The sequence below is a fragment of the Sander lucioperca genome, chromosome 1 (genome assembly GCF_008315115.2).
Source record: "Sander lucioperca isolate FBNREF2018 chromosome 1, SLUC_FBN_1.2, whole genome shotgun sequence".
Lineage (NCBI taxonomy): Eukaryota > Metazoa > Chordata > Actinopteri > Perciformes > Percidae > Sander > Sander lucioperca.
The window spans coordinates 19962774-20025291 of NC_050173.1; the positions used below are offsets into that span (position 1 = coordinate 19962774).

A 62518-nucleotide genomic window follows, 5' to 3' on the forward strand; every position below is an offset into this window, starting at 1 on the left:
GCCCTCTTGCAGTTGAGCTTTGGTCTCACAAAAGTCCTGAGTACTTTTAGACTACACCTAAAAGACAGAGTGTGTGAGTGTGTGTGTGTGTGTGTGTGTGTGTGTGTGTGTGTAGCAATGGTTGGTGAGAGTTCCCTTTCCGTGGCAGAGAGGCCAAAATGATGATGTATGTTTATTGTTCTTCACATTTGATGATGATGATGATGATGATGATGATGATGATAATAATAATAATACACTCCATTCCATAAGTGTTCACTCAAACCAATTAAAGCACTCGTTCTGCTTAACTCCAAGTCTGTCTTTGATGTTTATTATTTGTTGTCCACTATTCCATGTCCAATATATATTCCTTCATGTTTAAAAGTTTTACACTGATGCTCTGTATTTGAAGTGACATATTGCACACTGTTAATACTGCTGAGGAGGAGCGGGAGAAGTGAATGGCATCCCCATGACTCTTAAATCAATAGTTTTGCAGGGTTTAATCGTTCCAGTTTGATTTTGTTGTCATGTTTGCAAAGAAAACTAGAGGCATTATTTTTTGGGATTGTTAACCTCATGCTTCAGTCTCATCTCTAGTTCAATAGCCTGCCCTTTCCTCGGATATAATCCAATACATTTAAACCAACATTTTAAGTAACAATTAAATTAAATTTAGAGAACAATGGATGCACAAAAAAGCTGAAAGATAAACGATAACGAAAAACGTAAAGGTATTGAGGAACCGCTTCTTTATTCATTTTTTTTTTTTTTATGTTTTTGTTTGTTATTTTGGATCATCATAATGATAAACCAAAAACGCAAAGACTTGAATTTAGAAAAAAAAAAAAAACTAGACTGTTGCGACACGATTTAAATCGTCTCATGCATAATTGAGTGTAGTCTTTCAGAAGTTAACATAATGGGAGCAGTGCGAGGATTACCTGAACACAAATCTGATACAGGCTCAAATATTAGGGACAATATGTTTATGGAAAAACGTTCAACGTCAAAATATTGTCTCTGTTTTTTAATTTTATTTTGTCTGAATACCAAATAGTATGGTTAAAATGTACCTTCTGCACGCAAAATATCAAATGTCACAAATAATAAATGGCTATGATACCAGATGAAAGCACGAACAAATATTACATTTTGACATAATACGCACAGCATTTGTCCCTAGAAATATTTATTTAGAGCGTTGTATTTGCTTTTCTTTTTTACAAAAGGTATTGCAAAAACTGAGCAGAAGACGTGCCTTAATGCTTTTTTAGTTTTTTATTATTTAAATCCAAATTTAGTTAAACTACATGACGACCAACTTTTGAAGTTTTTTCTTTTCTTTTCAAAAACACCCTCGCTTGTAAGTTTATTTGTTTATTAGTAAGCCAACTTTCCCTTCTTGTCGCCATGTTAGCAACGCACCATCACACTCCAAAGTTATATTTTCATTATATGATTTGTGTAGCCATAACTGTAGGCCTATGTAATGATTGCTATCATTGCTTAATATTTAGATTTCGAAGACAGGTTTATACGTTTTCATTCAGCATCAATACATTAGAACAAAGAGTAAGTTCTTACTCTAATAGGAGCAAAAGGCAGTGTAGGCCTATTGTTTTGCAACCGGCTATGTTGCACAATTGGTTGCCAAGGCTGGACTATCCTACAGGGTAGGCCTATAATATACTAAGGAAAAATGCGGATGTCGTGCGTTTGATGCTGCCTGGGTTTGTTTACCTTAAATATGAAATATTTAATTTTTTTTAGTTCCCTATATGCCTGAATAACGCGGCAACTACGGGTTATAGGTTTATTTTTTTTAGGCTAGCCTATATACCATATAGTCTGTATTTATTAATTAATATTCTAAGGGAAATCAAAGCCGCCCTGATTTTCTAAAACTATTCAGTAGGAGGAAAACATATAGGCCTACATCGCAAGACTTGAACAATAGGCTACAACCGGCGATATATTTAAATCAGATTTTTGAAGGGGGGGGGGGGGGGGGTTGACAGCTGTAGCCGGAACATGTTCAGATCTCCGCTGCGATGAAAAGCGGAGGCTCATTTGCACCGTCTCTTCGTCAGTACAATGTGGAGAACAAGCTGAGACAACCAAGCAGACAATAAACAAAGAGCGGCTCGCCATGTGCGCTGCAGCTGCTGCACACACGCACGCACGCCCGCACACACACACACACACACACACACACACACACACACACACACACACACACACACACACACACACACACACACACACACACACACACACGCACCTGAGCTGCAGTGAGGAGTCACGGCCGCCAGGGGGCAGCCTGACCCCTGCAACCACAGCACAAACGGAGAGAGATTAATTGTCCCAGACAGCGTACACACGGTATCTTAGTTTGTAAAGAAAACGGAAGGTGTGTATGTAGTAGACATGTCTAAGCTGCTGTTAAATAATGGGATTCAGGTTAAAATTCAGTGTCAGCAAGCATCCAGTTTGCCGAAGTGTCTTTCACCTTTGACCTCTCAATAGGAGGCATAAGAAAGTTTCCATGGAACTCCATGAAATGCCCTTTATTATAGCTTTAGTGTCTCCTGTATCTTTCTTCACACAAGCTGCAGTTACCACCAATATGCATTTAAAGGTGTAACAAAAAGATGAGAAATTGCTCTTTAAAACAGCTTAAATTTACTGTAAAGGCATAGGCATGGTACATATTCATGTTAACATTTGAACAGGATGTGTAGTGTGAACTGATGTCAGGCTGGCTGGTAGTTCTCTAACCGCTCTAGCAAGACCTCTGAGTAGCCAGGGGAGTAGTACCTGAAACAAGACACACACACACACACACACACACACACACACATTCTGTAAATATCCTACACTGTTTTATACTGAAGGATATCCTTTTTACCATTATCATAGAGCTAAATTCTGCTTTTATATTCACATTTTATAAACCCAGTATCACGCATTTAATTGCATTTGCTGAGTTTATTCTTAATTCTAATTATATATTTCATTATAATACATTTAGGCTCATTGTTACTCTGAATAAATGCTAAAAAAAAAATAAGATCATAGGATAATAGGACGGGAATATGGGATGGAGGTAGAAAATAGTACTAAAAATGTGCTGCTGAGTCAGCACACAGATATGAAATTACTACCATGTATATGATGATGTGGTCTGATCAGTCACTCCTAGATATCTCAGCGGTGTTCCATACAAAGGGTTTTGATGTCAACAAAGCATTTGTTTTAGCATGTGTGTGTCTGTGTGTGTGGGGAGAGAAACACACCTGACTATCTCTTCAGGAAAACAGCTGTTGATAGCATTGATGTGCTCCTGTAGAGAGGAGCCAGGCTCAGCATCGATCTCTTGCACTTTCTTCAGCCCCCCGCTGGTCACAAATAGACGGCGAGCCTTACTGTCATTAGGCAGCACCTTTGAGGAGATTAAAAACAGTGTATAATACAGATATAAAATCTTAATCAACAAAACAAAAACAAACACTGACATTAATTTTAAAAAAAAAATGTTAATGCAGATTAATGATTGAGGTTGTAGACTCAGTCACTCACCTTGCTGTCTGTCACTCACCTTGCTGAACTGGCAGACAACATATTTGAGAATGTTGCTTGGAACATCGTAGAGGAGGGGCTCCAGACCTGGCAGGTAGGTGCACTTCTGCAGAATGCTCTTCAGAGCCTTCTTACTCTGAGAAGAGAAGGAGGAAGGAAATATGCATATGTATGTCATATAAAGCTTTTCTCTTTCTCTCAGCTTTCTAAGTGACATTCGATACCAGATGACTGTATGAAAATAGTCCTCTTTTAGGACTTTCTAGGAATGCACTAAAAGCTAATTTCGATTAAAGATATTAATCATATATGCCTTCATGTAAGTGTAAGCTAATAAATTGTGTCATGAAAAAGTCATAACAAAACTCGTCAAAAAAAGTCACAGTATAGAATGTCGACAAAATCATAAAAAAATACATAGTATAGAATGTCGGAAAAAAATCATAAAACGCAATAAAATAGTATGTCCAAAAAAAATAACATTTAGTAGGTCGAAAAAGTCATAGTATAGTATGTCGAAAAAAGTCATAGTATAGTACGTAAAGAAATAAAATAAATCATAGTATAGTATGTTGTCGAAAAAAGTCGTTAAAAAGTCATAGTATAGTATGTCGACAAAATCATAAAAAATTATAGTATAGTAGTAGTATAGTATCTCGAAAAAAGTCATAGTATTGAAAAAAGTGAAAAAGGTGGCTGGGTTAGCTCAGTTGGTATGCCTTGACACAGAAGGTCCAGTGTTCGAATCCGACCTGTGATCATTTACTGCATGTTATCCCCCTCTCTCTCCCCTTTCATATCTAGCTGTTGTTTCCAATAAAGGCTGAAATGCCCCTAAAAACTCTTTAAAAAAAAAAGTGATAAAGAAGTCATAAGATAGTATGTTGAAAAAAATCATAAAAAGGGCATAGTATACTATGTTGAAAAAAATCATTAAAAAGTCATAGTATAGTAAGACAAAAAAAGTCATATAAAAGTCATAGTATAGTATGTCGAAAAAAGTCATAACAAAGACTGCATGGTATGTCTAAATAAGTCATAGTATAGTATGTCGAAAGAATCATTAGAAAAGTCATAGTAACAAAGTCATAGCATAGTATGTCGAAAAAGTCAGTAAAGTATGTCGAAAAAGTCATGAAAAATTATAGTATAGTATGTAAAAAAAATCATGTCAAATAAAGTCACAGTAAAAAAGTCATAGCATAGTAAGTTGAAAAAGGTCATAGTATAGTATGTCGAAAAAGTCATGAAAAATTATAGAATAGTATGTCAAAAAAATCATGAAAAATCATAGTATAGTATGTCAAAAAAATCATAAAAAAAGTCACAGCATAGTATGTCAAAAAAATCAAAAAAGTCATAGTATAGTATGTCGAAAAAAGTGATATTATAGTATGTCGAAAAAGTCAGTAAAGTATGTCGAAAAAATCATTAAAAATTATAGTACAGTATGTAAAAGAAATCCTAAAAAAGTAATTGTATAGTATGTCGAAAAGTGTAATATTATAGTATGTCAAAAAAGTCAAATAAAAGTCATAGTATAGCATGTCGACAAAAAAGGGATAAAAAAGCCAGACTATAGTTTGTCAAAAAAGCCATTGTATACTATGTCGAAAAAAGTGATAAAAAGATATAGTATAGCATGTCGAAAAAAGCCATAGTATAGTATGTCAAAAAAATGATTAAAAAAAAGCCATAGTATGTTATGTCGAAAAAAGTGGAAAAAAAGCCATACTATAGTATATTGAAAAAAGTGCTAAAAAGCCATAATATAGTATGTCGAAAAAAGCCGTGGTATGGTGTGTCAAAAAAAGTGATTAAAAAAAGCCTTACTATATAGTATGTCAAAAAAGCCATGGTATAGTATGTCGAAAAAAGTGATAAAAAAGCCATAATCTAGTATGTTGAAAGAAATCATTAAAAAAGTCATAGTATAGTAAGTCAAAAAGGCAAAGTATAGTATGTCTAAAAAATTAAAAAAAAAGCCATAGTATATAGTATGTCAAAAAAGCCATAGTATAGTATGTCGAAAGAAATCATAGTATAGTATGTTGAAAAAAAAAAAAAAGGCATAGTATAGTATGTTTTTATAGAATCATAATAAAGGCTTAGTATAGTAAGTCGAAAGGCATAGTATAGTATGACTAAAAAATGGGAAAAAAAGCCATAGTATAGTATGTCAAAAAAGCCATTATATAGTATGTTGAAAAAATCATTAGAAATGTCATAGTAAACTAAACATTATTGCTTTTGCATCCTTATTGGCTCGTAGACGGGTGTTACTACAATGGAAATCTGCAAACCCACCTAAAGCATCGCATTGGCTTCAGGATCTGATGTTATACCTACATTTGGAAAAGATTGAATATTCAATTAGACGGTCCCATAAATTTTCATATGTCTGGCAACCCTTATTATCCTATTTCTCTGCCATAAATGTACTTCCTGGGGAGTAGTGGGATCTACATTGGTACCTTTTACACACACCTCTCGATATGACAAACTCGTGGTCTTTGATGCTTTGGCACAAGTGCTCCAGGTGTCTCTCCAGGTGTTTACATTTGTACATATGTAGGGCTTGTGTTTATTGTTGTATCATTGTTACACTTTTGATTGTGGTGTCCAACTTTCTTTTTTTTTTTTTTTTTTTTTTTGGAATGGAATGGTATGTGGAAAAAAGTGATAAAAAGCTATAGTATAGCATGTCAAAAAAGTCATAGTATAGTATGTCAAAAAAATTATAAAAAAGTCATAGTATAGTAAGTCGAAAAGGCATAGTATAGTATGTCTAAAAAATGAAAAAAGCCATAGTATAGTATATCAAAAAAGCCATTATATAGTATGTTGAAAAAGTAATAAAAAAGCCATAGTATAGTATGTCGAAAAAATGAAAAAAGCCATAGTATAGTATATCAAAAAAGCCATTATATAGTATGTGGAAAAAAGTGATAAAAAAGCCATAGTTTAGTCTGTCGAAAAACAGTGATAAAAAGCTATAGTATAGTATGTCAAAAAAGCCATAGTATAGTATGTCAAAAAAAGATAAAAAAAGCCATAGTATGTTATGTTGAAAAAATCATGAAAAAGTCATAGTATAGTAAGTCGAAAAGGCATTGTATAGTATGTCTAAAAAATGAAGAAAAAAAAAAGCCATAGTACAGTATGTCAAAAAAGCCATTATATACTATGTTGAAAAAGTAATACAAGAGACATAGTATAATATGTCGAAAAAGTCACGGTATAGTATGTCTAAAAAAGTGATGAAAAAGCCATAGTATAGAATGTCGAAAAAAGTGATAAAAAAGTCATAGTATAGTATGTCGAAAAAAGTCATAGTACAGTATGTAAAAAAAAATCATAAAAAAATTATAGTATAGAATGTAAAAGAAATCATGAAAAAATCATAGTATAGTATGTACAAAAAAATCATATAAAAGTCATAGTATAGTATTTCGAAAAAAGTGATAAAAACGCCATAATATAGTATGTCGAAAAAATCATTAGAAATGTCATAGTATAGTAAGTCGAAAAAAGTCATAAAAAATCATAGTATAGTATGTTGAAAAAATTATAAAAAAGTTAAGTAGAAAAGGCATAGTAAAGTATGTCTAAAAAATGAAAAAAAGCCATAGTATAGTATGTCAAAAAAGTCATGGTATGGTATGTGTAAAAAAGTGATAAAAAAGCCATAGTGTAGTATGTCAAAAAAGCCATAGTATAGTATGTCAAAAAAATTATAAAAAGTCATAGTATAGTATGTCGAAAAAGTCATGGAATGGTATGTGGAAAAAAGTGATAAAAAAGCCATAGTTTAGTATGTCGAAAAAAAGTGATAAAATGCTATAGTATAGTAAGTCAAAAAAGCCATAGTATAGTATGTCAAAAAAGTGATTAAAAAAAAGCCATAGTATGTTATGTCGAAAAAATCATAAAAAAGTCATAGTATAGTAAGTCGAAAAGGCATAGTATAGTATGTCTAAAAATGAAGGAAAAAAAAAGCCATAGTATAGTATGTCAAAAAAGCCATTATATACTATGTTGAAAAAGTAATACAAGAGACATAATATAATATGTCGAAAAAGTCACGGTATAATATGTCGAAAAAAGTGATGAAAAAGCCATAGTATAGAATGTTGAAAAAAGTGATGAAAAAAAGTCATAGTATAGTATGTCGAAAAAAGTCATAGTACAGTATGTCGAAAAAATCATAAAAACATTATAGTATAGTATGTAAAAGAAATCATGAAAAAATCATAGTATAGTATGTCCAAAAAAATCATATAAAAGTCATAGTATAGTATTTCGAAAAAAGTGATAAAAACGCCATAATATAGTATGTCGAAAAAAGTCATAAAAAAACATAGTATAGTATGTTGAAAAAATTATAAAAAAGTTAAGTCGAAAAGGCATAGTATAGTATGTCTAATAAATGAAAAAAAGCCATAGTATAGTATGTCAAAAAAGTCATGGTATGGTATGTGTAAAAAAGTGATAAAAAAACCATAGTGTAGTATGTCGAAAAAAAGTGATAAAAAGCTATAGTATAGCATGTCAAAAAAGCCATAGTATAGTATGTCAAAAAAATTATAAAAAAAGCCATAGTATGTTATGTTGAAAAAATCATAAAAAGTCATAGTATAGTAAGTCGAAAAGGCATAGTATAGTATGTCTAAAAAATGAAGAAAAAAAAAAAGCCATAGTATAGTATGTCAAAAAAGCCATTATATACTATGTTGAAAAAGTAATACAAGAGACATAGTATAATATGTCGAAAAAGTCACGGTATAGTATGTCTAAAAAAGTGATGAAAAAGCCATAGTATAGCATGTCGAAAAAAGTGATAAAAAAAGGCATAGTATAGAATGTCGAAAAAAGTGATAAAAAAGTCATAGTATAGTATGTCGAAAAAAGTCATAAAGAAATTATAGTATAGTATGTAAAAGAAATCATGAAAAAATCATAGTATAGTATGTCCAAAAAAATCATATAAAAGTCATAGTATAGTATTTCGAAAAAAGTGATAAAAACGCCATAATATAGTATGTCGAAAAAATCATTAGAAATGTCATAGTATAGTAAGTCGAAAAAAGTCATAAAAAATCATAGTATAGTATGTCGAAAAAATTATAAAAAAGTTAAGTCGAAAAGGCATAGTATAGTATGTCTAATAAATGAAAAAAAGCCATAGTATAGTATGTCAAAAAAGTCATGGTATGGTATGTGTAAAAAAGTGATAAAAAAGCCATAGTATAGCATGTCAAAAAAGCCATAGTATAGTATGTCAAAAAAATTATAAAAAGTCATAGTATAGTAAGACGAAAAGGCATAGTATAGTATGTCTAAAAAATGAAAAAAGCCATAGTATAGTATATCAAAAAAGCCATTATATAGTATGTTGAAAAAGTAATAAAAAAGCCATAGTATAGTATGTCGAAAAAGTCATGGAATGGTATGTGGAAAAAAGTGATAAAAAAGCCATAGTTTAGTATGTCGAAAAAAAGTGATAAATAGCTATAGTATGTTATGTTGAAAAAATCATAAAAAAGTCATAGTATAGTAAGTCGAAAAGCCATAGTATAGTATGTCAAAAAAGCCATTGTATAGTATGTTGAAAAAGTAATACAAAAGACATAGTATAATATGTCGAAAAAGTCATGGTATAGTATGTCTAAAAAAGTGATGAAAAAGCCATACTATAGTATGTCAAAAAAAGTGATAAAAAAAGTCATAGTATAGTATGTCGAAAAAAGTGATAAAAAGTCATAGTATAGAATGTCGAAAAAAGCCATAGTGTAGTATGTCGAAAAAAAGTGATAAAAAGCTATAGTGTAGCATGTCAAAAAAGCCATAGTATAGTATGTCAAAAAAGCCATTATATAGTATGTTGAAAAAGTAATACAAGAGACATAGTATACTATGTCGAAAAAGTCACGGTATAGTATGTTTAAAAAAGTGATGAAAAAGCCATACTATAGTATGTGGAAAAAAGTGATAAAAAAGTCATAGTATAGTATGTCGAAAAAAGTGATAAAAAGTCATAGTATAGTATGTCGAAAAAAATCATAAAAAAATTATAGTATAGTATGTAAAAGAAATCATGAAAAATCATAGTATAGTATGTAAAAAAAATCATATAAAAGTCATAGTATAGTATTTTGAAAAAAGTGATAAAAACGCCATAATATAGTATGTCGAAAAAATCATTAGAAATGTCTAGTATAATAAGTCGAAAAAAGTCATAAAAAATAATAGTATAGCATGTCGAAAAGATTATAAAAAAGTTAAGTCGAAAAGGCATAGTATAGTATGTCTAAAAAATAAAAAAAAAAACCATAGTATAGTATGTCAAAAAAGTCATGGTATAGTATGTCGAAAAAAAGTGATATAAAGCTATAGTATAGCATGTCAAAAAAGCCATAGTATGTATGTCAAAAAAATTATAAAAAAGTCATAGTATAGTAAGTCGAAAAGGCATAGTATAGTATGTCTAAAAAATGAAAAAAAGCCATAGTATAGCATGTCAAAAAGCCATAGTATGTATGTCAAAAAAATTATAAAAAAGTCATAGTATAGTAAGTCGAAAAGGCATAGTATAGTATGTCTAAAAAATGAAAAAAAGCCATAGTATAGTATATCAAAAAAGCCATTATATAGTATGTTGAAAAACTAATAAAAAAGCCATAGTATAGTATTTTGAAAAAAGTGATAAAAACGCCATAATATAGTATGTCGAAAAAATCATTAGAAATGTCTAGTATAGTAAGTCGAAAAAAGTCATAAAAAAATCATAGTATAGTATGTCGAAAAAAAGTGATTAAAAGCTATAGTATAGCAGGTCAAAAAAGCCATAGTATAGTATGTCAAAAAAGCCATTATATAGTATGTTGAAAAAGTAATACAAGAGACATAGTATAATATGTCGAAAAAGTCACGGTATAGTATGTCTAAAAAAGTGATGAAAAAGCCATACTATAGTATGTCGAAAAAATCATTAGAAATGTCTAGTATAGTAAGTCGAAAAAAGTCATAGTACAGTATGTCGAAAAAAATCATAAAAAAATTATAGTATAGTATGTAAAAGAAATCATGAAAAATCATAGTATAGTATGTAAAAGAAAATCATATAAAAGTCATAGTATAGTATTTTGAAAACAGTGATAAAAACGCCATAATATAGTATGTCGAAAAAATCATTAGAAATGTCATAGTATAGTAAGTCGAAAAAAGTCATAAAAAATAATAGTATAGCATGTCGAAAAGATTATAAAAAAGTTAAGTCGAAAAGGCATAGTATAGTATGTCTAAAAAATAAAAAAACCCGCCATAGTATAGTATGTCAAAAAAGTCATGGTATGGTATGTGGAAAAAAGTGATAAAAAAGCCATAGTATAGTATGTCGAAAAAAAGTGATAAAAAGCTATAGTATAGCATGTCAAAAAAGCCATAGTATAGTATGTCAAAAAAATTATAAAAAAGTCATAGTATAGTAAGTCAAAAAGGCATAGTATAGTATGTCTAAAAAATGAAAAAAAGCCATAGTATAGTATATCAAAAAAGCCATTATATAGTATGTTGAAAAACTAATAAAAAAGCCATAGTATAGTACGTCGACAAAGTCTTGGTATGGTATGTGGAAAAAAGTGATAAAAAAGCCATAGTTTAGTATGTCAAAAAAAAGTGATAAAAAGCTATAGTATAGTATGTCAAAAAAGCCATAGTATAGTATGTCAAAAAAGTCATGGTATGGTATGTGTAAAAAAGTGATAAAAAAGCCATAGCATAGTATGTCAAAAAAATGATTAAAAAAGTCATAGTATGTTATGTTGAAAAAATCATAAAAAAGTCACAGTATAGTAAGTCGAAAAGGCATAGTATAGTATGTCTAAAAAATGAAGAAAAAAAAAAGCCATAGTATAGTATGTCAAAAAAGCCATTATATAGTATGTTGAAAAAGTAATACAAAAGACATAGTATAATATGTCGAAAAGGTCATGGTATAGTATGTGGAAAAAAGTGATAAAAAAGCCATAGTATAGCATGTCGAAAAAAGTGATGAAGGTGGCCGGGTTATCTCAGTTGGTAGAGCAGGTGCACATAAATAGAGGTGTATGCCTTGACGCTGAAGGTCCAGGGTTCGAATCCGACCTGTGATGATTTCCTGCATGTTATCCCCCTCTCTTTCTCCTTTCATATCTAGCTGTTGTTTCCAATAAAGGCTGAAATGCCCCAAAAAAACATATAAATATATAAATATATATATAGTATGTCGAAACAAATCATAGTATAGTATGTTGAAAAGAATCATAAAAAAGGCATAGTATAGTATGTTGAAAAAATCATTAAATAGTCAAAAAAGTCATATAAAAGTCATAGTAAAGTATGTTTAAAAAATGAAAAAAGCCATAGTATAGTATGTCGAAAAAAGTCATAGTAAAGTATGTCAAACAAATCATATAAAAGTCATAGTATAGTATGTCGAAAAAAGCATAACAAAATGATAGTATAGTATGTAAAAAAGAATAATGAAAAATCATAGTATAGTATGTCAAAAAAATCATAAAAAAGCCATAGTATAGTATGTCGAAAAAAGTCATATAAAAGTCATAGTAAAGTATGTTTAAAAAATGAAAAAAGTCATAGTATAGTATGTTGAAAGAAGTCATAGTATAGTATGTTGAAAAAATCATAAAAAGGTCATAGTATAGTATGTTGAAAGAAGTCATAGTATAGTATGTCAAAAAAGTCATAAAAAGTCATAGTATAGTATGTTGAAAGAAGTCATAGTATAGTATGTCAAAAAAGTCATAAAAAGTCATAGTATAGTATGTCTAAAATGGTCATAGTATAGTATGTCGAAAAAATCTGAAAAAAGTCATAGGATAGTATGTTGAAAAAAGTCATAGAAAAATCATAGTATAGTATGTCGGAAAAATGAATAGAAAATCATAGTATAGTTTGTCATAAAAAGTCACAGTATAGTATATTGAAAAAAGTCATAAAAAGCAATAGTACAGTATGTTGAAAAATGTCATATTATAGTATGTTGAAAAAAGTCATAGTATAGTATGTCAAAAAAAGTCATAAAAAAGTAAAAGTATATGTCGAAAAAAGTCATAGTATAGTGTGTTGAAAAAATCATAAAAAAGTCATAGTATAGTATGTCGAAAAAATTATAAAAAAGTCATAGTATAGTAAGTCGAAAAGGCATAGTATAGTATGTCTAAAAAATGAAAAAAAGCCAAAGTAATACAAAAGACATAGTATAATATGTCGAAAAAGTCATGGTATAGTATGTCTAAAAAAGTGATGAAAAAGCCATACTATAGTATTTCAAAAAAAGTGATAAAAAAAGTCATAGTATAGTATGTCGAAAAAAGTGATAAAAAGTCATAGTATAGAATGTCGAAAAAAGCCATAGTGTAGTATGTCGAAAAAAAGTGATAAAAAGCTATAGTGTAGCATGTCAAAAAAGCCATAGTATAGTATGTCAAAAAAGCCATTATATAGTATGTTGAAAAAGTAATACAAGAGACATAGTATACTATGTCGAAAAAGTCACGGTATAGTATGTTTAAAAAAGTGATGAAAAAGCCATACTATAGTATGTGGAAAAAAGTGATAAAAAAGTCATAGTATAGTATGTCGAAAAAAGTGATAAAAAGTCATAGTATAGTATGTCGAAAAAAATCATAAAAAAATTATAGTATAGTATGTAAAAGAAATCATGAAAAATCATAGTATAGTATGTAAAAAAAATCATATAAAAGTCATAGTATAGTATTTTGAAAAAAGTGATAAAAACGCCATAATATAGTATGTCGAAAAAATCATTAGAAATGTCTAGTATAATAAGTCGAAAAAAGTCATAAAAAATAATAGTATAGCATGTCGAAAAGATTATAAAAAAGTTAAGTCGAAAAGGCATAGTATAGTATGTCTAAAAAATAAAAAAAAAAACCATAGTATAGTATGTCAAAAAAGTCATGGTATAGTATGTCGAAAAAAAGTGATATAAAGCTATAGTATAGCATGTCAAAAAAGCCATAGTATGTATGTCAAAAAAATTATAAAAAAGTCATAGTATAGTAAGTCGAAAAGGCATAGTATAGTATGTCTAAAAAATGAAAAAAAGCCATAGTATAGCATGTCAAAAAAGCCATAGTATGTATGTCAAAAAAATTATAAAAAAGTCATAGTATAGTAAGTCGAAAAGGCATAGTATAGTATGTCTAAAAAATGAAAAAAAGCCATAGTATAGTATATCAAAAAAGCCATTATATAGTATGTTGAAAAACTAATAAAAAAGCCATAGTATAGTATTTTGAAAAAAGTGATAAAAACGCCATAATATAGTATGTCGAAAAAATCATTAGAAATGTCTAGTATAGTAAGTCGAAAAAAGTCATAAAAAAATCATAGTATAGTATGTCGAAAAAAAGTGATTAAAAGCTATAGTATAGCAGGTCAAAAAAGCCATAGTATAGTATGTCAAAAAAGCCATTATATAGTATGTTGAAAAAGTAATACAAGAGACATAGTATAATATGTCGAAAAAGTCACGGTATAGTATGTCTAAAAAAGTGATGAAAAAGCCATACTATAGTATGTCGAAAAAATCATTAGAAATGTCTAGTATAGTAAGTCGAAAAAAGTCATAGTACAGTATGTCGAAAAAAATCATAAAAAAATTATAGTATAGTATGTAAAAGAATCATGAAAAATCATAGTATAGTATGTAAAAGAAAATCATATAAAAGTCATAGTATAGTATTTTGAAAACAGTGATAAAAACGCCATAATATAGTATGTCGAAAAAATCATTAGAAATGTCATAGTATAGTAAGTCGAAAAAAGTCATAAAAATAATAGTATAGCATGTCGAAAAGATTATAAAAAAGTTAAGTCGAAAAGGCATAGTATAGTATGTCTAAAAAATAAAAAAACCCACCATAGTATAGTATGTCAAAAAAGTCATGGTATGGTATGTGGAAAAAAGTGATAAAAAAGCCATAGTATAGTATGTCGAAAAAAAGTGATAAAAAGCTATAGTATAGCATGTCAAAAAAGCCATAGTATAGTATGTCAAAAAAATTATAAAAAAGTCATAGTATAGTAAGTCAAAAAGGCATAGTATAGTATGTCTAAAAAATGAAAAAAAGCCATAGTATAGTATATCAAAAAAGCCATTATATAGTATGTTGAAAAACTAATAAAAAAGCCATAGTATAGTACGTCGACAAAGTCTTGGTATGGTATGTGGAAAAAAGTGATAAAAAAGCCATAGTTTAGTATGTCAAAAAAAAGTGATAAAAAGCTATAGTATAGTATGTCAAAAAAGCCATAGTATAGTATGTCAAAAAAGTCATGGTATGGTATGTGTAAAAAAGTGATAAAAAAGCCATAGCATAGTATGTCAAAAAAAGTCATAAAAAAGTAAAAGTATATGTCGAAAAAAGTCATAGTATAGTGTGTTGAAAAAATCATAAAAAAGTCATAGTATAGTATGTCGAAAAAATTATAAAAAAGTCATAGTATAGTAAGTCGAAAAGGCATAGTATAGTATGTCTAAAAAATGAAAAAAAGCCAAAGTAATACAAAAGACATAGTATAATATGTCGAAAAAGTCATGGTATAGTATGTCTAAAAAAGTGATGAAAAAGCCATACTATAGTATTTCAAAAAAAGTGATAAAAAAAGTCATAGTATAGTATGTCGAAAAAAGTGATAAAAAGTCATAGTATAGAATGTCGAAAAAAGCCATAGTGTAGTATGTCGAAAAAAAGTGATAAAAAGCTATAGTGTAGCATGTCAAAAAAGCCATAGTATAGTATGTCAAAAAAGCCATTATATAGTATGTTGAAAAAGTAATACAAGAGACATAGTATACTATGTCGAAAAAGTCACGGTATAGTATGTTTAAAAAAGTGATGAAAAAGCCATACTATAGTATGTGGAAAAAAGTGATAAAAAAGTCATAGTATAGTATGTCGAAAAAAGTGATAAAAAGTCATAGTATAGTATGTCGAAAAAAATCATAAAAAATTATAGTATAGTATGTAAAAGAAATCATGAAAATCATAGTATAGTATGTAAAAAAAATCATATAAAAGTCATAGTATAGTATTTTGAAAAAAGTGATAAAAACGCCATAATATAGTATGTCGAAAAAATCATTAGAAATGTCTAGTATAATAAGTCGAAAAAAGTCATAAAAAATAATAGTATAGCATGTCGAAAAGATTATAAAAAAGTTAAGTCGAAAAGGCATAGTATAGTATGTCTAAAAAATAAAAAAAAAAACCATAGTATAGCATGTCAAAATAGTCATGGTATAGCATGTCGAAAAAAGTGATATAAAGCTATAGTATAGCATGTCAAAAAAGCCATAGTATGTATGTCAAAAAAATTATAAAAAAGTCATAGTATAGTAAGTCGAAAAGGCATAGTATAGTATGTCTAAAAAATGAAAAAAAGCCATAGTATAGCATGTCAAAAAAGCCATAGTATGTATGTCAAAAAAATTATAAAAAAGTCATAGTATAGTAAGTCGAAAAGGCATAGTATAGTATGTCTAAAAAATGAAAAAAAGCCATAGTATAGTATATCAAAAAAGCCATTATATAGTATGTTGAAAAACTAATAAAAAAGCCATAGTATAGTATTTTGAAAAAAGTGATAAAAACGCCATAATATAGTATGTCGAAAAATCATTAGAAATGTCTAGTATAGTAAGTCGAAAAAAGTCATAAAAAAATCATAGTATAGTATGTCGAAAAAAAGTGATTAAAAGCTATAGTATAGCAGGTCAAAAAAGCCATAGTATAGTATGTCAAAAAAGCCATTATATAGTATGTTGAAAAAGTAATACAAGAGACATAGTATAATATGTCGAAAAAGTCACGGTATAGTATGTCTAAAAAAGTGATGAAAAAGCCATACTATAGTATGTCGAAAAAATCATTAGAAATGTCTAGTATAGTAAGTCGAAAAAAGTCATAGTACAGTATGTCGAAAAAAATCATAAAAAAATTATAGTATAGTATGTAAAAGAAATCATGAAAAATCATAGTATAGTATGTAAAAGAAAATCATATAAAAGTCATAGTATAGTATTTTGAAAACAGTGATAAAAACGCCATAATATAGTATGTCGAAAAAATCATTAGAAATGTCATAGTATAGTAAGTCGAAAAAAGTCATAAAAAATAATAGTATAGCATGTCGAAAAGATTATAAAAAAGTTAAGTCGAAAAGGCATAGTATAGTATGTCTAAAAAATAAAAAAACCCACCATAGTATAGTATGTCAAAAAAGTCATGGTATGGTATGTGGAAAAAAGTGATAAAAAAGCCATAGTATAGTATGTCGAAAAAAAGTGATAAAAAGCTATAGTATAGCATGTCAAAAAAGCCATAGTATAGTATGTCAAAAAAATTATAAAAAAGTCATAGTATAGTAAGTCAAAAAGGCATAGTATAGTATGTCTAAAAAATGAAAAAAAGCCATAGTATAGTATATCAAAAAAGCCATTATATAGTATGTTGAAAAACTAATAAAAAAGCCATAGTATAGTACGTCGACAAAGTCTTGGTATGGTATGTGGAAAAAAGTGATAAAAAAGCCATAGTTTAGTATGTCAAAAAAAAGTGATAAAAAGCTATAGTATAGTATGTCAAAAAAGCCATAGTATAGTATGTCAAAAAAGTCATGGTATGGTATGTGTAAAAAAGTGATAAAAAAGCCATAGCATAGTATGTCAAAAAAATGATTAAAAAAGTCATAGTATGTTATGTTGAAAAAATCATAAAAAAGTCACAGTATAGTAAGTCGAAAAGGCATAGTATAGTATGTCTAAAAAATGAAGAAAAAAAAAAGCCATAGTATAGTATGTCAAAAAAGCCATTATATAGTATGTTGAAAAAGTAATACAAAAGACATAGTATAATATGTCGAAAAGGTCATGGTATAGTATGTGGAAAAAAGTGATAAAAAAGCCATAGTATAGCATGTCGAAAAAAGTGATGAAGGTGGCCGGGTTATCTCAGTTGGTAGAGCAGGTGCACATAAATAGAGGTGTATGCCTTGACGCTGAAGGTCCAGGGTTCGAATCCGACCTGTGATGATTTCCTGCATGTTATCCCCCTCTCTTTCTCCTTTCATATCTAGCTGTTGTTTCCAATAAAGGCTGAAATGCCCCAAAAAAACATATAAATATATAAATATATATATAGTATGTCGAAACAAATCATAGTATAGTATGTTGAAAAGAATCATAAAAAAGGCATAGTATAGTATGTTGAAAAAATCATTAAATAGTCAAAAAAGTCATATAAAAGTCATAGTAAAGTATGTTTAAAAAATGAAAAAAGCCATAGTATAGTATGTCGAAAAAAGTCATAGTAAAGTATGTCAAACAAATCATATAAAAGTCATAGTATAGTATGTCGAAAAAAGCATAACAAAATGATAGTATAGTATGTAAAAAAGAATAATGAAAAATCATAGTATAGTATGTCAAAAAAATCATAAAAAAAGCCATAGTATAGTATGTCGAAAAAAGTCATATAAAAGTCATAGTAAAGTATGTTTAAAAAATGAAAAAAGTCATAGTATAGTATGTTGAAAGAAGTCATAGTATAGTATGTTGAAAAAATCATAAAAAGGTCATAGTATAGTATGTTGAAAGAAGTCATAGTATAGTATGTCAAAAAAGTCATAAAAAGTCATAGTATAGTATGTTGAAAGAAGTCATAGTATAGTATGTCAAAAAAGTCATAAAAAGTCATAGTATAGTATGTCTAAAATGGTCATAGTATAGTATGTCGAAAAAATCTGAAAAAAGTCATAGGATAGTATGTTGAAAAAAGTCAGAAAAATCATAGTATAGTATGTCGGAAAAATGAATAGAAAATCATAGTATAGTTTGTCATAAAAAGTCACAGTATAGTATATTGAAAAAAGTCATAAAAAGCAATAGTACAGTATGTTGAAAAATGTCATATTATAGTATGTTGAAAAAAGTCATAGTATAGTATGTCAAAAAAAGTCATAAAAAAGTAAAAGTATATGTCGAAAAAAGTCATAGTATAGTGTGTTGAAAAAATCATAAAAAAGTCATAGTATAGTATGTCGAAAAAAGTCATAGTACAATGTAATGGCAAATTTACATTTAAGGATGATTCTTTATATTTTTGTCTTATTATCTTCTCTATTAGCTTTCTCTCACAATGCTGAAAGGGAGTTTATCTCATTCCCACATGTAGAATCTGATTCTAACTAAGTGAGAATCACAAAGTCTGGAACATAATGTGAACACTGTTTGTCTGAACAGATAGGGGATACAAGGTCACCCTAAAACTATCTCTTCTGATACATTTAGTTCTCCCATGCCAGTTGAGATGCAACTGGGGGTTGAAAGTCGTACAGGGGGAAGGAGGCGAAATGGCTCCAAGATGTCTGTTGTGTTTTTTCTTGATTGTCTTCTTGTGTATCAGATTGTCTGTGAGAAATGTAGAGTCATAATAAGCCAACTGCGTGTGTGCTGTCACTCTGAAGATGTATTTAAGTTCAGTGTTTCTGTTCACTCATTTGAAGAGCTTTTCCACACCTGTGCTGCGTGCCTTCTGTGAAATGTGTTCCTCCTATATTTGCAAATATACTTAATAAAATACAAAAAACCTAACTTGGTTTAGTCTTCGACTGTCCTTATTTTGTTTCACCTTCTATTTTTAAAACATCTACACCTGCTGCATCAAAAAACTTCCACCACAACAGTATGTCGAAAACATCATAAAAAAATTATAGTATAGTATGTAAAAGAAATCATGAAAAATCATAGTATAGTATGTCAAAAAAAATCATATAAAAAAAGTCATAAAAAATCATACTATAGTATGTCGAAAAAATTATAAAAAAGTTAAGTCGAAAAGGCATAGTATAGTATGTCTAAAAAATGAAAAAATAGCCATAGTATAGTATGTCAAAAAAGTCATAGTATAGTATGTCAAAAAAATTATAAAAAAGTCATAGTATAGTAAGTCGAAAAGGCACAGTATAGTATGTCTAAAAAATGAAAAAAAAAGCCATAGTATAGTATATCAAAAAAGCCATTATATAGTATGTTGAAAAAGTAATAAAAAAGCCATAGTTTAGTATGTCGAAAAAAAGTGATAAAAAGCCATAGTATGTTATGTCGAAAAAATCATAAAAAAGTCATAGTATAGTAAGTCGAAAAGGCATAGTATAGTATGTCAAAAAAGCCATTATATAGTATGTTGAAAAAGTAATACAAGAGACATAGTATAATATGTCGAAAAAGTCACGGTATAGTATGTCTAAAAAAGTGATGAAAAAGCCATAGTATAGAATGTCAAAAAAAGTGATAAAAAAGTCATAGTATAGAATGTCGAAAAAAGTGATGAAAAAAAGTCATAGTATAGTATGTCGAAAAAAGTCATAGTACAGTATGTCGAAAAAATCATAAAAACATTATAGTATAGTATGTAAAAGAAATCATGAAAAATCATAATATAGTATGTCAAAAAAAATCATATAAAAGTCATAGTATAGTATTTCGAAAAAAGTCATAAAAACGCCATAATATAGTATGTCGAAAAAATCATTAGAAATGTCATAGTATAGTAAGTCGAAAAAAGTCATAAAAAATCATACTATAGTATGTCGAAAAAATTATAAAAAAGTTAAGTCGAAAAGGCATAGTATAGTATGTCTAAAAAATGAAAAAATAGCCATAGTATAGTATGTCAAAAAAGATATTATATAATATGTCGAAAAAGTCACGGTATAGTATGTCTAAAAAAGTGATGAAAAAGCCATACTATAGTATGTCGAAAAAAGTGATAAAAAAATCATAGTATAGTATGTCGAAAAAAGTGATAAAAAGTCATAGTATAGAATGTTGAAAAAAAGTCATAGTACAGTATGTCGAAAAAATCATAAAAAATTTGTAGTATAGTATGTAAAAGAAATCATGAAAAATCATAGTATAGTATGTCAAAAAAATCATATAAAAGTCATAGTATAGTATTTTGAAAAAAGTGATAAAAACGCCATAATATAGTATGTCGAAAAAATCATTAGAAATGTCATAGTATAGTAAGTCGAAAAAAGTCATAAAAAATCATAGTATAGTGTGTCGAAAAAATTATAAAAAAGTTAAGTCGAAAAGGCATAGTAAAGTATGTCAAAAAAGTCATGGTAGGGTATGTGGAAAAAAGTGATAAAAAAGCCATAGTGTAGTATGTCGAAAAAAAGTGATAAAAAGCTATAGAATAGCATGTCAAAAAAGCCATAGTATAGTATGTCAAAAAAATTATAAAAAAAAGTCATAGTATGTTATGTCAAAAAAAGTGAGAAAAAAAGCCATAGTATAGTATGTCAAAAAAGCCATTATATAGTATGTTGAAAAAGTAATAAAAAAGACATAGTATAATATGTCGAAAAGGTCATGGTATAGTATGTGGAAAAAAGTGATAAAAAAGCCATAGTATAGCATGTCGAAAAAAGTGATGAAGGTGGCCGGGTTATCTCAGTTGGTAGAGCAGGTGCACATAAATAGAGGTGTATGCCTTGACACTGAAGGTCCAGGGTTCGAATCCGACCTGTGATGATTTCCTGCATGTTATCCCCCTCTCTCTCCCCTTTCATATCTAGCTGTCTTTTCCAATAAAGGCTGAAATGCCCCAAAAAAAATCTTCATTTATAGTATATATACATACTATATATAAATATAGTATGTCGAAACAAATCATAGTATAGTATGTTGAAAAGAATTATAAAAAAGGCATAGTATAGTATGTTGAAAAAATCATTAAAAAGTCATAGTATAATAGTCAAAAAAACACTGCTTATTACTTAAGGTCTCATTCCACTGTCAACCTGCAGAGCTGCAGCTCTTACTTTGGCTTGCAGGTCCTCTGAGCTGCTGGCATCCATGTAGAGTTCCAGCAGTTTGGTCAGGAGGTCAGAGGTGGCCACTGCCTTGGCGTGTTCAGGGGTGTGATGACCTATCTGGCCGATGGACCAGGCTGTGGCCGCCTTGATGTGATGTTCATGCTCCTCAGACAGACACAGGGCCAGCTGGGGCACCCCCTGTAGGACAGGAGGACACACAGCACAACAGGACTGGTTCAGTCAATATGACCTACATACTGAACCTGAAGGAATATCTCTGCTTTTAGTGGTGGGTTTAGCTGTCAAATGGCTTTTCGAGGAGAATCAGAAGAGAAATTAACACCTTGGAGAGAATGACAGCCATGGCAAGGTTCTCACTGTGAGCTGCCACATATCCCAGCATCATGATCCCCGGCAACCGCAGGTTTCCACGGCACTCGCCCAGATAGTCGATCACAGCCGCCATGCCACCACAATTCACAATCACCTGGGACAACTGTAAACACAGACCCAGATAACTTTGTGTCCAGCCATGTATATTTGTGCCTACAAGTGTAAGTGTGTAGATTACCTCTGGTGTGTGTTTCACCACCTCCCTCATCAGAGTGGTGACGTTCTTCCTGACATAGTCATCTGGATCTTTGAGACAGGCCACTGCTGCAGGGAAGATGTCAGCCTCTATCACCATCTCCGCCAGGCTGACCGAGTGCTTACTGATCTGACTCAGTGCTGAGAACACCTGCCTCTGGATGGAGACAAAAACATGTTGGATTATTTCCAGAGTTCATTCACATTTTTGTAAATTCAAATACAGCTTCATTTTGTACATGTCTAAAGCCAGCATCTATGGTGAAATGTTACTGTTTTTTGTACTGTTGCTAGCTACACTCGGATGGTACATTAGTTAAATGTAATTAAATGTATTATCTATGTAGTTGTTTCTATAGTCAAAAACAATCTACATGCAGTCAATGTTAATATTCTTTAAATTTCAAAGATTTGTTTTCGAGGACAGGTGCCACTTATTCATCTTTTCTAAAACTAATAGAAACATGATTTCTGCATGATTGTTTTGCTTGTAGGATCTGTAAAATGCACACTGAATTTTGAGTTACTACACTGGTATTTTTGTACTCAATGTGTATATATGATGGATAGTGGATAAGTAAAAGCATTAAAGAAAAGCATTTGCATTTCTATTGTTATGATTAAAATCAGCCTTAAGCTTCAATAATAAAACAATAGAGGGCATACATTAGGTTACATGAATATTCAGGTATCGGTACTTTATTTACCTTATTTGGCAACCATTGTTATAAGGAAAGAAAATCAAAATTAAGAAAAAAAGATCAGTTACTGTAACTTCATACACTACAACAGGGGTAGTGTATAAAGATTTGTTTTTTTTATTAATGAAAAAAACAACAGCTGTTTACGGGAGGCTGTTATTTAAGCTGGCTTACTTTGAGTTTGGCGTCTGGGTTGAGTATCATCTGTGCCAAATGTGCGATGGCACCAACGTCCACCACAGTCTGGGACAGCTCTGGTGTGTGCTTGGAGATGTCGCTGAGGGTGGAAGCTGCGATGCGTTTGAGGGCCATCTCAGGCTCCAGAAGACACAGCACCAGCAGCGGGACAGCACCCGCATCCACGACCGACTGAGACAATGCTGCACAGTAATGGAAAGAGGTGGCAAACATGAAAACAACACAAATAAAGGTAAAGGATCTATGTGTGCAAGTGCAAGGAGAGACAAAGAATGATATTTAAAAAATAACTTATAAGCTAAAATGTTTCTTCAAACCAAGAAAGTGAGGAAAAAGGCAGCGGAAAATCATAGAACTCTAAGCATGTCATTGTGTTTTTCTTACATGCGTTGTGTCGTGCAATGTAGCCGAGAGCCCAGGCAGCAGCCTCCTTCACCCCAGGATCAAACTCCTCCAGACAGAGAACCAGGGCATCAACTCCCCCGCAGGCCACCACAGCCTGAGACAGCTCTGGGGAATGTTTAGCAACTGAACGCAGCACAAACGCTGCTGCCTTCTTATAGAACCTCTGCATGCAAACACATACGGACACACATTCATTGTCATGGTCCAAATTGAGCATTAAACTGACATTAGATTTTAATTAGGATGGAGAGATACGAGCCAGTAATATTGTTCCATGATTTGATGACAAATATCCATGTCAAGCCTGGAATGAGATTTGATTTCATTTTTCATGTGTTTAAAAAATAATAGTTTGTTTTAACCATAAAATAATTCAAACATCTCATGTGTCCTATAGAGTTTCCTCTGTACTGTTTAATTCTCATGTTTTGTTGACATTGGCTTTAATTCTTCATTGTTTGGGGTCCCATAGGAATGCTATGCAAAACAAGAATAATTGCAAAACTTTTCTTTTCTTTTCCAGTCAACAGAAAAGTATTGAAGTCGTAACACTGGACTTTTACATTAAAGTAAATTAAAAATAATTCACAGATAAAGAAATGTACATTATAACTTGTGTAGCTTGTGTTTGAGGTCAGTTAGACTGCAGAGAAGTAAAAACTCTCAAAACCATGCAGGTAGGCAGTTCTGATAAAATTAGTAAAGTCATGAAGCATCAAGCCGACAAAACTATAATAAGCGTGTTTTTAAAAGTGCCCAGTTGCTAGGATCCCAAGCTGCCAAACCACATCAAACATTGTGATTTTTTTCCTAAAAGGTTTCAATGGAGCTTTTTCATTAAAGTGCATTATAATTCTTCATTAAACACTTAGTCCTTGACATATTTGTCATAAAAAAAATGTAAAATGTAAAGTTATTCATGTCAGATTTTAAGCTTATTAGCCTATGAGACTGCAATGTCCCTTTAATAACAATAACTAAACCTTGTCTGTCTTCTCTGAGAGGGCTGAGAGAGAGAGAGAGAGAGAGAGAAAGAGAGAGAGAGAGAGAGAGAGAGAGAGAGAGAGAGAGAGAGAGAGAGAAACAAAGGCCTGGTTGCTCTCATGGTAAAGGACTCTTAGGTTTTGAAGTAGACCCAAGGCGAGCTGCCAAGTTAGCCCAAAACACAGTCACATTCAAGGGGCAGACCCTGAGGCCCTGCAGGGTCTTTTTTACTCTCTCTCTCACACACACACACACACACACACACACACACACACACACACACCAGTTTTTAAAGGGTGGAGATGGAGTATTGGACAACCTGTCTGTATGAACTTATATGACCAAAGGGTGAGATACTGACATTCTGTGAGGCCAGAGACTGGACCAGCTGGGGCAGGATATCTTCCTTCACCACGGCCTCGGCCAGGTCATCACTGTGGTCTGCCAGGCGGCCCAGAGCCAAAGCTGCCGTCTGCTGGATGCTGGGGACCACATCCAACATGAGGGGACGCAGCAGGGACATCACACCTGCAGCAGAGGAGAGGAAAGAACACTGGAAATAGCAGCTAACGTTAAAGCTAACATAGTCTAGTGGGGTCACCAACACGGTGCCCGTGGGCACCAGGTAGCCCCCAAGGACCACATGAGTAGCCCTCAGGCCTGTTCTAAAAATTTAAATTGAATATTGACATTATCTGTTTCCCACCTTGTTAAGTCATTGTTGATATTTATTGTGAGAAATCATTAACGTAATCAGTGTCTTCACATAGATAACTATCATTAATCATTAATAATCATATATAACTAAAGGCAAACTCAGCAAATTTGTTATTTCAGAAGAGTGTATCAAACTGGTAGCCCTTCGTATAACTCAGTACCCATGAAGTAGCTCTCAGTTTCAAAAAGGTTGGTGATCTTGATTCTTACCAGCATTTTGAAGGATTTCTATGTTTTGGGGTCTGAGTGCCAGGTCAGCAACAGTTTGCACAAACTGAAATCTTGATTTCTGATATTGCTCAAAAACTGCAAAACACACAGAGACAGAAAGGTAGTTTGACATCTAGCTGCATCTTTCTTTTTATGAATCAAAACAGCTCATGGAACTTGCCTTGAATGATCTGTCGTTGACTCATTGTCACCCTGATGAAAAAAACGCCTCCTCCAAAAGATTTACTTTGCACGTCGATGCCGGTTATCTACACAAAAAATACATTGAATTTAACACAGGATTGAATGCAGCGTTTCCCCTGGCCGTCTCCAGGTTTGGGTTAGGTATTGTTGGTGTTAAGTGTTGCCGTGGCAACAGACAGGAAGTAGAATGTTTCGGCTCTCCTGCCGAAGATCGCCTATTGCAAAGATGAATCACCCTGGCACTAAGGCCTGCTCTCGGAATCTGCTCGCACCTCGCGAAGAAATGTTGAGTGTGAGAGCTCTGTGCTGCTATCTCCTCTCTGTTCCCACTAAAAGACAACCGCGAATGTGTCGCACACTTTCACCACATTGTTATTCACCACGATTCAGAGGAAAACAGGTAACGAAGCGGCCATTGGCTGATAAAGTGTAAACCGTTTTCTTAATATAGCCTAACCATGATGTGTAAACGCTGACTACAGTTAGCCTGCACTGTGTGGCCCTGAACTTTTCTTCATAACTTTTTTTTTCTTTTTCAACTTTTGGTTCCCTTTCCTGCTCGAGCAGTGTGTCCTCAGATGACGCCTGCCTGGATTACCTAAACCCCATTTACAAGAAGATATAAGCCCTATGGCCAAATTAAACCGTATCATTATTATTAGGCTATAATACGTTTATGAAATGTAATTAAAAAGTGATCCGTCCAAACAGTAACCTACATCCTCTCTTTCTCTGTCGGTACCCTATTTGCAGGCTATAGCCTATTTGTGCTGTCACAGCAAAGAAGAAGAAAAGTAAAATTAAAATTAAAATAAAGGCAATGATAAGGCTAGCCTATGTCTAGCCTAAATTTCAATTTAAAAAAAAAAGTTATGAGACCCTACAACTGAATGGATATTTTGGAAAGATATTTTAGATAAGCCGATTTATGTGGCAGAGTGACGATTTATTTGTATTATTAAACACATTGCCTGATGTCATGTAGTATTTTTGATAGGCTGTCATTATGTTTACAAAGTGTCTGTAACAACGAGCCTATTTAAACGTAGGCTATTTAAAAATGTCATTGAAAAAGCCTAAGTATAGGCTAGAATCCACCAACATCTGTATGTAATGTAATAGCTACAAACCGGAGTTTGATCCGATTACAAAGACAAAGTATGCCTTTGTAATCGGATCACACTCAGGTTTTTATTTATTTATTTATTCATGCCTTCATTCATTCACACTCGATAGGCTAAATGCGGAGTGTTGTCGATTCCGTTCGAGGTCAAGCCCCTGTTTTTAGCGGAGGGATAATTATCACATTATCACCCAGTTGAGCCCCAAAGGATTCTGTGCATTAAAGCAATATTTTCGTTTTATGATGCTTTAATAAAATGTAAAAAAAAATTCAATAGGCTATGTGATAGCTTTTGGTTCCTTCTTTCACTGCAGTTTGATTTATTCTTAAACCCTGGTGCCCGCCTTATAGAGGCTACTTATCCAGGTTACATCTTACATAGGCCATTTATATTTAAGTTTTGAAAACTAGATTTCATTAATATAGTCTATATTTTTGAGTGGTTTAAACATCACGATTGTATGCATATTTGGGGATTTCTATAGCCTACATATTGTATAATTAATTCAATTTGGGGGAAAACAATTTTGAAAAATAAAAATATATTTAGCTAATTTAGTCAAGTAGCCTTTTAGTGTCCAAGATAATCATAAAATGCCTAAAATGTGTCAAAAAGCGTTAGACAGCGTTACTTGAGAATGTAAATCACACTGAAATTTAATCCTTGAATATAAAATAATATATTGTTGCCTCGTGGAAAAATTAGACAAAGTCCTTAGTTAATTTCCCATTAAACCCGCTTCGTTTCAGAGCAGTAAATGCAATCACTCATGTGATAAATCATCAATACAAAACACAAATCAAAAGGCTTCTATCTTCATTGAATGTATTCTATCTATTCAGAAAGATGATTGGATCACGGGCCAGACCTCCTCCTCCTGACTGCTCAGAGCTGGCCTCCTTAACACAGTTATCTACATCACAGCTGATTCACACAGACATCTGGCACTGTGCACCGTCTGTCCATTTGAATTATTCCTTTATTTGGTTGTTAATGCAAAACACTGACTGATGATCTTCCATCACAAAAAGAAACTCGAACTGACTTCTTTAAGTGTAAAATGTTTTATTTAGATGTTTTATACTGTGCAACAGTAACAATACAATAAGTTGTCCATACAATCGAGCGATACAAAATACGGAAAACACGGGAGACATCAAAACATCTGTCATTGAGCATGAAATGGAGCTGAACAGGAGCCCAAGTCATCCCCTCAGAACAAAAGGGGAATAAGAGAATAACATCATCGCTGATTAAATATGCATTTTGTTTCTATTTACACGTTGATTCTCTAAAACTGCTTATAACGTGTTAAAGATAGTGGAGGATAAGCAATCCGATTCCACTGCAGCTACAAGAAACAGTTGTTTGTTTGTTTTTTTTTCCAGTAAAAGGCATTTTTTCCCCCCAGAGCCATGTTTTCCATGAAGCCAACAGTGCCAGGCAAACTCGTGTTCCTTATGTTGGAACAAGATCATTGCCTGAAACACTTCCAATAACCCGTCAAAATGAGACTTGGCAAACACGCAGAATCCTCTTTCATTAAAGAAAAAGTGTTATCATGAGCATGCATGTTTAAACTGACAGTTTCAAAAGATCCCAAGTTACACACATGAAATAATCATGATAGGCCTACACACGTTTAGAAAATCGTAAAAGAAAATATAAAAGTATATCTTCATTCACTTCTGTAAAATAAAGATGTAGCTTTAAAATGGGATAGGCTAAATGCATGTCCTTCTCCTTTCCAACTTTCTTTTTTTTTGTCAACATCAAAATCTGCTTTCATAGGCCTATTATAAAAACGTCCCATGCCACCCAACTTCCTCATTCCTTTTATTTTGAAATGTCTCTGATTCCACTACGTTTAAACTTACATGATGCCATAATATTTAGAACAACAAATGGAGAGAGAAAGAGAGATAACATTGTCTACACAATGGAACTACGTTGGCATGAAAACAGTAGGCCTATTAGCTGAGCGGGTGTCTGGCGTTGGCTGGTCCGGTTCGGAGCCCCGCGTCATCCGGAGGAGGTCGAAGAGCCGTTCAGAGAAACCTTCCGGGGCTTGTTGCCGCCGCTGCTACCACTGCCGAACTGAGTGAAGGGCCGGCTGGGGGTCGGAGGGGCGGCGGTCGGTGTCCCGTTGACGTTAATGGGGCCGTGAGGGAGCTGTGGGTGCGGGGACTGCGCAGGCGTGCCGGGGCTCGGCAGCGACGAGGACGTGGACGGAGCCCCGGCGGGACTTCCGGCTTTGTCGCTGGCAGAATCGCTCTCGGGACCGGATCTGCTCGCGCTGTTCTGGCCTTCCTGCTGCGCGTGGCTCACCTTCATCTTCTTACAGTTAGGTCGGACTCTGTACTTAAGCGGCAACGGGCCGTTCTGCGAGGAAGGGTTGAATAAAGTGATATTAAAATATTAGAACAGTTGAATTAAAACCAAATGCATGAAATCAATAAAAAAAAATAAAAAAACTCAGCCGTAATACAACAAAATTAACTCAAAACGAATGTTCACCTATAATTCAAAAATATACGCCGATGGTGATGCATTCGATTCATTGTAGTCTACCAACAGCTGCATCCATGACCAAATATAAAAACTTGGTAATTAGCCTATTCCAAATTAAAATAGAATGTAACCAAGCACTTTTAAACGTCCAAAATATAGTCTAAAGGACAGAGAAGTTCTCCCTTGTCTTAGTAGCGACAATCAACATTTTCGTGTCAGTAGTATTCATTCCTCTGGGAATAGTCTAGCCTCCATGTGAGCCTACAAGCCACAATAAAACAAATTGAATTTTTGAAGTTTATATAAAATTGTCTGAGCCGGACCCTTCCCCATCCAACAGCCCCCTGTCAGTCTGTATTTTATCTTTTAAAAATATTTCTAAATTGACCACATTAGTGTCTGCACCACCACCAAAGGGGTGGAACCCCATTTAACAAATATACTTTTTTTTTTCTGTGCTGTAAACCTTCGCTATATTTGATGCAACTAAAATCAAAATGTGTTATCTTTAATTCAATCTAAGTAAAATAAAATCTAAATACACTCATTTCAAGATCAGCATTATTTAGCTGTAATTAAAGCCTGCACTTATTTAAAACAATAATCTCATGGTGTTTAGTAAAGGTATGCTCCAGCTGATAAGACATGATAATAGCTACATTTATTTGACAATGTGACTTAAAATTATCAATTCAATATCATACATAAAATAAGAACAAAAATAAGCTAAATAAGAACATTTGATTTACAACCCGTTAGTTACTTAGAAATGTGGCGGAACCAACTAAAATAAAGTATATTTTGTAACAAAAAAAGATAATATAATAAGATAATATATAAAGCATATATCTTACCCTTCTCCAAGTGTAGATATATGCTATATCCATTAACGTGTAGTAATCTTTCAGAGGTTCATCTTCATACATGACTTCAACCTTTAGAGAGAGAGAGAGAGAGAGAGAGAGAGAGAGAGTATTTTAATTTAAACAGTAACTATTTTGCTTTTAAATAAGATTTTGAAATACAAATCATAGTATCACAATTCCCTTGGACTGACAGACATATTCAAGTAGTTAAAATGTCCAGTTTATAATAGTCAAACATTGGATTAATAAATAAATAAATAAATAGTAAATCATGTAAGACCTGGTAGGCATTTGGGATGTCCATTTTGCTGCGCAGAAACTTCCTCAGATGCATGACTGTCATGGCTGCTGGACACTGCAGGTACCTCTTGTTAGCCACCTGCAGATTATGTAGTATTCCAAAATTATACATATGACATTATATTTGTATAGAGGTATAATTGATATAAAGTGACTTAGCGTCTAAATCAGACTGGTCCACCTTAAAAGCAGGAAAAGAATTTGCTTTACAAAAACAATGTAGCCCTTTCTCAAAAGGGAAACAATGTTTGATGAAAATGTGTCAGATTTCACAACAGAGGTGAAAAATTAAAGATTAATTAGTTGCTTTCTTAAAAATAAGTCTGCAGTATGATTCATTCTTATTTTGAGAAGAGAATGTGGCCAAAATCAACTTGCCATATTCTGATCTTTAGACTGCTTGTCCTCCACTGCACCTCCCAGTCTGAACGGAATAAAAGAGAGAAAATATTCTGTGAAAATAGCTCTGTGATATTCATTTTTTCATGTGCCAACATCATACCTACATGCAATAACACAATTTGATTATTAGCAATAAATAACATGATATATAACAAAAATATATATTTTGTGTACATCAGATGATCTACCACTTAAATGAAGAGTACACTTTATTGCTTATACTCTTTTTTTCACTCCTTCAGGCATTTTTTTCCTTCTTGAAACTATATTTGACACATGCAGTAGCCTACTTATGCTACCCATGACAACGGCCCTTAAAATGTTAAAAAAAAAGTTTATAAAAATTGCAAAACATAAAATAAAATGAAATGAAAAAGACTAATTTCATTAAGCCTTAAACAGTGAGGGACAATCCGTTACATATCTATCAGTCACTTCCTTAAAAAAATGAGCCTACATAAGTGATATCCAGAAACCATTATTAGAAAAAGGGCAATTTCTTAACCTGAAGGAAATGTGTGTTCAGGACCCAACTTAGCAGGATGTGACTCATTTGGCAGTGTTCTGCCCTGGATATTTTGCTGGACGGTAGGAAAACTAAGCTTGGAGGATAAAAGGACTCTATGCTTTCTGATGCAGGACAGGAGAGTTAATGATGGTCCAGGAACACTTTAACACTCAGGTTGGATCTGATCAATTATAATGCAGAATCTTATCTTAGATAATACGTCTTTAAATCCAAGCAGGATCTGTTCAAACATATGACAATTGGCATGCTTAAATTTTTCTTAAATATATTATGACATTATAATCATGACATTTCTTGCCACTGAATTAAATAGTACGTTACTCTGTCAAGAACTACATAAAAACTGTAGCGTCAATAATTATTGGAACAAACCCAAACAACAAAGCCTACCTGCTGTGATCAAAGAACTCAATAGAGAGGCTGATGATCTCATCATCTGTGATAATTCTTTTGTCCTCGTCTGCCACCTCTCCACGATCCTCATTTGATCCATTAGACGCTGTAGAAAAAACCCCCACAAGGATAAATACCCCGAAAATGAACGGGAAAAATTGGAACATTGAAGTGCAATAAAATGACTATAGAGAGGAAATTAAGTATTTGATTTCATCCAAAACTTCAAGAAATGTGGTTCTCTCTTCACTGTGGTGATAATAAAATGTATATACATGCTTTCTAACTCACCATCTACGGGGTGCTCCGCATAAAAGTCTCTCCTCCTCTTCATTTCATCTGAGGACATTCAGGAAGACAAGCAATGTTTAGTTTTCACAGAAATATAAATATAGTTCTTAAATAACACAACAGGATAAATGACATCAGAATAGTGGATGTAACAATTATCAACATTTGGTAACATTACATTATGGGTTATTTCCATACAGCAAACATATCCTGTGTCTCAAAACCTGTATAATTTTCCACATTTTATAGGAGTGAAACATATGAGACAATGGAGTTTTGCCTGACCTATTTTGAGAGGTGTGATCAACAGCATGTACAGAATAAAAACGAAACAAAAGCAGCACTTTACAAAGTACCAAACCAGATGTGACAACAACAGTACTGTAGATATGATCTCAGCTCAGCAACCACAGCACTGTGTTAAAAACAGATTATGAATGTATCGAAAAACATAGAAAATCTAAACATATCTAAATATAAATATGTTTAATGTTTTTGAGGCGGGGTTAATTAATTAGAACTGTATAGCCTACATTCTTATTTCATTCACTTTTTATTTGCAGGAGTGGTAATCCAGTTGATGTGGTGTCGTAACACTGGTGGCTGACTATAAATGAAAGGACTGATCAATAGAAAGCTATAGTGGATTGATGTAGAGTCAGAATGAAAAGTGAACAAATGTTAGATACAGACATGGTTTGACTGTCGCGCTCTTACTTTTGAAGAGCCCGGGCACCAGTTTGTACACAATGTCCTGTAGAGTTTTGTCAGACCTATAGATAGAGGAAGAGAAACTTCAGTCAAGCCACTGAGACACTTGAATTCTTAACATTTGGAGTTAAAATTAGAAAGAAATGATGCAGATGGTTGAATCACTCCTATTCAATTAAGCTTATGAAGAAGACAAGTAACAGCTCACCACAGCAAAGTACGTTTTTTTGTTTAACATATACATTCATAAATACTCTTTTTTTGCATTACAGCACATACACAACTTGCATGCAACACAGATATTCAATAGACGTTCATAACTGGCTGTGAAAAATCTCACATATGTTATACAAGTGTTCCTTGTGTCTGAATATTTTGAACCAATCACTGGCTGATCCTGCTGTTCAGTAGGGAAACAACAGGGGGAAACCACAAAGGGCAAGAAAAGAGGAAACAATGAATGTTCAAACTATTGTTGTAGCTGCCTAACATTCCCAACACATGAAAACAAAATATTCATATAATAGAAATAATATTTAAAAAAAAGTATATGAAAGTACATCAATTCAATCAATGGTGGGGCACCAAAAGATGGCTTGTTTACCGCACAAAACTAAGGAAAGATTTCTTTGCTTAAAAAATAAATACAGTCTATATCTAAAAATGAGGAAAGGAAGCTAAAAAAAAAACTAAAACAAATATGCGGGAAATTCAACAACCACAGTTCTCACCTAATGTTGAGCAGAGGCTTGGTTTTATGCACTTGTACATCACAGATGGGACAGTATTTGCTGGTTTCCAGGTAGCGCACAATGCACATCTTGCAAACTGCAAACCATAAAAAAGAAGAAAAAATGTGTCAATATCAGACGAAAGGATATCCTGAATCTACACTGGTAAAGCTAAATCTGGACTCATGAGAAATCTTGTTGCAGCATTAACAGTTTAAAGCAAAGTGTGTGCAAGGAAACATGCAAGAAAGATCCCTGTAGCATATAACTTGCTGCAACATATTCTCAGTGATTAACGTGCACCACTCCATGCTACCATTACCCTTCTACAACCAAAGAACAGCAATTGTTTTATCAGTTTGCTCACATGAGTGGAGACATTCGATGATGGTCGTTGCGTCTATGAAATATCCTCCGCACAGGACGCACATGAGGTGAGGGTTGAGCTCAGTAATCTTTATCCTGGTCGTCCGATGCATGTTGAGAGAAAGGAACAGCAATCCTGCGTGGAGGAGGAAAAAGTGTCAAAACAATGCATGCATGGCCGACGAGGTGGCATCAGAGGGCTGCAGGTTTCTTTTACAACGCGAGGCAGACCATTTGGAAAAGGCTGCTGTTTGTTTGACTGTGTTAAAGCAACATCATCGTTTATGCTAATCCAATAATAACCATAGGGTAGGGAGCTCGGTGGCAGATTGATAGGCAGCGACATCGCAGAGTCACCTGACCGAGGCGCAGTGAATAATCATAAATCAATCACTTCCACAGAGAGAGAGAGAGATCGATGGAGCCCCGCGATCCTCTCCTTCGCTTCATCTTAAATCAACATGCTTTAGCACATGGCGACATCAAACAAACAGTGTAGCCTAGTGCAGGACGATAGATTTAATCAAAGGGGTTTCTCCGCTCCAAAAAAAAAAAAAGCGCCAAGATGGGACATAGGCTACTATTCTGGGTTCCATGAGTCCTGATTTGGACGTATTTTTTAGCATATTCTGCAAAATCTGAAGGGTTGGATAATCTGGCTCTTTATTATGCCTAAATTGGCTGACATTGTAGTTTTAAATTAGAGAGCAAGTGTCGAGACAGAAATCTATAGCCTATAGGCTAACAATTAGGCTATAACACAAATCCGAACAAGGAAGAATCGGGCTACCCTTCAAAATAAAGTGGCATCTCATAATGCATCTCTCAATAAAAAAATGATGATTTAGCGATTTAGTTTGTGACCGCTCCACTTTATAGCAAGACGTTTATCCGAAATGTTGATGGAAAATACTATTAGGTAACCTACAGGGTCTGTGGCGCCCCGGGGTGAATGTGGGTGAGAGGGGGTTGATAGGAGACACACATTCACTGCATCAGGTGTGCCACACGGGCTATGGGGAAACCTGAGCGTTTCTATGGCAACTCCTTTTGCTTTTTAGCCCACATGGCGGGTCGCCAGTCTGAGAACAAGGCAGGATGTCTAACCAAAACAACAGCACGGCGAGCTGCCGGTGTGCAGAGCGGGAGTGAGGAGGGACCGGAGGCTCCCCGTCCCTCCGCGCACACAGACAGCGGCTGGACTGCCAGGCTGCCGACAGCACGGCTGCCATTTTGTGGAGGAAAAAAAAAAAGCCCGTATCGGTTCAACGGGCTGCGGGGTTTCCTTCGAAAGGGGGCAAATAAAACCGACGCGTTTACACGAGCTTCCCAAATCTTCGTGGACCACATGGAGGAGTATTTGTGTCCAACTCAGAGACAAATCTCAGCTTTCTTCTGGTTCGCTTTGCGCCGTGTTTCTCATGGCGTGTGCGCGATAACCAGCACCGTGCAGCACCAACATGGCCAGACAGCAGCGACTGCTGAAGTTGAAGCGCACACTGGATCATAGGCTACTTATTAATTCTGCGCCATTATCATTCTTTATTAAACGTCAACATTGCTTATACTTTGTGCCAATTGGCATTTCACTTTACAAACCCGGAACCACAAGCTCAAACGGTGAATTAAGTCATCCAATGCCAAAGTATCATCGCTGTTCCATTTTATCCATCCAAGGCTATTTAGGAGTCATGAGGCAGATGTATCTTAGAAGATTGGAAAACAATAATCTAAGCGTGTATTAATAAAAGCTGTGCTATAGGCTAATGATATCAGGGCGCCCTTTGCGTTCATTTAAAGAAATAAAAACACCAATGATTAAAAGTCTAAATGTAACAGAGTGGACATGTGGAGGAGACGCTGTTTAAACACTGGATGACAGCCAGCCTGTGCAGCTCTGAACCCGTGCCCGAGTCCCAGCCGGGTTCAATGCTCCACCCGACCTCTCTTGGCCGTCTCTGAACACACCACTGCAGGCAAGTTTGGACAGCGACTCCGAGTCCACATGGATAATGATGGACAATGTCTATATATATATATAGCCTATGCCTGTTGCGCCATTAATCGATTGCCTGGTGTTTGGACAACTGCTCTCCTTCTGTCCTGTGGGAGATGCATGCTCACTTCATAAGACTTCAAGTCAATCACTCCACACATCCAAAAGTCAAGACGCTTATTCATAGTGGGAACGAATGCCGCAAACGCTACAGTAAAGATCAAGCCATTGTTCAAGATTCCCATTATGGATAGGCTACAGAAACACGGACTGTACATAGAAGATGCAGCCACTATGTTATATTCCATATGGCCAGACATGCTTAATTATAGAGTCGGTGTTGATAACACATCAATTAATTCAGAACCGCTTCTGAATCTTCATTTCTCGCAATAAAGCAACAACAAATGAGGAGATTTTCCCTCGCTTCTTGCAATGACCCAAACCTCATTTATTCCCAAACGAGAACAGTTCCTCTTGTAAAGGTTCCCCTTACACCTAAATCAACAGCAGCTGGAAATAACCCAATTAAAATCGGCAATGGGGAAAAACCAAGACCTCATATTACCGCTGTCAGTCAATTCAGAAAATCCTGAAATAAATAACCAAAGATTCCTAATTGATGACTGAAACGTATAAAAGACGATAGGCTACAAACAAGAACAACTTTGGTTTAGCGTGTTAAATTGTGCTCATCACACACTGTAAACCATCCAGTCTGTTAGGCTATTACAACATCTATTCACAGACCTATGAGGCTGTAAACCAGCAAACCCGAATAGGGGGAAATACATATAGGCTACATTTTAACCCATTAAGCACACACAGGGTTCCCAACAGCATAATGAGTAAAATGGGTTTTTTTTTTATCCCCCAAGAGGCAAAAGCCCTGCTATGTGTGCCTGTCCTGTAGCCACAGATTATATGTATATAATGCCGTAAGAAGGTGAAAATGTCGATGGAAAACCAGAACCAGAGCTTATAGACTATGTCAACAAACAAACAGTCTATGCTGGCCATAGCATATCGTAGGCTATATGAAATAAATTTCAAACTACCGGTGCTTTGGCTGCTTGCGAGACACAACCAGCTTTTTGTATTCTGGCCGACGTCTCGGCCATATTTTTGTTTTTTTTTTCTCAAAAACCCTTTTTAATTATGATGACCATACACTAAGACCTAAGTGAGCCACAGTGCATGTTAAACGATGATCCAGTGTTTACCAAGCAGCCGTCATGAAATATTTATGCACAGTTGAAATGGTTTGCCTTCTTGTCACGTTATGGGAGCAATCCAAGTTAAGTTAATAAATCCAACATTTAGACAAACACACCCAAAAGCAACATAACATCCTGTTCACAACACCCCAAACATCACGACTCTATAAAATAAACGCGCTGTATGGAAAGATGAACACAGAAGGACCGTTTGGAGCACTTGCTGCTGTTAACATCTGAGCCAAACCAGCCTGGTTCGCCTGAGATCTCCCACTTTACATAAATCCAAACGATGCAATGCAAAGCCCAGCCGTGATCAACTTATACAGACAGATGACTGACTAGTATATAATGCAACACTGGGTGTCCGTGGATCTTAATTCGCGTCCGTGCCCGAGCGGGGAACATGTTTTGCAAAAAAAAGTGGTGCGCAGACACACACAGAGCTCCACGTCGGTGATCGCTGCAGCCACCGTTGAAAGCTCCACATCCACCGCTGGATCGGTCCGTCGAAAAACACAAAATCACCGACCCTAAACCTCTCCTTCTGCCCCCGTTAGTTAGAGACGATATCGGATAAGACATACCTGGAGGCTCGGCTGGGAATCGGTGGGTCTTGAGGCGAATAGACAATGAAAGTTGGGAGGCGATCAGCAGAAAATGAATAGGAGCCGAGCCGCCATCTTGAAGCAGGCTGCAGACGCTGTCAGTGGCAGTGAGCGCACGGCGGACCGGAGCGCATTTCAGATGTGCAAATAAAACTCCTCTTTTCCTCGCCGCTTGCGCGCTGTGAGCGTATCCGATCCGCGGCTTCGAGAGAGACCAGTCCTCCGGCTTCGTCTCGGGAAGGCTCCCACTTAGGCACCGATAACTTTGCCTCCAAAATATCCGCTTCACCCCAGTAAAATGCAGCAGTGTGTGTGTGTGTGTGTGCTCTGTGGAAACTGACACCGTAGCCTACCCAAAATGGCTTGTAGTTCGCCCGCCCCGCATTTGGTCACGTGGTGTCTTCGCTTAAGGATGCCTAGGAATTACTGTCGGTGTAGCCTGTGCTTTTTCTCCCGATCTACAACGTATGATATAAAATAACACACACAATAAACACACACATGTACATTTTAATAGTGTGTTTAACCACTAAATCGTATAAACTACTCAGCAGTGTGTGCTTTGCTTGAGCTGAAAGGACACCAGCCAGCTGCTTGCAGGCGCAGAAAAATTACTGTCGGTGTATTCTAGTCTTTCTAATGTAGCTATGACGCATGATTTAAAATAACCCATAATAGGCTACACATTCACACACTTTGATACACTTTTCGTCTCGAAAAGGCGCAATCCATGCATTTAACAGCCTATGTAGGATATCCTACTTTCGCTCAAATGGCACTATGATTAGTGGCGTTTGAAAAGTAGGCTACTGATGGTGTGCCCTCGTCTCTCTGATGTTAAAAATAACTGCAGCACACACACTCGCATCTTGTCGTTTTGATCGTCTAAATGCCTCAATCCACTCAGTCTGTTAAAGCACCAGGCAGCTAGGCTACCTTATTCATCTCTGCTCATCGTTGCTTTAAAAGACCCACGCACTTGGTTAAAACACGTCCATATGACAAATGACTCTGGTGTCAAACCTTTGTCACAGGCTGTCCTGACATCTAAAAAAAAAATGCGCCGCAACTTCCACTTGATGAATTGGAGCCTTTATCCTTCAGCCAGCGCCGCAGAAAACGAAGGCATCTCGGATGTTTATGGAATCCGAGCCGCTGTGGTTCTTCAGCTGAGGAGCTCTGAACTTTCAGCTGTAAGGTGGATGCAGAAAGCTTTGTAAAATCTAAAAGGGGACCGACATTTAATGTAGGCAAAAAAGGGTAACAGATCTCTGTTAGTCTTTTAGCCTATAAATAACTATCAGTCCGAGTCCTCCAAACAAAAAAAGATGGGCTGATCCTCTTGTTGCAACAAATGCTGCAGGAAACAAAATACTCTGCTGTCATGAAACTATGACAAAAATCCTATTCAGAGTTCACAAAACACAGACAGCTACTTTATTGGCTCCATATTCAAACTAAACTAGCCTACACGTTTCACATATCTGACACAAATTACATCAACTGTTTTTATTATTATTATTATAGAACATATTCCCCCACCAAATGTTCTAAAGACAATGTGGATCAATGTGAGCACATCAAGCCGTGAAATTATTCAAAGGACAAAGTAGATTTGAATTTTTTTTTTAATGTTTTAATTGAAACGCACACGTTGGAATGATAATTGTCTCACATGCATACATGTCTGTCAATCTCAGGTACAAAAGAAGCTCTGAAGAGATGAGCAATGCCGCTGGAGTTTAGTGCTTTGTGGTGCAGAAAAGGCGAGGAGACTGGACACCGACATCACATCTGACTGGCTTTCTCCACACTCTTGGCAGCGTCTTTGAGCTTTCCCACCAAATCCTGAAAACAAGCAGCCATTGATCATTTTCAAAAGGAGGGTCCGGCGGAGATAACCTTAAATATCAATTAAAACACGTATATTTACGCTATGAATTACGCTCATTATAAATAACAATTAAACATAATTAGCCTAGTATGCATTGATAATTTTTGATCCAGTCTGACTTGACACTGATTAGACTATGTCCGAATTAAATTCACCATATAGTTTGCATCGTGAATACGATTGCAGCCCACATGATTTAAATACAGGTCAGCTCTCACATTACATAAACAGAACGCATCAAACAGAGGAGGTCACGCTGGAACTTCTTTTTATACTAGACCAACTTAATGAATCATCGTCAATACATTCTAGGGTTCTGTAGTTTAAAAAAAAAAATAATAAAAAAAAAATAAATAAATAAATAAATAAATAAATAAATATATATATATATATATATATATTATATATTTTATATTTGGCTGCAGCAATGAAAATTCATACCATGTGCAGAAAAAGCCCTTTCGTTTATTATGTCTAACAACTTAACACATATTTTCTTCGGAAGTTTCCCTGTCTGAAGAGGATAACTGCCCTGCAGCAATCAGCTCAGTGAATCGACTTTGCATTGTGTTAGTTTCTTCATTGCGAGGCTGAATGTGGTGCGTAAAAGCGAGTGACTCAACTGCAAGACGGTCTAACTCTAGAATAAAATGGAAAACGAAGAGCACTTCAATTAAAAGGCAACAAGGAACAAAACCCTTCCTCTACCTGTAGCTGCTCCACTGTGCAGGTGAAGTTGATATCTTCTTCGGATCCTTCATTCTAACAAAAGGAACAAACACGGCCGTTGTTTTACGCACAGAAACGTACCAAACACAACCAGGAAAAAAACACGAAAAGTGGAGGCATAAACATGTGTTAGAGAGTCTTACCTCAGTGTTCAATGAAATCAAGTAGAAAGGCTCGTTGACCTTATCAACCTGATCGTTCTGTCGGAGAAACGGCATTTCAGTTTGGCGCAAGAAATTGTGCAACAAAAAGGACAAAATGTGCTTGTTTTTATGTACCTTCACGTGGTATTGTAGACGCCATGACGCGTCGTTAATCCGAGGTGGACACCTTCCTATGCTAGAGGAGATGGGACAGACAAGACTGTTGCATATAAGTAGACTTCATGCAGGAAATGGAGAAATGTATCTCCTGCAGCATTTCCGTATTTAACAAATGCTATTTAACCACATGTACCACAGTTTTGTGTGACACTTTTTTTTTTTTTTTTTAGATTAGAATACTTTCCGTGTTTTATATGAATTGACAATTTGTTTGCAACTGTTTGAAATCAGTTTGCAGACAATGTGATTCTTTCACAAAGTTTGTTTGTTTGTTTGTTTATGGCGCGTCATAAAGCAGCATTTACATTTACAGCAATTAATCACACGTCATGTCGACCCTCTCTGCTCCTCACTGAGCTGAAGCAACAACTTGCTTGCTCTTCCCTCAATTTCGGTAAATCCAATCCAATTCTATAAGAGTGCGTGAAAAATATTTGAACTGTATATTCACTTATGTTGATCCGTGCGTTTTTTTCCCCCACATCTGAAGTCATACTTACCATTAGTGATGTGGAGTCGAATAGAAATTGGAAAAACGTTGACCTTTAGTTCAATGAACCATCAATAAACAAAAGCGTTCAGTTATAATTCTGCAATGTTTAATTTATATCCTTTAAAAAAAATATCATGTTCCAGTTTCATCTTGGAGACATGATCAGTTTGAATAAAACAATTTAAAAATAGCATCAACACCTCCACAAATCGCTTCGCCACTGACAGCTCTAAGCATTTTAAGCTTACCTTGCTAACAGACGCTCCAGTTCTTTTTTATGTTTCTGTAAAACAAAACATGGATCAGTGAGTTAAGGACAAGTCAGCCATGGACGCAAGAATACATCAAGAAGAAATTTTGCAATAATGTTTGCACTGTCACCTGGTGTGTGCTATAGAATATTTCTATTCTCTCTGCACTGAATGCAAGTTCTTCAAGGCAGGAGCTGCAAGAACAAACACTTTATTTACTTTAAAGTGTCATCAAACATTTTTTTTTTTTTTTATATATATATTTTGGGATAACTTTACACATGGCATTTATAGTGACCCATGTATTTTTTTTCCTTTCTATTTTCCAAGAAGAGATTACAAAGGAACAAATACGCTACATATGGGCTACTTTATTCCCATGTAAAATTAATGAATGTTAATGTCTCCATTTTCCAAGTTAACAGTGTTTGTAATCACAGTTAAAATGCAGTTTTTAAATGTGGAGAAATGCAAGAAAACCTAAAAGCTGAGGGTTTCAAGGGAGTAAAAAATAAATATATTCCTAAAGTTCTAAATGACTCTTTAGCTGTATATTGGTGCTTGTTTGTTGGATGATCACAAACAAGCACACCTACAGTACTTGAGTGTTTAGCTTCTATATATCCTGAACACTTAACTCTGATCATCAGAATACCACCCTCCCTTCTCTGACTAAAAAGCTAACTGTTAATCCAATGCAGATGGACATGTGAGAAACTGTATTTTAATAAGCCATTATTATTATTATTATTATTATTACTATTATTATTACTATTATTATTATTATTATTGATTTGCAGCCATTTGCTGTTCCATAAAACTTGCAGACTATTTGCTTAATTATGCTAATTCCACCAAACTAACTTTAACCTTTGTTTATCTGTGGGAACATTGCTGCTGGTATACTAGCAGGACATCCCATAGTTACACATCTGGGACACATATGGCCACACATTCAGAACACAACAACAGCATGGCTAATTAACTCATTTCAATAATAACAACACTATGACCTCCTGTAAATCACATTGATTTGCAATATTTTAAATGTACAATATAGCTGTTTTATAGTTTCATCTAGTTTTATAGGACTAATACAATATTTCAAAGATGTAATTAATAAAATGTATTATAAGCTCATGCTCTCTTGGGACATGTAAGTCACAATAGTGTCGGTACATGCAATGTGGTTAAAAACGTGCAAACAATATGAATATACAAACTAAAGCAAGAGTAACATTTCCTGTCACACTGGTGTAAGAGCCACATTTCCACAGCCACATACGGACAACTAATGAGCCTATATCTTTAGCACGTAGGGGGTTACAGCAGCGTGCACAGGAAGCCTTCTTCTGTCTAATGTCGCCTACCTTATTGCTGACTTGTCTGCGTTGTGTTTGACTGCCTCCAGTATGAAGGTGGTCGCTGCAGTGTGACTCTGTTTCAGCAGTATCTGGTCGATCTGCTTCAGCTCGGGCTGATCTGTAAGCACAAACACACGGCGGCATGAGGATGCACCTCTGCAGGGAGCCAGTAACACGTAGCCTTTATTCTGTATATGGACACAACAGACGCGTTTGATTGGTATAAATGATGTAGGCTAGCTAGATTTGCGATCCATACTCGTGCTTTCTGGATTGACGTGCAGAATGGAAATCAATGATGATTTGCATGTGAATGGGCCCCTCAGCTGCATCAGCCAGGGGTCCTTTGTTTGTTTGTTTGTATGGTGAACATTTCACTTTCTATCAAACTCTGCCGTTATAAAGAGTCGGAATGCTGCAGAAGTTGTACAACACATGGTGTGTGAAAACAACCGATGCAGCCATGGCAGAGGAGATGTAACATTAGGCTAATGCATGAGGCAGCCAAATCTGCGGTCATTTGGCATAATTTCTAGGCTATTTAGCCTACCTCAAATCAAACAATCTAACAACACGAGCCAAAGATCTGCTATGAGCGGCTTAAGCTAACAGTGTCCACTATCAGCTTTGACTAATGGTGATTGAAATAGTCTAACCGTCTTTCTAATATGCTGAGTAGACTTGATGTCAGTTTAAATGACAAAAGGCATCCCGAGTGCCGTGTGATTGTGTGACTGCTGCTGAATGTAAAGCAGGCAGCAGAAAAGGCTAAGACCGCTTTAGCCCTGCTGATGCGCGGCTGTCTGCTGAACCAATCCGCCTCATTAAAGATCTTAATATAAACACGGGGAATTCGGGGGTTGGAGCAACTGGCAGCACGCACGATGTTTGAGCCGTCAAAACCGCAAACATCGAGGCAGCTTCTCCACACATCCACATAGGGTGAAACCGGAAGCAGCGGCGGAGACAAAAGCAGCGGCGAGGAGAGGCAGCAGCTCACCGAGGACTCCGGGCTCGGCTTTAGCGGAGAGCAGGCTCCGGAAGGACACGTCCACCAGCACCCCGTAGCTGCTCTGGTCGAAGGTGGACGGCTCGGCTAGAGATCGCAGCCCTCTCTGCACAGACTCAGACAACTCCATTTTGCAAAAGTGTGACTCACGACACTAGCGCACGTGACTGATCAGCTGATGCAGCAGAGGCTGAGCTGAGGAGCTGAGGAGCTGAGGCATTAGCCTACACCCAGAGCTGGCTGGCAAATCTGGAGAAGAAGCTATGAGGCAAAAAGTCAGTTGACATCTCTCCTGATAATATAAGCTTTATAGTGCACTGTCAATAAGCTACCTGTCACTTCTGTAACCAATGATACACTGTTAGGGCCACTCTTAGGCTGCACTGAGGTGAAAGCAGGAAAATCCCTCAATGGTTTCTCCTGTTGAGTCACAACACACAGGCGATAGGCATGAAATAAAAAACCGATAAATCTAGTGCTAATTGAGACAGAATGTTGTATACACACTGTACAGTCTGCTTGTGTAAAGTGTAGACAGCACTTGCCTTTTACGGTTTGATTTCAAGAACATTATAACACTGAGTGCTAGATAAGACTCATAGACATCACAACTGCACTAAGTGCACCTTGCACAATAGGTTTATCTACAGCTTTATCAATACTAGTTAACAGTAAGTAACAGTTGTACATTTTTATTTCCAACTTGTATATATTTTAAATTATTTGTTCTTATATTCTATCCTATTATTATTTCATGTAGGCCTATATTGTATCCTATTATTTCATGTATATTCTTTATGTGTGCTGTGTGTCTGATGTTTTGCTGCTGCAACACTGGAATTTCCCATTTTTTGGGATAAATAAAAATCTATCTATCTATCTATCTATCTATATATCTATCTATCTATCTATTATGCAGTTTTGCTACTAAAGGTTAAATACCACAATCAATACTCAATCAATCATCATGTTACATTGTTTTCAATTACTCTTTTCATTAAGTACCTTGAAGAGTTAAAACCAACATAATCCTAATGTGCCTTATTGATTTCCCTTGTCAAAGATCGAGATACACTGGTGGAGATAAAGGATTTTTAAGACAGTTGAGATGTGGATTTTGTGAAAGGATGCACAACATGTAGCCTAAACCTTTATTTTATTTTACAACCATCTGACTTGTGTAAAGGCAGCACACACCCGTTTAATCTCCAAAGCTTTGTCTATGCTGTTTTGCTGCACTTTTCATGGGTTATAGGCCACCACAATGCCTAACCCAACCTGTTACATTTTAACTCAGTCGTCATGTTGATATGATTCTCTATTCTAATCATCTGCATATGCTGCTGTTGTTTTTTCGTGTGGGGAACTTCCTGTCAGAGTCTTGAGCCAGTCATCAGGAAGAGTGAATAGTGAACAGAGTAGGTCACGAAAATATGTGTAATCAGTGTGTAGGCTAATGCAGTCTACTTGGAACCCCGTGACAACTAACTCTATACAGAACAAGGAAATGTCTCTTTTGCATAAAAACATAACTGGATTAACTGAAGGCTATATGATTATGTTGCATGTAGATGTGTTCTTCACTGTCAAAAATCCTTTTGGTCATGTAGCCTATCATGTGGCAGACACTGTTCCTAGCAAAATACCTGTGCATCTTTTAGAGAAGCAGTCCCGAGATGTTCGATCATTACTTGCTTCTTTAATTCATTATTTACTTTTATTTTTACATTATAGGCTAACTCTTCAGTGCGGATAATATCCGCATATAAGCTTCTGCGCTGTTCTTAAACATTGTTACCACCAGCAGCACTTAACGGGTTAAACTCTTGGAGGAAAAACAATTTATTGTTTTCAAATGTTGCCTGTAGCAGCTGCACGCACCGATTTTAAAAATCATAATTCTAATTTTTAGGCTACATCATTTCTGCTAAGTGAGATCGTGGTCGGTCTGTCGTTCATTATCTAGAAACGAGCTGGATTAATATATCGCGCGGCCACACACGCTGCAGCTATCGGACTGACCTCTGACTCCGCTCTTTGTCAAAAGTCCATTTTGGCTCCAGGTCGGGTTGTGAAATAGATTAGCCTTCACTCTCTGACTGCTGTTATGTTTTTCCTCCAAGATATGCCTCTGTCTCTTACATCATATTACATAATCAGATGTTTTTTCTGTGTGAACCTGCTTCATAAACCTGATGTCAAAAAATGATTTCCAACAGCGTTTGTCTCCTATTCACACATAAACCCGGTGCCTCAACATCCTTGGTCATATGCTGCCTTCTGTAGTCTATTTACATGTGCAGCTTCTTAATAATTCCTTCAAAATAAAAGTCTCGCTCATAGGCTAACCCTCAAATCGAATAACTGACTGATATAAATGAACACTTTCTATATATTCTCCTAGTTCTGTTTTTGCAGTGTAACTTCTCAACTCCAAGGAAACACGTTTACCACTGCATGTTAGCCACATTCACTTCGTGTTTACCTCTATAAGTAGACTAGTCTGTATAGATATATTCTGATACAGTTGCACTAAGAAATCTTCTAAAAATGTCTAAATTGTTGAACAATGCATGATTTGCCCAAATCGGTTAACCTGTGACCTCTTGAAGTCAATATGAAAACTATCAAAACTGTCCAATGTGTCATATGGCTGAGTCAAAACTGTGCTGATATCTCTAATTCAATGCAATAATCAGATAACCTTTAACTTCTAAACTGTAAGACCTTTGCAACAGCCAACATAGTTCTAGGGAAATAAAGTTTAATTCAACTGAGCTGTAAATTGCATAACCTCTACAGGTCAAAAATGATGGACAGCCTCTGCTGTATATAGGCTGACGAATGTTGTTTTAAATACAGTTTTGTTACAAAAACTTGTAAAGGCACGCTGACGTGCATCTCTATTAAAATGTTTGATTTCTCTTTCTGTTTTGTTATTAATCCTTGGTTGACTCATGTCAATACAGACCAATAATCACTTAAGTCTAACTTTTTTAAGTTATTTTTTTCTCGCCACTGACTGTCTTTACATCCTAACAATGACAAACTGGAAACATCCCCTTTAAGAAGACTCTGCGGTAACATAACCTTGGAAAATGTATGCATTGTCAACAACAAGGGAACCCATTTTCAATTAAGATGTCGTCTATGACCAGTAGACTTGTTTCACATTTACACTGTAGGACTGATTGCATGCTATACATGTTCAATGTATTTCAACGAGGGTTTTAACCCTAGAAGACATGCATGACGTCACATGTTGTATGGTTTTTGTGTTTAGGCTACATATCTAAAAAGTAAAAGCTAAATCCCTGGATGAAGTGAGGACTAAAATATGCTGATTTTGGTGGCTTGTTTTCTTTTTCTTCACAGCTGTAAAATCCAGTCATGTCAGCTTTTGGATGGACTCCTGTAACATGAAGGCTCCAAAAAGACCCAGACTGCAAAGCATGTTTTCATTCTGTGGCGTTTTCTATACACCGCTTATTCAAAATTATGTAATTAACCACTATAGTAGGTCTGCATTGTTGCACTATATTGCACTGCCACTCTGTAACATTTCTGCATGTTTAAGAACGAGTTAAATGCAGACAGAGGCGGTGACTGGCCTCTTTCCGATCATATATGAATATGAATCACAGCTAATACAATTAGTTATGGGCATCATTGCAGAGAGCTCCTGGTTCGGGTTTCTACGACTCCTGAATGTCTTATGTTATAGGCCTACTGATGAAAAGATGGCTGCAGTAAAAATGCAAAACAGGTTTGGTATGCTGACAACGTTTCTAGTTCAGTATGTTATCTCATAAATGCCACAAACTGATGATCACGTGAATAATGCATTGGTGAGATGTCTTTTAGAAGTTTAACACAACAGCTCTTTGACCCACCTGGCTGATATTATCTACAGTGTGCAACCAGGAAAGGGAAGTGATGGTTGGTGAGTTTATTCATTGTCGAATAGGCTGCTGTTTGTGATGTGGAAATTATGAAACACTTCATTTCTCTGTCTGATTCAAGACCCTCACATCCAAACAATACATTTTCCTTAATTCTGCCATTAGAATAAACACGGACTGTACTGGATTTGCTCTTTCGTTTATTCATCAGTTTATCATTTGCAAATAACGCAATTTGTAAACATGCGTTTTAATGGTTGCCTAACCATGTAGGCCTATCCTATATTTGACTTGCTATGGGCGGATGTTGTGTGAGAAAAAATAAAATAAAGACTGTATGCTACACTTTTTTAAGATAGGCTATAATAATATCAATAAGCCGAATACGTCTGCAGTGAATACGCAGATATCACATAAATTCAAAAAGAACGTTTTGTTTGAAATGTTGACCTAATCCAGGCAACACGTGTCCCCCAAACTGTTGTACAGTAGCCTACAAGACAAAGGTCTGTCTTATTGTGTCTCTAGTAGGTTCAATAAACCTCCCCTCTTCATCTTTGATTATGTGGCTGCTCCATTTAAAATAAATGAGAGTCTGATTGCCTTTGTGAGATGTTACTGAACTGCTGAACTGAATGTTTTAAACCAGAACATGTTTTTCTTCATATTGCAACCAAAGCTCTTCATTGTTTGCCACGGAGCAAAGTAGATTTTTAAAGGCATTTTTTGGTCGATCTACAATCCAAAAAAAAAAAGGTTTTAGACGGATTTACACCTGCAAAGATGTGTCTTTACTTGAAATGTGCAAATATGTATTGCAAAAAATCATTTAAGTGATGCAAAAAATGTGATAGAAATAAATGCAACGTAGCAAAATATTCACTAGCCTATGCATTTGCCCTGCCATGTGGCATTATTTTATTTATAAACATATATATCCAGATTTGGCTTTAATTAAAAGCATAGAGTAGCATGAATCCCCAACTCCCAAGCCACCAGCACCGGGGTCAGGACCTCGATGTAACAATGAGGCCCCATAGGAGAAAAACATGACTAAATGAACAGTGATTTATATGTTATTATTTTAAAACTTTACTGTAAACTAATCCCAACAGTAAGGAGAACTTCATTTGAGCTCCCAGGCGGAAAGCAAACTTGCTTTGCACTTTGTCACATCATCATCATCATCCTCATCATCATCATCATCATCAAGTCTGGTAAAGCGTTTTAGCACGTTTTAAATTCTGGCGTGAAGCAACCTTTCAGCTGAAATAGATTAGAACCCCTGGAATTAATCTACGCGTCTCTGATCTGGTTCAACCGTTTATTTGTTAAACAAACAAGTTACACGCTGGGCTCAGATTTGTATGAGGCTATTTAAAGGTCATTTTTAAGGTAGCTGGTAGGAGGTGAAAATTGCTAGCATAGAAGAACAACACATCCTAAAGTGTTGCCTGTGTGTATGTGTGTGTGTGTGTGTGTGTGTGTGTGTGTGTGTGCGTGTGTGCGTGTGCGCGCGCGCGCGTGTGCGTGTTCGTGCGTGCGCGTGCGTGTGTGTGTGTGTGTGTGTGTGTGTGTGTGTGTGTGTGTGTGTGTGTGTGTGATAAAGAACAAACGATTTTTTTGCAGAGTGATTCTGCCCCCTGTTGGAAAAAAACTGTCCTCTTTCCCTCCTCCCTATTCTCCCACTTGAATGCACTGCCTGCTGCTTTAATAACGTTTAAATTATTTATAATTTTACAAAACACACTGATCATCATGTTTCCTGACATAGCCTATTCTGTTGTTTGTTCTTTTTTGTAAGAGTAGGCTATTTGTTTTGTGACGGAACTGTGCACAAATTACGGAATGAACCAAATACATGTGAAAAATATGAATCCGTTTCTATCAGCAGATTGGCGCGGATGAATGTGTATGTAAATGTGCAACAATATGATTGATTAATCCCACTTTAAGGCGCAGAGAAGAGAGGATGCCCTGCAGAAAATTACAGGGCCATATAGAATCTGTAATTAACGTCTTCCTGTTAAGTATCTCATTAACTATATAGAGCTAATTAAATTATTGTCCTGCAGAGCCTATATTCTCCTCTTTATTGAATCATTTTGACGTGTAATCCGTCAGATATGGTGGTGAAAAAGAGTAAGAAAGAAGCGCGGATACAACCCTCTGATGATATATCTCAGAAGGACAAATCCCCCCTGCCCGTCCCCAGAGGTCAGCATGGGGTCAGTGTCTTGCTCAAGGACACTTCAGCAGGGCGCGTGGCTGTGTGTCGGCGCACCAGCGGCTCGAGCCGACACCCTAAATGCAAAATGGTGGGTGAGCGACCTTGTGCATGAAAATGCTTGTAAAATGTAGCGAAGTTGTTAAGGAGCCGGCGGATTTTCTAATAGGCTACGAGCTAATGGGAATTCATGGAGGTCGGAGCTAACAAAGGGCACGCGCGCACGGTCACGCGCGCCTCCGCGGCCGCTGGGTGGCAGTGGTGCGGTTTCTCTCTCTCTCTCTCTCTCTCTCTCTCTCTCTCTCTCTCTCTCTCTCTCTCTCTGTCCTGTGGGGCTCATAGAGGGAATCATCGGAGGGGAACAAAGAAAGGAGGGAGAGAGAAAGGGGGGAGGCTGTTTGTGTGTGTGTGTGTGTGTGTGTGTGTGTGTGTGTGTGTGTGTGTGTGTGTGTGTGTGTGTGTGTGTGTGTGTGTGTGTGTGTGTGTGTGTGTGTGTGTGAGAGGAAAAGGAGGGGGAGGAGAGAGGGTCTCCCTTGTGACAAGACATATATGGAAATTCGAATTGTTCACATTCACCTCTACCAGAGCGCGCATGCCCGCTCTAATTCACCATCTCTAAAACCAGCAGCATCACCACCATCACCTCCCATTATGACTAGGAGCGCGCACAGGCTGCAGCACCGGTTAAAGGCAGAAGCCCTAAATGTGACAGATGTGACGGCGATAGAGGCTCCGTGGTGATTTTGTGATGTAGCCTATAGAAGTAGGCTATAGGCTACATCCATAGCTCTAAAATAAGCTTGCGCGCACGTGTGTGTGTGTAGCCTACACACTCATACTCTTGACAATAAAATCTTTTGGGCTTCAACGTGATTGTAATTACAGTCCTCTAAGCCTGTCTATCACAGTTACAATATGGCAGGCCAATGTGTGGCGGAGGGATATTAAATGCAAATATCACCTGACGTAAATTCAATAAGACGGTTAGTTTTTAACCAGCTGTTCACCTTTTCATAGTGTAGCACTGCAACTGCATATTATTAAAATATGAAAATAAACAATGCAATATTCTAATAACCTATACAATGGGCTAAGCCGCTAATAAAGGAAAAAAACATAGGCCTACAACACACGGGCTATGTTTAAAATATAAATAGCCAACTAATTAGTCTCATGATTAATTATTTAGTAGGCTACCACAGATAGGTTAAAACATATAGACTAGATAAAATTATCTATTATAATAAACTATTATTTTATAATAATAATAGTAATTATTATTATTATTATTATTATTATTATTATTATTATTATTATTATTATTATTATCAACATTCTGACAGATGACTGTTTAAAAAAAAAAAAAAGGCTATATCATTGTGTCTGTAACATTTAGCCTATTACGTTGGCTAGAATACAAAATGTTCCTATTATCATATATTTTAAATGTAATTTTTTCTATCAGGCTATTGGGCTAATAATATTTTTGTTTTAGGGTAGTCTACGGTAAATGGCGAGAGAGCCGGTGATTCTCTGAGCGTGCAGGGGCAGCTGTTCCTCCTCTTGTCTGCCGGTGAAAAGCAGCTTCCTGCCGGCTGCTGACTGCTTCTGCCGCCGCTGTCAGGAGCTCGATTTCCGCTCACGTCCCGCTCGGATCCCCGACACGGCGGCTTCGCACTGAGCACCAAAGGCAAACTGAGAGAGTAGTTTAGCGACTACATCTCTTTCACATAACGTATTTACAGTTTTAAAAAACATTTAACACGAATGTTGTTATTTTTCCCCTCAGACATATTCTCACGGTGGACCCGCCATATTTATCCTGCCGCTGACTGAGGACGGCAGGCTGTTAGGGTCCTTTACATATAACACATTTGGCTCTGCATTGCTCCACTTACAGCCAATTTAAGACCGTCGTTGTTACTGTATGATGTCTGTTATATAGCTATGTTATGCAAATGTTCCATAACTTACAATGTCTACAACATTGTTAAAACATGCCCGGTTAGTTTTTCAACACTGCAGCTGCTGGTTTGGAAGTCGTAGGCTACATTTTCCTTATGATGAGCCCATCAGACATGGATTTGAGTAGGCAATGCCACAACTGTAGTTTACTCAGAACTGAGCGCTTGCTGAAGGCTAATTTTAGTCAGTCCGCATGTTAAAACCTCAAACAGAGGGAGAAGTCTCGATCAAAGTGAGTTAAGTGAGTAATTGAACTTTGTGGTTACAAAGGTTAGCCTAGCTACATGTTTACAGAAATATCTGCGGGTTCCCCCCACTCTTCAGCTCCCACAGGTGGACTGTGTGTGTGTGTGTGTGTGTGTGTGTGTGTGTGTGTGTGTGTGTGTGTGTGTGTGTGTGTGTGCGTGTGTGTGTGCGCGCTCGTGTGTGCGTGCGTGTGTCCCATAGTTTGTAGCAATAACATTCATGAATATTCCTCCTTTCACCTGCCTTGTCTATCTTCCACAAGGCCATGGTTGGCCATCTGTGTTGGGTCTAGGCTTTGAAACCAGAAGTAAAGTTGTTATACCAGCAAATATTTCTGTCAGCACATTTTGGTAAATACAGACATTTAAATACTCAAGGCCAGTTTGATAGCAGCTGAGCATAAAAGGATTGTTGAGACTATGAGTATGACTTTGTTGTGAAAAGAATCTGTAAAGATGTTTTATGATGCTTTGAAAGAGAAGTATGGTGTGAAAGCTCACATAGCCTATTTATTTTTGAAGGCTATTTGCACATTTATGAACCTACCCATCAGTTCTTCAAAACCTCTCTATGTCCAAAAATAAGCTTTATCCCGCAAACTACTTTTCCAATCAGGCTTGCACAGAGCTGTAAATACTTGATGAAAATCAGAAAAAAATGTAAACCAACATTTTTGTCTCCCTTTAATTTCCTGTGGAATGTATAAATTAATGTGGGGATAATGTGTTTTTGAGTAGGCACCTTACAGGAGTAGCCCTCCGTGTTTTTAATGATACAATGAGAATAGAAGGCATTCTATTCTATTCTGCACAGAGCTGTTAATACTTGTTGAAAATAAGAAAAATGTAGGAAAACCAACATTTTTGTCTCCCTTTAGAACAAATACAGTTAAATACAGTTTCCAAACAACAGTATGGTCAACGTTTTTCTGCAACTGCATTCATTCAACCCATTCATACTTCTCCCTTGGTGCTTATGCAGCAGAGCCCCATATGGGACTACTCTGCTGACAATGTGTCAGAATATTAGAAATTATAAAAATGTTCCTGTAACTATGGAAGTTATATAATGTTAAAAAAAAATTAAAAAATATTCAACACAGTAAATAAATTTAAATAAATAAATAAACATAGCTAAATGATTAATTATGCTAAATAATTAAATAAATAAATACAAAAACAGACAGATAGAGGGATTGGCAGGCATTCACTACAGCCCAAATTAAACATTTTACAATCAGGCAGGGCGAAGGACGGCCCTGAGGCATCTCAGTTTCCTTGTACGTGGGGTCTTAACCGAGGATCAACTTTCATGCAGGCCCTCCCAAAGAAGGATGTTTCTTTGTTCTATCAAGAGCAGCATCACAGCATCTCTCTCTCTCTCTCTCTCTCTCTCTCTCTCTCTCTCTGTGTTTGACAAAGGAAAGAGATGAGGAAATGTAATTATGAAAGAAACTACATTACTTCGGAAAACCCCAAAAAGGACCATTTATATACCGTCACATACTGCAAAGACATGCATGGCCTCTCACACTGTGCACGAAAGCACAGTTAATTATAAAGACCCTTTATACAGTCGTCCATTTATTAAAGTAACAGTGTGCATTGCACACACTACACACACAAAAATAGAAAATATTTACTGTTCTGTTTCTCTTCCTCCTCCACTTTTCCCTAAATGCAGAGTTAATTGAAGATGGTAACGCCGAGTGTAAGCACAGATTCATTGTTTGGTGATGCAAAATGTAGCTGATGTGTGCAGAAATGTGCTCTCCGAGAGGCCACTGTCGGTTTGTGTGGAGTGAATACAATGTTGGACACAAAAGGAGCAAAGCAGAAAGAAAAGTGTCAATCTCCACCTGACTCAGAGCCCATTATAGGGTGAGAGAGAGGAAAGAGACGTGTGTGTTCGTGTCTGTGTGAGAGGGAGAGGGATAGAGAAAGACACCCAAAGGTGTATAAAGCGCACGCATCCATTCATTGTCATGATCAGCAGCCATTATCAACAGCCTGAGCTGGGTGCCAATCAGACTGAATTATTCTGCAGTGAATCGACTAGCAGGCAGTTGACCAAAGACTGTTTCCTTCACGTGAAGACAAACACTAACTCTGCTCAGTCTGATTTCATTTCCTACCCTTTCTGTCACTCCTTTCATTGATTGGCTCCTGTGCACTCAACTAGAACCTCTTTTTTATCAATCCCACCCTCCTTTATTTCTGTTGCTGTCTTTCCTTGCTGCTCTTCCTTTGTCCACAGCACCCAGTTCGTCCTTTTTGCAGTGATGAAATCTGGGGTCCCTGTGGCAACAGGCACTCTCAGTGCATGTATGTATGTCCGTGCGTGTGCATGTGTGTGTGTAGTTTTTCAGGGCAGGGCAGTGCAAGCAGCAGTCTGATCCATACTAATGTTCATTGATAGGAAAATCAATGGTGCATTGATCCAAGACTTGGCTCTGAGAGAGGGGGGTAGGATGCAAGTGTGAAGACTGGTGGAAGAGCAACAGAGAGAGAGGAAGAGATGGAGAAAGAACAGAAGAGGAAGGAAGGGATTAGGTAGATGAGGACGAGTAAAGAGAAAACAGGGGGAAAGAAAGAAGTTCTTACCACAGCAGGCCTCTGTGTGTCTGCACTTGACCGATATGAGACTGGAGCCCCTGTGGCTGCTGTTGGGGGTGGGTAACTATATGTGTGAACAACCTGTCGTGGCCTAACTATTCGCTTTTCTCTCTCTGTCTCGCAGAACTGCTCTCGAGAGTGGATGAACAAGCCTCAAATGGAATATGAGACGCAAAAAAAAGAGGAGAGGAGGAGGGGAGGGTTAAAATCAATTTTCCCAGACAGAGGCAGGCTGGTCTAATGGAGGTCTAAAAGAAGAGGAGGAGAGGACATATTTTCCTCTGATTACCTCCTGTAGCCTCCCTGGCAAACCTTGAAAGCTAGGATCGCTCCAGCAGCCTTGCTCATCCGACCTTTTTGCAGAAGGTATGGAGTTTAGTCTTTCACTCTGCAGCACTCAGGCTTTGAGGTGGACAAGACAGTGCAGCTAAAACATGCAAAATCACTGATTGCAAGGAAATCAAACCCAGCGACCTGATAGACTTTGGACGTACATGGAATCATGTCTTCATAAGCAGACATGCTCATTTTTTCTCTACACTCCTTTTTGAAGTCACATCTAAGCTAATTTCTGCTTTTCAATATGCTGCTCTTTGTATAAGTTATGTAACCTGTGGTTCCATCTCTAAGAGCGAAAATGAGCTGGATTAAATGGATAAAGGTTCCCATTTGGCTAAGATGAATCAATTATATCATATAAAGGAAGGGAATTTGTCATTAGTGTCTTTGCCAAAAGAAGGCAGATATTCTCCATTCGGACAGCCTGTCTGATGTCATGACCAGGTCGCTATTTTCAATTTCCTGCAACAGGCTTGATTATTATAAATTGGTGAGTGAAGTGGACATTCAGTGCTATGCAGAAAATGCAGGTAGTGATTTGTTCCAGTTCTAGCTGAGGGGATTTTAAAACTTGGTTATCTCCTCATAAAGTGAAATGCATGTGTGGTGGTAGAAAATGTATGGGAGAATGATCAAACTGATGCCTGACAAAGTGAGCAATACATTTAAGGATTTTTGATACACTGTGTTCAAACTCCTCATAAACTCATGAATCAAAAATGTCCCAGTTACTGCATCAATTACCAAACGATTGTAAGGGAAACCTGCTGTCTCTCCAACAGAAATGTTGACACAAGCTATCTGAAGTCTAAAGGCTTTGACCTGCAATAGAACTAGAAAAGAAAACAGGGACAGATGTGGCTCCAAAACCACAAAACCCCTCCAACAGCCACTGTATGTCAGCTTAGTGATGTGCTCATTAAACTTGTGAATGTTCAACCAGCTAAGAAACAACGTTTCAATGAACTTTTCCTTTTCTTTGAATCTCTTACTGTACAAATACAGTTTTTCTTTTCCAGAGGAAGGAAAGTAGTAAAAAAGCTCAGGAGGGTTTGAAAAGCTCATAAATGTAGCTGAAGGAGAGCTTGTAACACACTGTCTGTCTGTTACTGTTTTTCTGTCACTCCCTCCCTTTCTCGTTGGCTCTTTGTGTTTTCCTGTCTCTCGGCCCGTCTCTCTCGGCCTGTGAGGTGAAAGTGGCTTCCATGGTAACGGCACACTCTGTTTATGCCACGACGTCTCACTTCATCACAAGCTGTTGATGGCTTTGATTTTCATGCGTGCCTGTGTATGTGTGTTTGTTCCCGCCATTACTGCCAAACACTCCTTTAAACACACACACACACACACACACACACACACACACACACACACACACACACACACACACACACACACACACAGGTCATACAGGTGTCTGTGAGACTAGGGCAGGTTAAAACTATAAGCCACAGACATCTGATGGATCACATTCCTCCATAAAATAAGGATAAGTTAAAAAAGAAGCTAATTTGGTTCTCTGTTGCTTTTATTCTGACAATCTTCAAATTGACATTTCTCTTTATTTATAGCACAAGATACTGATGTGATCCTTTGAAAAGCAGTTGTTTTTTGGCATCTTAACCACCACTTAAATGAAAAAAATAAAAATAAGAACCAACCAAAACCCTCTTGAGACGCTACAAAAACCACAACATATGCATTTATCTTGTGCAAACTGTCATATGGAGTTGAACTTTCAGAAGCCTCCATCAAAACCATAAAAAGGAAATTGGCACTTTAGCTGTTAAGATTAAAAAATGTAAATTTAATCATACTCATTTCCTCATTCTGCAAGCTGATGCCGTACACTTAACCACTTAAATTAGCAGCAGAAACAATGATTATGACTTCTTTTCACCAAAACCAGTCGCCCCCAATTAGTGGAGTAGGGGGGGGGAGTGGAGGGTAGGGGATATGGGAGGGGGTGAGAGCAGAGGAGGGAGGGAGGGAGGGAGGGCTTGGCTAGCTGGACCCCCTGCAGGGCAGAAAGGGGGGAAAAATGGATTCCATACCAGGAAATCCATTAGGCCAGGGAGCGGCGTGGAGCTGGCAGCACAGAGTGGCCGTCCTGTTTTTAAAAAATCCTCATTAGGTGTAATTTCTAAATTACAATCAGCATGGGCAGAATGAGAAGGCGAGGATCTGACCAACTCATCAGGATAATCAGGGTAATAGCATGATTCGGAGTGTGTGCCGGAGCAGAGAGATGAAAACCAAAGAGAGCAGAGGATGGAGGGTGAATTTTAATTCTGCTGCTGGACACTGACTTTGTGATGTTTTTGTGCTTTGTTTTTGATTTTGTTTCTTTTTCTTACTAAGTGATCTAGATAATTGCTGTGGGGGGTTGGGTGGCTAAAGCAACAAGTTAATGGAAAGCAAAGAGTCTCTATCAATACCTCTCTTCTTCCCTTGCTATTGTCTCGCCCTCTACCTCTGAATGAGACACACATTGAAAAATTGGTAAAAGTGAAGTGAAACAGTGGAAAAAGAGGAAGAAGAGGGACAGAAAAGAGGGTGGAGAGCTAAAAGAAGAGTGGGGAGTGGGAGCCGAGGGGCCTCTGCTAGGGAGAGGGCTGAGAGGAGGGGAAGCGGCAGGAGGGGAGGAGGAAGGGAGGGAGGGAGGGAGGAGAAGAGGTTAATTTGCACATATTAGAGAGGGCAGGATTTTTCATTAAAAAGAGATTGAAGTTGATATATGCCTGTGCGCTCCTGACACACTGTACACTCTGATTGTGTTAAGTCCTTGACAGAACAAAGGATTCCCCCCCTCTCACACTCTCTCTCTCTCTCTCTCTCACTCTCTCTCCCTCTCTCCATCTATCTCTAACAGCATTGCAGCCGGCTGCAGCTCTGGCAGCATTTTGCAGCTTTATGGAGCTGTTTCATGGTGAATAGAGGCACAGGCAGAGTGTCATATCACCTCAGGAGCCCCCCTCAATGCATATGCATTCACTTATTTTCTTTCTTTCCTATGTTAATTCTTGTCCATGCAGGGGAGAAAATGGCTTTAATGCATGTACACTACCTTTTGATTTACCCCTCTGTGTGTGTGTGTGTGTGTGTGTGTGTGTGTGTGTGTGTGTGTTGGAGGCTTCAGCATAACATTTGGTTCTCTTTCCTTGCTGCAAACAGGAAGCAGAAAAGAAGCCAACGCCTTTTGATATTCATTCCTATTCGCTGTGACTGAAGGAAGCATGTAATAAAGAGCTATTCACCACCGTGTGACCATACAGTTGCTCGTTTAGTTGGTGGTACTTCTACAAAGGTAGTAGGACACTGATAACGCTTCCAGTCCATTGTTCAAGGCTGACATTCACTCAGGTAAGCTGATCTGGTGTCTGCCCTCTGCCTGAGGCAATCTTATACCTGCTGTAGAAACAACACAAGCAATAATAACAACAGTTTCTTCTTTTTTATGATGTCTTGTTTAGGACACACAGAACTTCTATAAATCTCTTGCTTCTTTCTTCTTTTCTCTTTTCTTTTATCTTGTTTCCCTTCAGCCACATCTGTCATTCCATGCTGGAGGGTTATACCTGATCTTTGACCTTAGTTAGCACAGCCCTTGAGACCTGTTTCACACACACACACACACACACACACACACACACACACACACACACACACACACACACACACACACACACACACACACACACACACACACACAAACGTACAGGCCTGCACACACAGAATAGGAGATATTGATTGGCGATAGATAGATAGAGCAGGGCTAGCCTGATAAGGAGGCCATATTTGATGTTTGTTCTGGCAGTAGAGAGAGAGGCAAAGAGAGATTAAATCACAATGAGCAGCCTGCTCCGTCCTTGGCTTCGTCCCTACTTGAGGCTTCACAGGAGTTTAGGGGTCGAGCTTAAAGGATGACGGGTGAGGGATTGTGGACAAGGGGCGCCCGCTCTGCTTAAATCCACTGTGGTAAGAGCCATTGATTAACACGGCCTGTAATGTTATTCAAGGGTGTGTTTTTGTACAATCCAAGGTTTTCAATGTTTCAAGCTTTTAGATGCACAGCAACAGCAACTGCTTCTATTCTAAAAACAGATCTTTGTTTCCACTCCCTTGTCCTCCCTGTGCAATGTAAGGGACTGATTGACAGGCATCAATACATGTCTGTAGGCTCACAATGGGTGAGAGCTCAGGTCATGTTCCCTTTAACACACACACACACACACACACACACACACACACACACACACACTCAATGAGCTCATTCAACCACTGCTGTTCTGCATGTCGTTCTTCTTAAGAATTTGGTTTTGTTTTTGTTTTTTTTCTTTATCTGCAAACTTCTGGAAAAATAGTCGCAGGTACTATTGGGTGCATCTGACATATTTAGCATTCATAAGCAGTATATAAACACTTAAAATAATGCTTCACAACACACTGTAATGTAGTTGTTAGCAAATATGAGGGCATTTTAAAGCACGCCTGTGTAATTTTTTGGGCACAAATGATATGATTATGTTAATGATGACAGGATAATGATATGCTAACATTTCCCACAAGTCCCACAAGTAGAGAGGAAGTAATAAGCCAGCAAACAGACTTCAGCAATATCTCTCTGAGGTTTGCTAATACTAGTTAACATTAGCCACCATACTGGTCACTCCAGGGCCCGGAGTGTGTTGAACTGAGCGAGGGTGTGTTTTATTGCTTATGAATTCAACATTTTATTTGCAAGAGGAAGAGAGTGTTGTTTCTTCTTCAAGAGTTACATAGTCTTGCTTTAAGAATTTATTCATTTAGGTATTTGTCTACAACTTCTTATACAAGTGCTGGAGAACATACCTGTAAACATAAAATGATACTCATAATTATATTTATTGACAAATTAGCATTCATTATGTGTTCATACACATACCCAAATCACTCACAGGCAGGTTTTAAAATGGTTTAAACTTTCAGTGAATGTGTTAAAAACTTACAAAGGCTTATTATATATGATAACAACTACATTGTCAAGCCTTCTACTTCATATATTGAGTCATAGTTGTTGACAAAAAATGTCCTCATAACTGCTAACATCTACATTATAGTGTGTTCATTTTATCATCTATTAGTTGTTCAAATACTGCATATAAATGATACATACTGATGGATTTTTCTTTCCATCTGAAGTAGAAACATTGGATGTCAGAATACAATGTGAGAACTGGTTCACACATGAAAGCACTTGTGTCGGAGGAGGACATGTGCTCTAAATTCACATGTGGGTTTTCACATGTGACAGCATTTTCCCCGAAGACATGTAGGCTCTCTTTTGCTTCCTCCTGATTCCTGTTAATCTGCACAGGTATTCTTTTGTACACAATGTTCACTTGTTGTGATCAATCCTTATCATCACTACAATACTAACAATAACCAATGTTAAAGGTTTTGTCCAATTGATTATCACACAAGTGTGGCTAAAACAAAATGGACCAAACCCCTGTTCTGGCAGCGCACTGACCTGAGAGTCCCCTTTTACATATGACCAGCGCCAACCCAGGATCCAAATCCCCCGGCCGAAAAAGCAGCATGTGTACATATGAAAGGCTGTATATGCTGGCTAGTGTGTGCACGGTCTCAAGGGTTGGGAGATTATGTCGACAAAAGGTGCACCTGGTGCTTTAGATTGAGTTTCTCTCCTCCCCTTCCTCCCCTTATCCCTCTTCCATCCCCCTCTACCCTTCTCCTCTGACCATTTCCAACATTATCCTGGGACTTTTAAAAGATTAGACCACAGCTTTTATAATTGTGCCACTAATGCGTGTCAACATACAGGCGAGACTAATGGAGAATACTACTTTTTAATATCAGAAATACCTCTTCCACTACACTTTCTGGTTATTTTATACTCTTATATAATCATGTATAGTGTGTCAGGGCAGATTATTGAGCCGTTGCCCTATGTAACTCAGATCTGGTGGGTTTCTGTGCAGCTAGTGATAAACAGATATGCATGTGTTCAGTTACATAGTGCTAAGGTCCAGTCTTTTGTATCACAATGCAATAGTTATAACACTATCAAGAGGTCACTCCAAAGAGATAGATCCTTTACTCAAGTAAACTAACAATACAACTGTACAAAAAATATTACTAAAGTGTAATCAGCTAAATGTACTGAAGAATCAAAAGTACTCCTACTGCAGAATTATGACTGATATTATTTTATGACATTATTAATTGTCTGGACATGGTGGATCTGGTTTGAATGTAGTGTTTTCCAACCTGAGGGCTGCGGCCCCCTATGTGGGGTCACCAGATCAATCAGAGGGATCATTTATGGGGCAGGAAAGAAGAACAAGTTCAGCTGCACACATTTGTGTTCATATTTTTGACTTTGTGAAATATTGAATAATTTTAACCAATAGAGAAGTCAAAGTAGAGGGGAAATGTGTGTTGTTCGAGGAAACTGCAAATCATAGATATCTAAAACAAGTAGACATTGCTTTTTTGTAAAGGGCCACAAGCAAAAAAGGTCAGAAACCACTGCTTTTATTTTGTAATTATTAATTAATTATAATAATTAATTAATTGTATTATTTTTTACAAAAACATCTATAGCTGTCAGATACATGTAGTGAAGTAAAAGTATGAAGTAGCATTAAATGGAAATGGAAGTACGTCAAAATATGTATTTGTCTGTTTAAATAAACCTCACAGGCAATGCTCTTCCTTTCATGTCTTCTATTTCAGAAGACCCAAATGCCACAGCTGTTTTTGTTAGGTGTAATTTATGTGATAAATTAATTAAACATCTTGTATCAAGGCTACATGTATGCACAGATGTTTTTCAGGGTGAAATTAGGAGCGGCCTTTGTGTTCTCTCTCTCTCTCTGAAGGGAAACAACTGACATGATGTGCCGGCTCCTTTGTGTGTGTTTTTCCAAGGTCTGCGTGATCATATACACACACATGTTCAAACAGTGCACACACTTACCTGTTATAAACCCTTGAAAACTTCACCGCTGTCTTTTATGCAATATCTCATCACAGTTGCTGCAACAAGTTCACCACACTCATCCGCACAATTATTTACACACACAGCTCTCTCTCTGTGCAATCTTTATACCTCTCTCGGCCCTTTACTCCCACAGCATGTATTTGTGGGCAAAGAAACTGAATCAGCTGTGTGTGTGTGTGTGTGTGTGTGTGTGTGTGTGTGTGTGTAGCCTTACCCTCCAGCCCAAGGGTCTCCAGTCTGCATAATAAATTAGGCCTGCTAATACACATACACACACACACACACACACACACACACACACACACACACACACACACACACACACATATATACTATACAGCCTGGGTCCATACCATTTAACAGCTGTTGCCGTTGGAGAAATCCCAGGACTCTTTACGTGCTTGTTGGTCGCTCATTTATTGTGATTGCAGCAGCAGTTGGACTCCTCCGTAGTCTCTAATGTTCTGATTTCAATACTAGAAACTAGCTTCAAGCCTCCACAGGGATGCTTTGCTTACAATCCGCAGTGTCCTTGAGCAAGGCACTTACCTCTCAACTGCTCAGGGCAGCTCCCAGGTGTTTGTATGTGTAAAACCCTCCTTTTTCCCTGCAGCTTGTAAATG

At 36.3% G+C, this 62518-nt stretch overlaps 4 protein-coding genes and 1 long non-coding RNA gene across 9 annotated transcripts in view; 2 read left to right on the forward strand and 3 right to left on the reverse strand.

Moving 5' to 3' along the window:
- pip4k2aa (phosphatidylinositol-5-phosphate 4-kinase, type II, alpha a) overlaps positions 1-293 on the forward strand; it is a 37469-nt gene extending 37176 nt beyond the window's left edge. For all 3 annotated transcript variants that reach the window (XM_031281979.2, XM_031281980.2, XM_031281981.2), the window contains one exon: positions 1-293. This exon is cut by the window's left edge and continues 4059 nt beyond it. The gene's annotated coding sequence lies outside the window, so the exon portion shown is untranslated.
- A 2351-nt stretch (positions 294-2644) lies between these two features.
- spag6 (sperm associated antigen 6) lies at positions 2645-25862 on the reverse strand. The gene is made up of 11 exons (XM_031281978.2): positions 25462-25862; positions 25281-25376; positions 24715-24881; positions 23349-23532; positions 22941-23146; positions 22049-22222; positions 21821-21973; positions 21484-21675; positions 3584-3700; positions 3282-3427; positions 2645-2802 (listed from the first exon to the last, which is right to left on the reverse strand). The coding sequence occupies exons 1-11, from the start codon at positions 25484-25486 to the stop codon at positions 2739-2741; spliced, it is 1524 nt and encodes a 507-aa protein (XP_031137838.1). The 5' UTR covers positions 25487-25862; the 3' UTR covers positions 2645-2738.
- Positions 25863-27656: 1794 nt separating this feature from the next.
- Positions 27657-38705, reverse strand: bmi1a (bmi1 polycomb ring finger oncogene 1a). Of its 2 annotated transcripts, none has more exons than XM_031282088.2 (10): positions 38396-38705; positions 33710-33844; positions 33343-33439; positions 32618-32673; positions 31901-31948; positions 31607-31715; positions 30664-30709; positions 30266-30364; positions 29974-30054; positions 27657-28990 (listed from the first exon to the last, which is right to left on the reverse strand). In XM_031282088.2, the coding sequence occupies exons 2-10, from the start codon at positions 33819-33821 to the stop codon at positions 28631-28633; spliced, it is 1008 nt and encodes a 335-aa protein (XP_031137948.1). In that variant the 5' UTR covers positions 33822-33844; positions 38396-38705; the 3' UTR covers positions 27657-28630. The 2 variants fall into 2 exon arrangements, with proteins under 2 accessions (XP_031137948.1, XP_031137949.1); XM_031282089.2 differs by lacking the exon at positions 38396-38705 and adding an exon at positions 37509-38327.
- A 454-nt stretch (positions 38706-39159) lies between these two features.
- On the reverse strand, positions 39160-43832 carry commd3 (COMM domain containing 3). 2 transcript variants are annotated; one of them, XM_031282092.2, is made up of 8 exons: positions 43584-43832; positions 42590-42701; positions 41350-41413; positions 41217-41251; positions 40431-40491; positions 40296-40352; positions 40132-40185; positions 39160-39377 (listed from the first exon to the last, which is right to left on the reverse strand). In XM_031282092.2, the coding sequence occupies exons 1-8, from the start codon at positions 43720-43722 to the stop codon at positions 39318-39320; spliced, it is 582 nt and encodes a 193-aa protein (XP_031137952.1). In that variant the 5' UTR covers positions 43723-43832; the 3' UTR covers positions 39160-39317. The 2 variants fall into 2 exon arrangements, with proteins under 2 accessions (XP_031137952.1, XP_031137950.1); XM_031282090.2 differs by having other exon boundaries at positions 40431-40515.
- A 7678-nt stretch (positions 43833-51510) lies between these two features.
- LOC116037845 lies at positions 51511-55981 on the forward strand. The gene is made up of 2 exons (XR_004101964.1): positions 51511-51569; positions 54672-55981. It is a non-coding gene; the product is annotated as an uncharacterized LOC116037845 (long non-coding RNA).
- The last annotated feature ends 6537 nt before the right edge of the window (positions 55982-62518 follow it).

Bases quoted from the DNA above. Each gene is read 5' to 3' on its own strand.
- bmi1a (XM_031282088.2), bottom strand. From the start codon at position 33,821: ATGCATCGGACGACCAGGATAAAGATTACTGAGCTCAACCCTCACCTC. The intron at 31,949-32,617 runs GTAAGAGCGCGA...GAATGTCCTCAG, and splicing joins GGTGCCCGGGCTCTTCAAAA to ATGAAATGAAGAGGAGGAGA. The intron at 28,991-29,973 runs GTAAGATATATG...CCTTCCTCGCAG, and splicing joins ATATCTACACTTGGAGAAGG to AACGGCCCGTTGCCGCTTAA.
- spag6 (XM_031281978.2), bottom strand. From the start codon at position 25,486: ATGAGTCAACGACAGATCATTCAAG. The intron at 23,147-23,348 runs GTAAGAAAAACA...ATTACTGTGCAG, and splicing joins CATTGCACGACACAACGCAT to CATTGTCTCAGTCGGTCGTG. The intron at 3,428-3,583 runs GTGAGTGACAGA...ATCTCCTCAAAG, and splicing joins TTGTCTGCCAGTTCAGCAAG to GTGCTGCCTAATGACAGTAA.
- commd3 (XM_031282090.2), bottom strand. From the start codon at position 43,722: ATGGAGTTGTCTGAGTCTGTGCAGAGAGGGCTGCGATCTCTAGCCGAG. The intron at 40,353-40,430 runs GTACATAAAAAC...TTTCTCCGACAG, and splicing joins GTCTACAATACCACGTGAAG to AACGATCAGGTTGATAAGGT. The intron at 39,378-40,131 runs GTAGAGGAAGGG...GCTTGTTTTCAG, and splicing joins GCACAGTGGAGCAGCTACAG to GATTTGGTGGGAAAGCTCAA.